At 36.0% G+C, this 72,089-nt stretch overlaps 3 protein-coding genes across 5 annotated transcripts; 2 read left to right on the top strand and 1 right to left on the bottom strand.

Moving 5' to 3' along the window:
- Positions 1-37,810: 37,810 nt before the first annotated feature.
- On the top strand, positions 37,811-51,118 carry LOC136200606 (gamma-interferon-responsive lysosomal thiol protein). The gene is made up of 5 exons (XM_065990999.1): positions 37,811-38,113; positions 38,206-38,271; positions 39,655-39,795; positions 45,212-45,304; positions 50,704-51,118. Exons 1-5 carry the CDS (start codon positions 37,850-37,852, stop codon positions 50,914-50,916), a joined length of 777 nt encoding a protein of 258 aa, XP_065847071.1. The 5' UTR covers positions 37,811-37,849; the 3' UTR covers positions 50,917-51,118.
- Positions 51,119-57,868: 6,750 nt separating this feature from the next.
- On the top strand, positions 57,869-62,417 carry LOC136235245 (transcription initiation factor TFIID subunit 15b). 3 transcript variants are annotated; one of them, XR_010691728.1, is made up of 7 exons: positions 57,869-58,139; positions 58,260-58,389; positions 58,531-59,290; positions 59,801-59,951; positions 60,171-60,246; positions 61,964-62,175; positions 62,295-62,417. XR_010691728.1 is itself a non-coding variant. In XM_066024834.1 (7 exons), exons 1-7 carry the CDS (start codon positions 57,932-57,934, stop codon positions 62,070-62,072), a joined length of 1,308 nt encoding a protein of 435 aa, XP_065880906.1. In that variant the 5' UTR covers positions 57,869-57,931; the 3' UTR covers positions 62,073-62,417. The 3 variants fall into 3 exon arrangements, 2 of the variants coding, with proteins under 2 accessions (XP_065880906.1, XP_065880905.1); XM_066024834.1 differs by having other exon boundaries at positions 58,531-58,895; positions 59,022-59,290; positions 61,964-62,417; XM_066024833.1 differs by having other exon boundaries at positions 61,964-62,417.
- A 5,194-nt stretch (positions 62,418-67,611) lies between these two features.
- Positions 67,612-70,054, bottom strand: LOC136200596 (protein DOUBLE-STRAND BREAK FORMATION). The gene is made up of 5 exons (XM_065990973.1): positions 69,922-70,054; positions 69,599-69,806; positions 69,348-69,491; positions 69,097-69,226; positions 67,612-67,997 (listed from the first exon to the last, which is right to left on the bottom strand). The coding sequence occupies exons 1-5, from the start codon at positions 70,008-70,010 to the stop codon at positions 67,822-67,824; spliced, it is 747 nt and encodes a 248-aa protein (XP_065847045.1). The 5' UTR covers positions 70,011-70,054; the 3' UTR covers positions 67,612-67,821.
- Between the last annotated feature and the right edge of the window lie 2,035 nt (positions 70,055-72,089).

Genomic DNA, 72,089 nt, shown 5'->3' with positions numbered 1-72,089 from the left:
AAAAAGAGCATACATACAAAGCACACAAAAACCAAAAGAGATCTTACACCAAATTTCTATTTTTGTGTAAAAGCTAGATTGATTTTCTGTAATCATCTAAAGTGTTCTTCATCCGAAAAGAGCAATTTATATCAATTGTAAAATTGAGAATGTTGTGCTGAGTACTTGGTGTTGAGTGCTCAGTGGTAGAGAAATCTAGGTGTTCGGTTATAGCACTTAGTAGGAGTTGAGTAGACGAATAGAGGACGATACTCTTGCATATTCAACTGCCTTGTAAACGGTTTGTGCTCTACCTTTAAAGAGCTCAGTACTGGATTTAAAAAGCCCGGAGGGATTCTGGGGACTGGACGTAGGCGGAGAGGCCGAACCAGGATAAGTCGTACTGAGTAATCTCTAACTCTCTCTCTCAATATATATATATATATATATCTGTATGTGTTGCTTGTCATATTTACTCGGCATATAAATTGTTTAAACTGACACTGAGTAAATAAGAGTGCCGAGTTGGAAGCTGACCACAAAAGTGTCAATTCCCAACTCATATGTAAAATAGCTCTAGTCAACTTCTGACTAAAGCTGTCTTACGCTACAATCGGCCGTGCTGACCAAAGCTGAGTTAACAAACTCAAGAAACTATATAAGTCAGCTCAATTAAAAAGAAAAAGTTATATTAGTTCCTAACCGCCCCCCCTTTGGAACTAATCACACGGGACCAACAATCACCACTCACCCAATTTCCATTCTCGTCTCTCAATCTTTGAATGAAGTTATTTCTCCGTCTTGCCGAGCATTTAGCATGAAAAAATGTTGTGTTTCTATCCCCTGCCTTTAGCCAATCCGCTTTTGACCTCTGCTTCCACATTACTTCTTCCCTTTCCAGCATCTCATTAAGTTTTCTATGAATTTCATCTTCACGTGCCTTGTTGTTCGGATCAGCAGCTTTCTGAATTTCCTCTAATTCCGCCGATAGTTGCTTTATATTTGTTCGGATATTCCCAAAAGAATTATAGTTCCAGGAACTCAAGGCTGAAGAGCAAGCTTTGATCTTTTCTTGGATCCCAACAGCAATAGCAGGTAATCCTTTCCAAGCCTGTTCAATGACGACTTTACAATTTTGATCCCTCAACCACATTGCTTCGAATCGAAATAATTTCTTACGCCGATTTATAATATCTGCTAGCCCTTCACAATCCAAGAGGATCGGGTTATGATCTGAAGCAACTCTATGCAAGTTCAAAACTTTGACCGACGAATATAAGGAAAACCATGCTTCATTAGCCAGGAATCTATCAAGTCTCTCCCATATTGCAGCATCCCCAGCTCTTCGATTGTACCAAGTGAATTCTGATCCCACATACCCAAAGTCACAAAGATTACATTCTTCTAAGCAACCATGAAACTCCTCCATCTCTGAGTTATCTCTGATGCACCCCCCTTTCTTCTCTGAAGCCCAGAGGATCTCATTGAAGTCGCCAAAACAAAGCCATGGGTGGGGATGCAACTGACCAAAATACCTGATAAGATCCCAAGTGAGCTTTTTATTCTTCTTTTCCGGCCATCCATACATTCCCAAACCCCTCCACTTGATGACATTATCTTGTTTGACAAAGAAGTAAATATTATGGATAGAGAATCTATTGATTTCGATATCCATTTCTTTCTTCCACCCCAACATAAGCCCTCCGCTTGACCCTACCGCATCAACCACAAAGAAATTGAAGTCTCGAAAATTCTGAAGTAATCCCTTAGTGTCACTCTTTCTCATTCTTGTCTCCATCAAAAACAACATATCCGGGCAATTTTCCCTCACATACTTCTTGAGGGCTCGGAATGTCCAAGGATTGCCCAATCCCTGAACATTCCAACTCAATATTTTCATTGCTGAGGGTGGGACCGGCTAGCGGTCACCACCCTTTCTTCAAGCATTGGCACTGGTTTCTTTCTCATTCTATCATCTTTCATACTTATAGATTCAACTACTGCATCTAATTGCCGTTTGGAACCTACTGGAATGTTTTCCAGTTCTAAACTGATCATTGTTGATTGTATCGACCCCCTACTCCTATCTCTTGCCATTCGCTTAATTTTGACACGTCTCCCTCCCTCTTTAGAGTTGTTGGATTTTGCATCCAAAGTCCCACTGTCAGAGACCTCTTTTACAACATTCAAGCCTCCGTGGTCATCTGGTGTCCTTCATCTTCTCTCATTTGATCAATAAGAACCAAATCATTGATACCCTGAATAGTAGCTGGAACATTACTAACTGATTCTGAGTCCCCATGATTGGCACTAGTGTCCTGTTTTTCATAGCATAGTTGCTTTCGAACCCCATCTCTGCTAGTCTGTTCACTTTTGGAGAATTTATCAACATCAACATTTCTTTTCACCTCTTTAAATCCACAATTGAATCGCCTCAATTTTGATGGAGTCGCTCTAAGCATAGGCCCGTATGGCCAATCCTCACTATCAGGAGCGTCTTGTTCAATTTCACAATCTTCGTGCACATGTCCGATGATTCCACATAAATAGCAGAAGTTCGGAAGCTTTTCGTATCTGAGGCTAATCCATATTGTACCCCTGTCACCATGTCGAATTTTAATACCCTTTTTTAGGGGAGCAGTGATGTCGATTCTTACCCGGACTCGGACATAGTTTGCCCAGCTTGACACATTTTCCTCATCAACTGTTACCACCTCACCCAGCCTACTACTGATCTTCATTACTGTTTCCACATCCCGACAATTTAAAGGAAGATCCTCTAAACGAACCCAGAAATTGCAGAAATTCAGATTGATCTCAGATAATTGTGTTACCCCTTCTATCGTTGATAATACCACAAGGTGCCTGTCATAGTGCCATGGTGACTCATTGAGAACCCTCTCCCTGTCTTTCTCTGATTGAAATTCGACCATAAACCTTCCCTTCCCACATTCATTAACCTTGAAACCTTTATTGGTCTTCCAAATTGAAATAAAAGCATTGGACATAGATTTCAGATTTAAAGGTTTAGAGGAATAGCAGATTAATTAAGAAATATATTAGAATATAATAAAAAACCAAAAATTGAATTAAACTATAATTAAAATTAAATATTATATTTATGATACAAAAGAATTACAATATAGGTTAAACAAAAATTGAATTAAACTTCAATTAAAATTAAATATTATATCTACGATACAAAAGAATTACAATCTATGTTAAAATAGAAGCAACATCAATATATTATTCTATAAACTATTACAATCAATACTTTTCTAATGTTGCATATGAAGAAACTTTATCAATTCAATATGTTACATATAAAAAAATAATTATTTTGGTTGATGGAATTTCATGATCACCAAGTATTCGAATTCAATTATTCATTCTGCTACACTAACCCAATATATCTAATTGAATCAGTTTAAGATGATGATTTCTCCTATTTTCATCTCGTAATATCTCATCAAGACATTCGATCAATTTGTTCTTCATTCTTTCACTATATAGAATATCAGTCATACTCGCAGATATCACTTATTTGACTTCATTAATATTTTCTAATAATTATATATTCTTGAATTTTGTAAGTAAGAAAAACAAATAAAAGAATTGAAAAAAAAATGAAGGGACGAAAAAGATAATTAGGAGAGAACCATCTTCCTCTCGGGTTTTTTTTTTTTTGAAAATAAGAGAGAATGTCGAGACATAAGCGTATAAAGAGGAGAGTGAAAATATTTTTTGCCCATTAATTAAACATTTTATTTTTTCTTAATGAAGTATTCAGTCCATAAATTAATTTTAGTTAAATAGAATTAAATCGCAATTGTAACCACTCAGTACAAAAAAAAACGTTTTATAATTAATATGTGAAATTAATTATATTAATTAGAATCATTATGCTCAACATTTGAGAATTTGAAGAGATTCAAATAATAATATTTTCTTAATTAATATTTTTCAATAATTTGTCTGATGATCATATTTCATTTTCATCTATTAAAAACTCTTGAAATACTAACAATTTTGTACGAACCATAATATAATAGTTAAAAATTATATAAGCCAATGTTGCAAAAGCAATTATCACAATATCCATAATTAATGTACATTTTTAGGATTTTGAGCATCAAAATTTATTTTTATTTACCTTGATTTTGAATTCGTATCTAGCATAATCCACATTCTTCAAGAATAAACATATACTAAAAAAGAATACAAATTTACAAAATCTTTATTTTAGTCATTTTGAAAAAAAGACAAATAAAAAAGAAAACATGGATAAGGTAGCGAGAGGTATGGAACCTGGGTAACGACAGAAATGGAATTTCATCTCTGAAAAATGAAACTATAACAACTATTGTTTAATAAAAAGAAAATAACAACACAATTGAGAACAAAAATAAATACAACATATGAAAAAAAAATCGAATAATTACCTTGAGAAACATAAGAATTTCTTGTAATTTTTGACACTTTTGTGTTTTCCGGTTTTAGTTGTTCATGCATCTTCTATTTCTATCGGATTTCTTCAATTGAAGCTATCAGTTTGGAAAAAAAAAGACAAATAAAAAAGAAAACATGGATAAGATAGCGAGAGGTATAGAACCTGGGTAACAATAGAAATGAATCTGATAGATGAAACTATAACAACTATTGTTTAATAAAAGTAAAACAACAACATAATTGAGAACAAAATAACTACAACATATGAAAAAAAATCGAATATTTACCTTCAGAAATATAATATCTATCGTGACCAATGAATATAATGGTGGAATACTATCTATCATGCTTTATATAGAAGTTTATTTGTGACTTTTGGATTTCCTTTGCTTTGTGTTTTTTCATCTTCCCATAACTCTTGCTTTCTTTTATTATTTTAATTAATAGGCTAGTAATTATTTAATATATTATAAATATAAATTTGTTATTTTTAATTAATTAAATATTTATTTTTAATTAATTAAATATTTTTAATCTGATTTTTTACTACGTTGACAACTCATCAAAAAGACCTCTAAAACACTTCTCTCTGCTTCCGTAATTATATATAGGCTGGTAATTATTTAATATATTATAAATATAAATTTGTTATTTTTAATTAATTAAATATTTATTTTTAATTAATTAAATATTTTTAATCTGATTTTTTACTACGTTGACAACTCATCAAAAAGACCTCTAAAACACTTCTTCTCACTTCTCTCTGCTTCCGTAATTATATATAGTATAGATATGTCAATTTGTAAAAAAATGAGTAACTCTTTACCCTTATTTATTGTATATGAAAACCGTTAATGAAAAAGTTAAATTTACTCCGCAGATTTAAATTTTTTTAATTAACTTTCCATTACTATTAGGTTAAATGAAGTAAATATTTAACTTCCATTAATTTTCATTTACACTCGTAAAACAACTCTTAAACAAGATTAATGTGATATTTAACATTTCATTATTCTCATTTACCTCCATTAACTCTATCTCTCTCAAACAAGGGCTAAATTGACTTGAAATTGTAAATATTTTTTTTATCAATTTTAATGCAAAATGTTATTAATTTTTTTTAATAGTTTGATATTAACCCTGCAAAAAATGAGGTAAGTAAGGTTATATGGGGTTGAAATGGGATTTGATGAAGGCGTGTGATTACTTAGAACGGCATTTCTTATCGGAAAAGATGAAGCATTTGGGTTTTTATCGTACTTAGATAGTGATATTATAATGCAATTTGTTGAAACTATTTCATTCTCTAAACTTGACTATTGTCTTTATTTTCGCTATCTGATGACCTACAGTAGGGATACCCTTTCTCTCTTTATTTGTTTATACTATGTGTCATGGTATAAAGGCCCACTACCATCCACATCAGATGACAACGGGTGTCGTCCCCACCTTCTCCCACGAATAACATAATCTGTCGGAATACATCGAATACAGTATTAAGATGATGTTCGATCCAAAGAGGATGAGGCTCCCCGCCAGCACTTCTCTGCCCTATCTCCTATGAGCAGGACATGAATTACAAGCAGAGGCAGGCAGTCCTGCTCCCATGAGCGTTGATAACACGTGTTGCTGAGCCCGTATTTGGAGGAAACTCAACGTGACCACGTCTAGTTTCACCCTATTCACGAACAGAAATCCTAGAGCCACAACAACTCACCACAACATCCCCATGAGTCTGAGGTAAAATATACTCAAATAGAGAATGGTGCACTGACGAATCGAACCCTGAAATATTTCAGGGACAGTTTGACCATGACACCCATGTTGGAGTCACCCCTTGAAGTCCCACACTTCTTAGCGAAGGGACGTCCTCAAAGGGATCCTCATCAGAATCTACACTCCCTGAATAATCGTGAACAATTTTACCACTAACGTCTAAAATGGTGCAACTTTATCCTTAACTTTGGCAAGTTGAGTTAATTAATTTGAGAAATAATTCATTAAATTATATTCTCAATCATTAATCGTGTCATCTACACTTCACACGTGCGTCATCTTATCACTCGATAGTAACATATCATAACTATATGAATAGACGTGAATTTTTTTTAACAAAAAAAATAAAAAAATTGTACTATATTTTGTACGCCTTAGATAAAAAAAAATCTAAATATTTCATCGAATTTGAAAATATAAATCTCAAATTCTATTATTAAATAAAAAAAATGTAAATTTTTTTTAACCCGGCAATTAGTGTAGAATAATGAATAAAATATTTATTTTTTTATAATGATATCTAAAATTGATCAAACTTATCAACATTATGGATAAATTTACTCTTATCTATTAATATTAGAAATAAAATTAGGGAAAATTACACAGAAATTCATCTTTTAAAAATTATTTACAACTATGTCAAGTCATAATTTTGGATTATGTCAAACTAGTAAAATCAGTACTTTTAATATATTTTAAGGATTAAAATTTATAAATTAGAAGTCTAGAATATATTTTCTAGAGCTTATGATTTATGAATTGGAGTTTAGAATTTTTAAATTATGGTGTAAAATCATAATATATAAAAAATAATAACATATTAAAAATTAAATTTAATAATATGATTTAGTTGTAAATTTTGTAATTAATTATGATATTTATGTATTTGACCCATAAAATTATTAGAGATAAATTTCTCATACCCATTAATGTTGGACAATTTTTTTGGGCTCTCATACCCATTAATGTTAGACAATATTTTGGGCTTTAGCCCAAAAAATATTACTTACTTACAAAGAGTGATCCTGGTGAAAGAATGCTCCCGAATCTAGACCGTCTATCAAAAATAAATCAACGATGGAGAACAGCTCATTTTTATGACATGGATCGACACCAAGAAATATTTCCTTTAAATACCCAATATGACAGTGTAAACTAGTAATTATTAGGGAAAATTACACAGATTTAAAAAAAAAAAAAACTATTTACAATTATGTCAAGTCATAATTTTAGATTATGTCAAACTAGTAAAATCAGTACTTTTAATATATTTTAAAAATTAGAATTTATAAATTAGAAGTCTAGAATATATTTAATGGTTTGAGTCTAGGGTTTATGATTTATGAATTAAATTCTAGAATTTTTAAATCATGGTGTAAAATCATAATATATAGAGAATAATGATATATTAAGAATTAAATTTGATGATATGACTTAGTTGTAATTTTGTACTTAATTATGATATTCATGTAATTGACCCTTATTATTTCCTAGTTTAGTCTACGGAGAAATGAAGGAGTAACCAGAGCAACTTAATTAATCAAATGTACAGTAAAACCTCGATAAATGCATATGTTTGGGACCGGAAAAATATATTCATTAAGCAAGATTATTTATTTATCGATAAATAAATAAATTATTCATTTATCGATAAATCAATATTTATTATTTTATAGATAATTTTTCAGAGCCAGATGATAGTTGCGTTATCGCAAATGTATCATCAAAAGAGGTCTTTCAAGCAATGATCACCTTAAACAACTACTTGCTACAACATGAACAAAATATATCAGAAGTTGTGTTTGCACTACAAAAAGTTAAGGATGATGTTCATTTTTGGTTTAAGTGGAAAGAAAAAACAATCAACTATAAATGCATTTTTTCAGAAGAAATGAGTTCTAGTTGATTGATTGAAAGGTTTTGGTGTATATATATATATATATATATATGTAATTCAATAATTATTAATTTATATTTTCATTGGGCCCTTAAGGATTTAAATATTTTTATTACTTAATGCATTTAGCGAGGTTATTACTTTAGTCCATTGGCCCAAGTCGGACCAAAAGAATTTATTATATAAACAAGGTTATTACTTTATCGAACATTCATTTATCGAGGTTTAACCGTATGTATCTATTTCTTCTTCAGTTTAAAACAATATTTTGTATCCAAAATTTTAGTTCATGGCTGTGGGTAACATTTTTTTTAATCTATTTAAAATGCTATTATTTAATGATAATGGTATCTGATCTATTTAAAATTGGTGAAATCGCAACTAATTAGTGTAGATGGTTGAGATTTCACTAATTTTAGTTAACGAATTAATTGACTAGGCTACTGTATAAAGATTAAATTTTTTTGATAAACAAATGTTACCAAATACAGTAAAACCTCTATAAATTAATAATGTTAAGACCATGAAATTTTATTAATTTATAGAGATATTAATTAATCAATAAATTAATAATTATTTTATAGAGTGAGGAAGTTGAAGATGAAGCTAGGGATGATTCGGTACCTTTGAAACCATTCACAAGAAATGAAGCAATTATAACATCCACCAATCTTTACAATTTTTTATTACAATTTGACAATGGTACACCAGAACTTTTGAATGCATTGAGAATAGTTAGAGATGAAATTCGACTAGATTTAAATTTCAAAAAAAAAAAAAACAAAGTACTATAGAGTCATATTTTGCTAAATTATCCTAAGTATATATATCTATATATATCTGGCATATGTATTTGAGAAATTATTAATTTATAGAGATAATAAAACAATGTATTTACAAAGGGTTGTTCCAAAAAAAATTATTATCTTATTAATTTATTAAAATTGATCATTTTTTTAGTGAATTACTATACCCAGCCATGAATTCCCACCCATAGCCCCGTGAAAAGACCGAACTACCCTTTACCCAAAATTTGAAAAAACACAAAACCTCTCAAACACCCTACACACTCTTTGATCAAATCCGGACTAATTTGTGAACCAAAACATGGAGCGTAACAACAACCGTAAAAGGAAAGCGAAAATAGTAAGATTTACCATTTTTGTTTTTTTGATTTAAGCTTAAAAGTGGAATCTGTGGGCGATTTTTCAAAAACGCCGAAATCGCAGTCGGGCGTATGAACATCACGCCCGACCTACGGTTCCGGCGTATGAATATCACGCCCGACCTGTGGTTCGGATGTGATAGCCTCATGCCCGCACCATAGGTCGGGCGTGATATTCATACGTCCGACCTATGGTGCGGGCGTGATGTTCATACGCCCGACCTATGGTTCGGGCGTGATGTTCATACGCTCGAGGGGTTTTTGAATTTTTTTTTCTAAATTATATTTACATTTTAATTAAATTGTTAAATGTTTAGATTAATTTGGGGTTTAATTTATATGTTAAATTTTTAGATTAATTTAGTGTAATTTTGTAGACGGAGCGGCCTACTATCGGGGGGGAAATACGTCCCGTCATCTGCTCGTCGTCTAGATATGGACGAGGAGGAGGATACACCACGGCATGCGAGAATGCGTGATATTGATATATCGGGTCATAGGCGGAGAGGGGCTGCGGCGGAACAGGTGCGGAGGGGTCCGATTGTGGATCAGCCCGATATACGTGGAGTAGAGGCGGCGACGGATTATGATGACCGAGATCGTGATAGCGATTCTGAGGAGGACTATTTGGAGGTGGTAGCCCGAGTACTGCGAGAGTCTGCAGTTCGTCAGTCTGCAACTCGTGGTGATGGCGAGGATGACGATGAGTTTATGGGCAATTATTTATTTACTTTTTTTAATTTAGTTAAATTTAATTAAATTTTTGTAATTTTTAGTTTGTTTAATTTAGTTTAACTAAATTTTTATGTTGTAAATTTTATTTTGTTTAATTTAGTTTAACTAAATCTTTATTTTGTTAATTTTAGTTAAATTTTTATTTTGTTAATTCAGGTATTTACGGGTTGAATTCAATAGCGGACTAATTTTTTTACGGGTTTAATTCAACAGCGGACTAATTTTTTTACGTAACAGGTATTTACGGGTTTAATTCAATAGCGGACTAGCTTTTTTTTTTCCTCCCGACACGCGGGCGTGTGGCTATCACGCCCCACCGTAAGGTCGGGCGTGATAGCCCCACGCCTCACCGTATGTTCGGGCGTGATAGCTACACGCCCGACCATAAGGTGAGGCGTGGGGCTATCACGCCCGACCACGCATTGAGGCGTGATAGCCACATACCCGAGTGTCGAGAGAGCAAAAAAATAGCTTTTTCCCACCCTTAACTCATGAAAGGGCATTTTCGTCATTTCACGGGGCTAGGGGTGAGAATTTGAGGCTAGGTATAACAACACCCTTTTTTTAACTGGACCAAGTCGGAACCGGAATAAATTATTATTTTAAAGAGATTATTAATTTAACGAGTATTAATTTATGAAGGTTTTACTGTAATATAAAAACCAATATTTCGAATAGATAAAGGCTAAATATTATTTTAATCCTTTCTTCCTCCTTTCTCTAACTATTTCCTCTGAAATAGACTAGGTAAATTACACCCATGTTCACTGAATTTTATCTATTTTAATATTATGATTACTGAATTTCAATTATTATTGGTAGGTTTCGGTTAATTTTACACTTTTTAATATCGGTAGTCACTCAACGTTTCAAAACAACTGTTGATAGTCTCAAAATAAAATATTCAAAGATTTAATGATATTCTAAGGAACTTTAATTCTTGAAAATTTTCGGTTTGAGATTATTTACGTGTTATTTGATTAGGAGATGATGGATTTTTAAACAGAGCTCAAAAAATAGTGATTTTGGAAAATAAAAAAATGTGGTTTCATGGTAAATGTTGTTTTGAACAACTTTAATTCTTAAATATTTTCATTTTTAGATCGTTAACGGTCATTTTGAGAAGTTAGTTAAAATTGAGTCGACACCGGTGTTAAAAATTGTAAAGTTCAGTGGTCATAATGTTAAAATGGGTAAAGTTCAATGACTATGAATGTAATTTTTCTTAGTTCTCGATTTGGCAGCTTAGAGTTTCATTTAAATTGCAGATCTGGTTGAAACAATTTCAGAAAAGAATGAAGCAATTTCTTTAATGGAGTTTCTTAGTTTCGATTTGAGCTATTTTAATTGTAGATCTGCTTTTAATTGTAGAGTAAATAATTTATTAGTCTTTTAGTTTTACCTAACACACTGTTTATTCTTCTTATTTTGAAAAACACATTATAAAGTCTTTAACTTTTGCTAATATTAACATTTTGGTTCTTTTCTCTAGTTTTTTAAGACTTGTAATCGTTATATTTTAGCATAAACAGATATATATATAAAATAACAGAGTAATATAGTCGACTTGTATTGTACTGTGGTTGTCCTAAAAACTAAGATATGTTTGGTTAAAAATCTAAAAAAAATACATAAAAGGACCACAAGTTAATATTGGTAAAAGATAAGGACCTTAAAATATGTTTTTAACAGTGTATTAGATAAAAAAAACTATCGAACTAATAAATTATTGGGATAATTACTAATCTAACCCAATGAAGGACCCCACTTTACATATCTAACCCACCTTTCTTTCATTTTACCAAATTAGACAAATAAATCCATTTTGGACAAAACTACCCTTGTTCTCATATAACAACCATCTCCTCTTTCCCTTTCATTTACTTTCACATTCTCACAGCAAAATTCATCAACTCAACCCAAGATCTAAAGACATCCATACCCCATTCAAATTCATGTAAGTATCATTCCTTCATTTTTCATTCACATTACTAGAAATACACAGTTGGTATGCGAATACATTTGCTTGAATCTTGACATTTTCCGATTCCGCCATTGTCTCTCGATGTGTCGCATTCTGGTGCTCAAATGCGACAAGGACTAACATATAGCTTGTCGCATTCGTATCCATGTCGCATTTGCGGTCGCATTTGGTGGTCGCATTTGATGTAGCATGTCGCATTTGGCCGTCGCATTTTGGCATAGCTTGTCGCATTTGAGTTGCATTTTGGTGTATCATGTCGCATTTGAGCATCATTTACATATGGATTGGCTTTATTATGTTTTGATCACGTGTCCATTTTACTAAATGTAGAAGTATGTCAACCAAAGAGAGGTGTACGTGTTTTTTATCTTGGAACGGACTGTGGACCACAGAAGGAACTGTGATGACATACGTGGGTGGTAAAGCGAAGTTGTTGGTTTTGCCAACAGATATTGACTTGCAAAAGTTGAAAGAGAAAGTTTATGGTGCACTTCGCGTTGACTCAACCTCGTATGATCTCCAAATGTCCATGCAGGCGACATATGGTCCAAATAAACTGCGTGGTGGGATAGCAGATATTGATGACGATGAAGATGTCATGGGATTCATAGAGTATTGCCGAATGAATCCGACCGATTTGATTCCATTGTATGTTACTCTAAACATGCGAACAATACAAGCTTCAGCATTGCGACCTAACAATGATGGACATGTTGGTCAAAGCAAACCAACGGAAGTAGTAAGTAATGATCCCACCATCGAACTGGATGCTCCTATACATGGTAAGGATGACAACGATTGTGGAAATGGTATCGATGATTATATGAATAATAATAATCATGATCATTATGATAATGATTATTGTTACGATAATGGTGACAATGTGGAGAATGAAGATACCACTCAGAATGAAATTCATTTTAAAAGTGTTCATGAAACAGTTAAGCAATCTGAATGCGTCCAACGTATCCCATATGAGGATGGCGATGAAGATAGAATGAAAAGGATGACTGATCCATTTCGATGGTGTCCAAAGCCATGCGATACGCCCGTGAATATGATTGCACCTAAACAATCAAACGGAGGTACTACTTTGAGGGTCAATGATATATTTTCAAACAAAGTTGAATTGCAAGATTCACTTGGAAAATATGCAATTGAAAATTCGTTTGAATGGAAGGTTTACAAATCAAACAAGTCTTTGTTTGAGGTGAAATGTAAGGATGTGGGCAAATGTAAATGGAGGGCTAGAGGGATCGTCATTCCAGGTTCCGATTTGTTCAGTCTTTCAAGAATAGATGGTATGGACATGCACGCTTGTGGGAGAGATCAGATATGTCCGCACCATAGGCAATCGGGGAAACATGTTGCAGGGATACTACTCCGAAGCAGGTTTGATTTGGAAAATCGGGTGCATCGACCAAAGGATATTGTTTTCGATTTTGAACGAGATTTTTCCGTTAATCTCTCTTATATGCAAGCTTGGAGAGCAAGACACTGGGCATTGGAAGCACAAAGTGGTTCGCCGGAGGAATCGTTCATGTTGTTGCCGGACTACTGTGAGATGTTGAAAAATACAAATCCGGGTACCGTGACACATATCGAGACAGATGATGATGATCAATTTAGATTTTTCTTTATGGCTATGGGTGCATCATTGAGAGGTTTTAAACTACATATTCGATCTGTCATTGCCGTTGATGGAACTTTTCTAAAAGGTAAATATCCCGGCATATTATACATTGCAGTTGGTATTGATGCGAACAAAATGATCTTTCCTGTTGCATTTGGAGTTGGACCGAAAGAAAGTAATGAATCATGGCTCTGGTTTTTCAATAAATTGAAAGAGTGTCTGAATGATGTTGAAGATCTAGCCATTATATCAGATCGGAACCAAAGCATTATACATGCAGTTAGTTTGGTTTTTCCTAATGATGTTCACGGGGCGTGTGCTCGTCATCTGCAACAAAATGTTATGGCCAAATTTCGTGGAATTCGTAAGATAGATGAGGCGTTTTGGAAATGTGCAAAATCCTATCGGGTATCTGATTTTGAGGAATCCTTTGCAACACTTCGTTCACTACATTCCGGTGCTGCCGAATATTTACTGCAAGCTGGAAAAGAGAAATGGTCCCGTGCATTCTTCTGTGGTCGTCGGTATAACATTATCACGACGAATGTCGCAGAATCATTCAACGCGTTAATGGTGGAGGCTAGACGTCTACCAATCACAATGTTGGTAGAGTTCATACGCATGACACTACAAAAATGGTTTTACGAGAGACGTACAGAAGCAGGTTATAAACGTGTATTCTATTTTATTTTATTTTATTTATACATACGTAATTATTTACGAGATTAATATGTTTCTGCAGAAGAACGTGTGGGCTATTTGGTAAGGAAGCCGGAAGAAAAGATGATAAAGCATGTAGGGGCAGCGATACGTTGTTCATATTTCCCTGTGGATAATCACACCTTTCAAATCGGTGATCGGGTTAAGGGTGGACTAGTTGATTTAAATGCAGGAACATGTACGTGCAGGAAATGGCAACTAGCCCAATTTCCATGTGAACACGTATGCAAAGTTGCTTCCAAACATAGGATGGATAACGCCTATAGGTGGGTGCATCGCTACTACACCAACGAGTCACTTAAGTTGGCATGGGGTGAGTCGATATATCCACTTGGTCATCAATCAGAATGGAAAGTGAACGAGAATCCTATGAAAGTGCTTCCTCCTAAGAAGGAGGGGCGGTCTGCTGGTCGACCAAAATGTCAAAAAAGAAGGCCATCCGTGGGTGAAGATGTAATTCGCACAAGGTGTAGCAGATGCGGAAGCATCGGTCATAATCGTTTGAATTGTCCATCCATGCTTCCAAACACTACTCGGCTTCCTAGTGTAATCTCAAGTTCAGCAAGTTGTTCTAACACTACTACCTCGAAGCATTTATGATCGAGTTGATTAATATCATTTGTCTTTAGCATGTGCTTGTTTTAATAATGTATGATTCTATTGGGGACAAACAAATTTATCTTGTATTTTATGCGACAATACTTTAGCTTGTTTGAATACTTCGTGTCGCATTTGAGCGCATTCCATTCAAATACGACAAGGTTTACAACAATCCTAGTCGCATTTGTGTGTTGAATGCGCTCAAATGCGGTTCAGCAAATTCCTTGTGTGAATACTTCGTGTCGCATTTGAGCGCATTCCATTCAAATGCGACAAGGTTTACAACAATCCTAATCGCATTTGTGTGTTGAATGCGCTCAAATGCGGTTCACCAAATTCCTTGTGTGAATACTTCGTGTCGCATTTGAGCGCATTCCATTCAAATGCGACAAGGTTTATAACAAATATTACATAAATATTACATATATAACAAGATCATGCATCAGATTACAATATCATTTGAAGTCTAACAAACGTCCATGAAACAACTCAACCGTAAGTCGTAAACGAAAGAAAGTGCCATCCGTAGAATTGTATGGATATACATAAGAGTCGTCATGCGGGAGATCATGTAATCCACTTAAGAATTGTGCGTTTATGCAAGTCCAAACACCATAGTCATTTGAGCCGTACATTTGTTGTGGCACCCCTGGAACTCTACTCCAAGTGATCATCCGTCGCACATTTTCCCGTCCATCTACGAAATAGCCACTCAATTCCATTACTCTAACAATGACTTGCAAGGGTGTTTGGAGGACCGCATCCAAAGGTTGCTCCGACATGTTTGATACAAGACTGTCATATATATATAAGTGCATAGACCGTAACTCTAACACTCTTAGGATCCAGTGCTCTTGCTTGTAATTTATCGGAATAAACACTCTCTTCACTGTGTGCCAAGGGCGTACAAAATTATCTGCATCACCTTTTACTCTTCGTACGAAATAGTCTTCACTATCCCACCCCGGTTCATTGAACCCCCTCACAAACATGGCTTGGCACATACATCCAATAAAGTCAGTATCAACAGTAGTCCATTCTGCAGCCACATCGGTTTGTACTGACTGTCATCTCAGTAAATACAGCCAACCATTGATATGCTACAACAAGATTATGTAAACATTTAATACAGTAAAAGTCACATCATTAAAAATGAATAGGATATATTGGATTGATTAATGTTACCTCATTCCAGATATACGTCCCCACATCCCGAAGTGTATTGAAATATTTTGCATCTAAACTGTACATTTCTAAACCTTTCAAACGTATTCCCTCAGTTGATTCAGGCCCGTTGATCCACGCTTCTAGCTCCTCTATCAAACATGCATCTATTCGGTGGCGCTGATCATCAACATTACAAATAGCTGGTCTTTCCTCAAATCCGGACTTGATTTGGCCACCATATAATGCTACTGGATCGGTGTACTTTAATGGATCGGTCCATGGTGAATTCAAATACTTGCTAACCTTAGCAACCCGTTTACCTTTTCCACGTGCTACTCCTTTTCCACGTGCTGCTCCTTTACCTCTAACTGCGCCTCCACCTCGGGTTGGAACTATACCTCCTCGAGTATTTTCCTTAACTTCATCTTTCCCGGTCCCTCTACCTTTATCTTCTTTTGGAGCAACCACCTACAAAGGAAAAACATGGTAATGAATAATTCATCCTTGAAGCTGTAATTCAACCTCTTGTCGCATTGAAGAGAAATGCGCTCCAATGCGACAAGCTATAGTGCAACATCTTGTCGCATTGGAGATGAATGCGCTCCAATGCGACAAGCTATAATGTAACATCTTGTCGCATTAGAGCGCATTCCACAACAGAATGCGACCCAGAGATACGATATGTATAAATTCAACCAACTTGTACCTCTTGCTGCAACTTTGGTGCCACTTTCTCAGGCACAGAATCATCAAGATGGACAACCTCATCTACTTGTGCAACTTCCTTGGGCACAGAATCGTCTAGTACGACAATAACATTCTCAACCTCCTCATCGCCCCTGGTCAAATCATCTTGAACCATAGCTGCCTCTTGTTCCTTTCCATCTTTCATCGGCTCCTCTCGGACCATCGGCTCCTCCCGAACTTTACTGGTCTCAGCCTCCTCATTCTCCACATTAGCATTGGGTCGACCCATCGCCTTTAATTCTTTTATACCCCCCTCAATCAATGATACCCGTTCATCTAGGTTGCCCAACCTACTGTCGACCTTGCTAAATTGTCCCTTGCACCACCTATGATGCTTATCAAGCACATCCGTTAGAACTTTTTGAAGTTGTTTTATCTCGGTCGTTTGTGACCGTGATGCAATGATATATCTATCAACTTCATCATCCCCTTCCTCACCACCCTCTTCATCATCACCTCCATCACCTCCCTCTTCATCATCACCCTCCTCATCATCCCCCTCCTCCTCATCACCTTCCTCCTCCTCAGCTTCAACCTTCTCCTTACCTTTCATTATTGGGGCAAATATTGCATTTATATCAGCTTCCCGTCCTTCAACATGGTCCACCAAATACGTGTACCAATCGAACTCTTTCTCTTCATCCTCAACCACAAGACGCGCGTCTGGAGGATCAGCAACCTTACATTGCAAAAAAAAAATAGCAATGTATTGGTAAACAAATACAAAATAAAGAGAAACATACAAATCTCATTCCACTTACAGAAAACGTTTCTCTGACTGCTTTGTTTGAGAGGACTATTCTCTGGGTCCATCTCAGCAAGCGTGGAAGTGGGTTACCACTTCTCATTGTGTAATATGCATGAGTCACATTCCACAACTCAAGAATCCAAGTCTGCAAATAAGAGGGTATCCCTTGATAAGAATTATAACATTGTCGCATTCCATTTGAATGCGCTCGAATGCGACAAGGTTAGAACCCAATATTGTCGCATTTAGTGTTGAATGCGCTCGAATGCGACAAGGTTAGCAACCCAACCTTATCGCATTTGAGCGCATTCAACACTAAATGCGACACAGATGCAAATTTGGTAATCGCATTCGGGCGCATTCATACACCAAACATATATACACAAATCATACCTGGAATATGTGTGCAAATCCGATAAGTTGATATGGAACACGATTCCTATTTCCCGCTGCACTTGCCTCTAATTGCTTCAGTCTTTTGCTAATAGCCCAGTCCAAGAATCTATATGTCTCCTCCCAAGCCAACGTCCCCCATGGAAACTCATTAAACAGTCTTGGATAATCTGCAAGATCCAAAACCCAATCCTTTGCATGCCTCTCGTTAGCATTATCCAATACATTGCCATGCACAAAGTACAACATGGCAATCATCACAGCATCTTGGTTAAATCTGTCAGTCGCATCCTTCTTCTTCCATTGTACACTTTGCAAAACTTCCTAGAAGTTAATTGTCGTTATTGTCTGGTATTGCTTGAAGTACTTATTTTGCAACCTATGCGGCATCTCTAATTCATACATTCTTTCCATGAATTCCCCAATGTTTACCCCAAACCTTAAACCACTTATCAAGCCAAACTCCCAATCTCCAAACCGCATATCAACTCCCCTCACCCTGAACCACATCTCCCTGTGTTTCCTTTCTTTATGATTAATCTCCCGTGATAGGACATGATGCACTATGCCAGAAGAGAAACTAGCAACCTTCATATCCAAATATTGACCAAAACATGTTTTCCTATACATTTCTAACTGCTTTTCACTCAAATACTTCTTTATCATGACCCCAGAATCCACGTTAAACCTCACTGTTACTTGAGCATCCGAATTAACCGCCTTGGGATATTTGAAAATGGAACTATGTTTTCTCTTTTTAGATTCACTGGGATCATGCTGTAACAATTTTAAACATACACACATTAAATTCTCTAACAAAACTGACATATTCTATGTATAAGGCTTACAATCATGTCGCATTCGTCTGTGAATGCGCTCAAATGCGACAATGTTTCATGGTGTAGATTGTCGCATTTGAGCGCATTTAGGTAATAAATGCGACAGTTTAATGGAATGGCCCGTCGCATTTGTCGCATTTAGGTAACAAATGCGACACTATGTTCACATATAATACCTTGTCGCATTTGAACGCATTTAGGTAACAAATGCGACCATTCTACATACAGTTAACATACGAGCGCATTCGAGCGCATTCGAGCGCATTTAATCTTCATTAATGGCGGTAACAACAGGGAAGAAGATGACGCATGCTTACCTTATGCTTCGTCCGTCCTTCCTCTTCGCTTGCCGCCGCCGCCGCCGCCGTCGCCTTCCGTTTTCTTGCCATAACTTCCGCGCGCAGAAGAACGAAACGGACTGAAACTGGTGTCGAGGTAGGAGATGAAAATAAAAATGAAAATGTAGAGAAGAACAACCCGGATTATATATAGTGATGAGTTCAAAACGTAAAATGCGGTTGAAACGAACTGAAACTGAAGAAGATGAACCACAATGAAGTTGAATGGGAAAGGTCAGGTGAGGAAGTCGAAGTGGAAGCAGCGGGAGGTAGGAGATGAACCTTCAAACTAAAACAAGGGTAGTTTTGTCCAAAATGGGTTTATTTGTCTAATTTGGTAAAATGAAAGGAAGGTGGGTTAGATATGTAAAGTGGGGTCCTTCATTGGGTTAGATTAGTAATTATCCCTAAATTATTTACCCTTAATGGTATGTTTTCTGTTCAAATTGAATTTATTAGTATTCAGATTTCATGAAATCCGAAGCAAAATGCAACAATTCCTTCTACCACTCATATTGAATCAATTTCTTCTTGTATTTCCTTCTCTTTTTCAGGCTGTGTAATCTTGATGAATGCAACATGAAACTGATTGAAGAAAATGTTTGTTCCTCATCCTTTCAAATTTGTGGAATTGGAAGTCTCGGAAAATTTTATGTAGGTAACTATTTCTTATTTTAATATTTTTATTCTTATTTTAGCCATTCAAAATGTCGATTTTTAGCGTGTACGTTATTAAAATGTAAAGATCAGGAACCATAATTCAAAATCCCCACAATTTGGTGAGAAGACTGTTTTTATTCAGAACTTACCCGAGTTATTCTCTAAAAAGCTCCTTACCATTACGGGGAGCTTCAAAGGGGACCCCCTTGCCAATTCTACCCAGAATAAAGAGGTTCAACTCGTTGGGTGGTGTAGGCCGAAGGATGGGGTGGTTAAGTTGAACACGGATGGCTCCTGTCTCAACAATGGAAAGATCGCGGCTGGAGGCGTGCTCAGGGACGCGGGAGGTGCCTGGTTGTCTGGATTCACCCATAACCTAGGTTTGGGCTCATCCTTTTCAGCGGAACTTTGGGGTATTCTTTCTAGAGTCAAGCTTGCCAGAAATCTGGGTATTAAAAGGCTTGCTGTGGAGTCTGATAATATGGAGGCTATTAGTATGATCTCTAATAATCATGCTTTTTGTCTTAGTAGTCAGAACCTTATCAAAGCAATAAGAAGTCTTGGCTCCTCCTTTGAGTCCTTAGAGTTCAGCCACATCTACAGAGAACAAAATCGAATTGCGGATCGCTTGGCGGCGGCTGGGCACGAGGGGATGTTAAGTGTTTCCACCCTTTCTGATCCTCCTATCTATCTTTCTTCTCTCCTTTTAGAAGACAGAGTTGGGGTTGACTTTCCTAGGCTGATCCCAGGTTAGCTTTTGTCTCGGTGTTGGTTTGTTTTCTTTCCTGTTTCTACCAAAAAAAAAAAAAGGATGGAATTTTTTAGGGATAACATGCAAAAATATCCTTAATGTTTACAGCCGGAAGTAGTTTTACCCTTAACGTCTAAAATTGTGCAATTTTACCTCTAACGTTGATAGCCAAGAGCAATTTTATCCTTAGTATTGATAATTTTAGTCAATTTCAGACATTATTATAAAATACATATATTTTGTTATTCTGCACCAATTGCATATCAGTTTATTTTTTAAAAAAATATTTCATATTTTTCGTGATTTAATAATAGAATTGGAGACTAATATTTATAAATTTGATGAATTTTTTTGAATTTTTTTTTGTCAAACTCGTACAAAAGACAATATATATTTTTTTAATTTTTTTTAATTGTTTCATGTCAACTCATATGTTTATGTTCTGTTATTAATAAGTGATAAAATGACTCACATGTAAAGTGTAGATGACAATATTCATGACCAAGAAGACAGTTTGATGAATTATTTCTCAATTTGATCAAACTTGACAACGTTAAGGGTAAAATTGCTATTGACTGCTAATATTAAGAGTAAAATTGCATCATTTTAGACATTAGGGATAAAATTGATCCTGACTGTAAACGTTAAGAGTATCTTTACACATTATCCCAAAAAATTTATGTAAGTAACTTTTACATTTCTTATTTCCTCATTCGTTAATCCTATTGAGTTGTTGTTTTAGTTTTTTAGACGCTTTGGATTAATGAATTTGGAAGATCAATTCGTTACCCAATCTAGACAATCTCACTTTGCACCCGGGTATTTCCCATCTTCCATATAGCAAAAACAGCTCCATAATGCTTCAAAACCTTATGAAAACATCATTATGTTTAACGACTGCTTTATGTCATTGTTCGACACCGCAATAGATTTATGATTAGCTAAATTAATGTTCTGTTTTATAGGATTGAGTTACATACAAGTTGAACAACGTTGTTTTTATAGGATTGAGTTAGATACAAGTTGAGCAATGTTGAGACAATTGAAGGTAGAAAATAGAAAATATAATATCAGTGGAGCTGAATTGCACTCTCTCTAGAATGATGATCCATTTGTACCGCGGTTCACTGAACAGAGAACTCATAAAGTCCTCTTTGTACAAAAAAAAAAAAAAAAAAAATGTTAAATTAACATACAAGGGTTTAAGGTGCAAAAATATCCCTAACGTTTTGGGTCATAAGCAATTTTATCTCTAACGTCTAAAATGGTGCAATTTTATCTCTAATGTTGGAAGCCAAGAACAATTTTACCCATAACATTGATAAATTGGGTCAATTTAAGAAATAATTCATCAAACTGTCTTATTGGTCATGAATGTGAAAAAAAAAAGAAAAAATATTAAAAATATACTGTCTTTTGTACGAATTAGAAAAAAAAAATTCAAAAAATTCACCGAATTTATAAATATTAATCTCCAATTTTATTATTAAATTACGAAAAAAACATTATATCATTTTTTTAGAACAAATTGATATGCAATTGGTGCAAATTAAAGAAAAAAATGACTGTATTTTATAAGTGTCTGAAATTGATCCAATTTATCAACGTTAGGGATAAAATTGCTCTTGGCTACAAACATTATGGGTAAAATTACAACATTTTAGACGTTAGGGGTAAAATTGCTCCTGACCCAAATCGTTAGGGGTATTTTTACACATTAACCCAATACACAAGTGAGAGAATGCTATTCATATTGTAACTACTAGGGGTTTCGAGAAATGGAGGAACTCCTCTGGTGTACCAAAGAAACAAAAGGTTATTGGGAGTTTCTGGATAGTTGCAATTCGGATTGGGGAAGATTCGTATTCGACTGGATTGCTTTTGATGTATTTATTGAAGTACCAATTCTTTAAACGGGATATTGTCTACGTCTTCTTCATCTCCTTCAAAGAATTGTAACTTTAATAGCAGTCATTACATCAAAGGCAATCTAGCCGAATCCAAATCTTTCTCAATCCGGACCGTAACTATTTAGAAACTCTCAATAGCCTTTTAGCCTTTGTTTGGGAGTTTGGAGGTTAATGAAGGTGAGAGTTAAAGGAGGTAATGGAAAGGGAAGGGAAGTGATGGAATGGAAAGTTAAAAATTAACCTTGTTTGGGAGTTTATAGGATATAAATGAGGTTAAATGTTTAACCTTGTTTGAGAGTTTAAATTTGGAGGGGAAGGAAGGTTAAATTTACTCTCCAGAGACAAGAAATTTTAAAAAAGTTTACGTTACTCCCATTAACCCCCAATTTGGAGGTTAGAGTTTGGAGGTTAGAGGAAGTAAAGATTTAACCCCATTAACCTCCATTTACTCCCAAAAAATAACTCTCAAACAAGATTAACTTAATACTTAACCTTCCATTACTCCCATTTACTCCCATTTACTCCCATTAACTTTCTCCCAAATAAGGGCTTAGTTATTTATTACGGTGGTTATACCCTTTTTTGAAACCCGTAATAGTCACAGTATGGGTATCATTCTCTCCATTGTGTGTTAATTTGGCATATTTTTGTGTGTGTACAGAGAGCGCTTCATGAGTTCTCCGTTGGGTGAACCACGCTACACATGGAACACCGTTCTTTAGATTCAAGCAATTCAGTTTCATTGATATTTTTATATTTTCTGCTTTCAATCGTCGACATTATTCAAATTGTGTGTAACACAATCCTATAGAAACAGAACATTAGTTTAGCTAATTATAAATCCATTAATGCTTCCTCAGCCCCCTTAATTTGTCCAAATTGGTCATTTTACCCTTCTCAACTAATCGAATGTTTTATTTACCCCCTTAACTCCATAAAAGTGGTATTTCTCACCCCCTCAACTTGTCCATTTGTCCCCCCAACTCATAGAATGTTCTATTTACCCCCTTAACTCCATAAAAGTTGTATTTTTCACCCCTTACAATCCGTTATCGAAGCCTAAATTGATAACTTTTTTAAAACGTTAAACATATATTTATGTTTTTTTGTAAGTGGAACCTAAATTGATACTTTCCAAAAATCATAGGCCTATTTTGGTACATTATCCCTACTTATAATGTATTTAACTTGTTTATATTAATGTTCTTGTTATTTGTATTTTTTATTCGTTCTTTCTCTTTTCAACTTTTTGACTACTATAAAGGGATAAGAAATATCATTTTTATGGAGTTAAGAGGTAAATAGGATCATAAGTGGTGAGAAATACCACTTTTATGGAGTTAAGAGGGTAAATAGGATATTCGATGAGTTGAGAATGGGTAAAATGACAAATTTGGAGAAGTTAAAGAGGTGAGAAATATCATTTTTATAGAGTTAAGGAGGTAAATAGAACATTCGATGAGTTGGAGGAGTAAAATGACCAATTTGAACAAGTTAAGAGGGCTGGTGAAGCATTAAGCCTATTCTTTTTTGGAAGCATTTAGAAATTTCGTTGAAGATGTTTCAATTTATAAACGACAAAAAGCATCCGAAGATCCTTAAATTTTTTAATGCATTATATCTCTAATCTTTTATTTAAGACACATTAAGTCACCTAATTAATCTTTCATTTTTAGTTACTTGAGCCCTCATTTAACACCTTTAGTCAAAGACACTAAGATAAACAAAGAAATGATTTTGATCTTTTACATATTGATTATCAAGAAAAATAAAATACAAATTCAAATATAAAAAGAGTCCACATAATAAAGGTATCTTTCAATTTGAACATTTGCGTAATTAGTATAATTCAGATTATACTAGAGTGACTCATAGTCTTGAACTCTATCTCTGACATTATTACGCCATAACTTTTTTCAGAGTGTAGTTCTAGTAGCCCGTGCTTGTATGGCTATGCACGTTTATCTCGATATAATGAATGCTCTAGAGTTTGGGTATGTTGTGAATAGTAAAGCATATAAGTTCTATGATTTAAATGCACATGTTATTTTGGAATCAAATGATGCTGATTTTCATGAAGATATATTTCCTAACTTAAAAAATAGTGGGAGTGCATCATCTAATAACATACCTGTTGTTAGACCTATAGTGCATAAAGAGAGTGAGGCCTAAGAGACCCAGAGTTCCTAAAGACTTTGGTCTTTACTTTTATGCCTTCTCAGTAGAGGAGGATTCGCTTACCCTTTAAGAAGCTCTAACCTCCTTAGATGCTGATTTATGGCAAGAAGCCATCAATGATGAAATGGACTCACTAGAGTCAAACAAAACTTGGCACTTAGTAGACTTACCACCAGGTTGCAAACCAATAGTTTGTAAATGGATCCTCAAAAAGAAACTAAAACTTGATGGTTTAGTTGATAAATATAAAGCTCGTCTTGTAGCTAAAGGCTTTAGATAAAGAGAAAATGTAGATTTCTTTGACACCTATTCACCTATTACTACAATTACACCTATTCGTGTTTTGATTGCTATTGCTTCTGTACACAATCTTGTTGTGCACCAAATGGATGTTAAAACTGTATTTTTGAATGACGAATTAGAAGAAGAGGTTTATATGGATCAACCTGAGGGCTTTGTAATTTTTGACCAAACCCATAAAGTGTGCAAGTTAGATAAGTCTTTGTATGGCCTAAAACAAGCACCTAAGCAATGGCATGGAAAATTTGATAATCTGATTATTTCAAATGGCTTCAATGTGAATGGAAGTGATAAATGCATCTACTATAAATATGAAAACAATTTTTGCACTATTATATGCTTATATGTTGATGATTTGTTAATTTTTGGATCTAATATCCACGTTGTGAATTCTGTGAAGTCTATGCTATGTAAAAAGTTTGACATGAAAGATCTAGGAGAAGCAAATATCATACTTGACATCAAGATAACTTGGTCTGAATATGGAATTTCTTTAGATCAATCTCGCTGCATTAAGAAGATTCTAAAGGAATATAATTACTTTGAATGTAAACCTGCATGTACACCTTATGACCATATAAGGTGTTTGTTAGAAGGGATATAAGATGTGAGATAGGGATGAAAAACATGAGATAAGTTATTCCGTGTTTGTTTGGGAGATAGAAGAGGGAGACAGATGAGGGATAAGCCTCTTATCCCTCAAATCATATACCCAGGGTGGTATAAGGAGGTGGGATAAGCTCCTGCAATTTTAATAGGATGGAAAAGTCCATCTTATCCCTCAAATTAATGTTATGTAGTTTAAATAAGGTTAAAATAGTAAAGCGTATTATTTTATCCCTATCTCTATCCCACATATCAAACATTGAATAATAATTCTCGACTATCATATTTTTATCCTTATCCCAACCATTTATTTTTATCCCTATCCCAACCTTTATCCTTATCCCTATCCCAATAGAATACCAAACGTCCCACTAGTGTTTTTAAGAACACTGCAAACAGTGTAAGACAATCAGAATATGTTAGCATAACTGGCATCCTCCATTATGCCACTGATTGTACTAGACCCGACATAGCTTATATCATGGGATTATTGTGCAGATTGTACATATTGATACGTGTCATAGAACCAACTGAATTAAAAGCTCAAGCTGATAGTTAAAGGTCAATTTCATAGTAATATCTGACACACTCCCACACGTGAAATGCCCACTGGGCTTGAAGCGTGCACAACATAAACCCATATTACTATATCCTGTAATTAAATCAGCAAATGAGGCTGCCAGGAATTGAACTCTAGACCACTTGGTCAAACTGGTTCTGATACCATATCATGAAACTAATTTAACTAAAAGTTCAAGCTGATAGTTAAAGGTCCACTTCATATTAATATCTGGGGCTGCCAGGAATCAAACCCTATACTTGGTCAAACTGGCTCTGATACCATGTTAGGGAACCAATTTAACTTAAAGCTCAAGCTTATAGTTAAGGTCCACTTCATATTAATATCTGACACACCCCACACGCAAATGCCCACTGGGCTTGAAGCGTGCACAACACAGGCCCACATTACCATGTCCTTCAATTAAATCAACAAATAAGACTGCCAAGGAATCGAACAATAGACCACTTGGTCAAACTAGCTCTGATACCATGTCATGGAACCAACTAAACTATAAGCTCAAGCTATAGTTAAAGGTCCATGTCATATTAATATTTGACAAAAAATGTAATTCAGTAAGGAATTACCTTAGGATTTGCAGTGAAGTAGTTAATAATTCTCGAAATAAATAGTTGATGCAAAGCAATAAAACTAGATTGTTCATGGTGACCATCTACGACATCAAACACCAACGTAATTTTCATATCAGGCTTTATACACAGAGTTTCTTTATCATGCACAAGAATTTTATCTATATGTATGGCTTCAGGAAGTATATATTTTAGCTGTGCAACATGCCCATAAGAGAACTTCCTGAAAATTGCAAAAAAAATTCTAGAACAATAATTGGTTATCATCGAAAAATCAGACTAAATAATGTTGCTGCTCAAAAGTGCAAGACATGCTCTCTCATCAAGAAGGTGTAGGTAAGTACAAGTACCTACATCTTCTTGATGAGAGAGCATGTCTTGCACTTTTAAACATCAACATTATTTAGTCTCACTGATTTCTTGATGATAACCAATTATTGTTCTAGATTTTTTTTGCAATTTTCAGAAAGTTCTCTTATGGAAATGTTGCACAACTAAAATATATATTTTCCGAAGCCATAGAGATAGATAAAATTTTTGTGCACGACAAAGAAACTCTTGTATGAAGCCTCATATGAAAATTATGTTGGTGTTTGATGTCGTAGATGGTCACCATGAACAATCTAGTTTTATTGCTCTGCACCAACCATTTATTTTGAGACTTATTAACTACTTCACTACAGATAAATCAAATCTAACTAAATGAAAGTACAAATAAAAATATAATCTAACTAAGCTCTCCTTCTAATTCCAAGGAAAAAGCTATTTATAGAAGAATAAGATTAACTCATATTACTAATGATAATATTGAGATATTATCCCGAGGACTAAGGGGGATATTCACCTAAAGAAACGCCACACGTATTGACGAGATCCGACTGGCGGATCACCGGATCTCCAAGGTCCCATCAAAAGAGACCCGCCGGCGAACCTATGAGGCGAATCTCCTTGAACACTCATTCGCCATTATAACGGTTGGGCCGACCTGGCCATAAAGATCATTAATGAGCTATCAATTAGCTAACCGCCAACTTAAGGATAACTTGTAACCACCATTAATGGAACATTAATGGAGACTTTCTAGTTACTGAAGGTTACAACTTTCTAGCTATATATAGCCTACGTCTCAGGCTATCCAGGTACACATTCCCTTACCCTTTGTCAATTCAGTTTGCCCTTTTGTTCTTCCTTACTGACTTTGGCATCGGAGCTTCCCCCCGTCGAACCCAACGATGCCCCCACAGGGATGGAAGTTGATCAGAATTTCTCTACTTGTCATCAATTGGTGCGGTGAACGTGGAATCCTTAAACAAATAGAGGGTTTTCATTCACGATTAGAAGAAATATGACAAATGGAGATCATAACCCCTCCTCAGGGGTTGAAACACCGCCAATAACTAGTGCTGGCCGCACTGATCCGAATGCTCCCATAACACAAGCTGAAAGTAGTATGCCCCCGGACGCATTCATCAACATGTGTGCAGAAGCTATAGGGGAAAAGTTTGGCTCTGAAACAGGTGACCGCCTACGGTCGTTCATGACCATTCCTCCGGTTTGGAGCTTAGCGCCTTCATCTACGATATCTTCTTGGCCCCAGATGAATCTAGGACCAAACGCCCACAATTCTTCGTTTCTCCAAGCCCACAATACAGAATCTATGGTAACTACCACGGCGGCGTTGGGAGAACGACCGATCAATCGAGAGTTATTCCCTGCTGGCGCAGGAGGAAGTCAAAGGAACAATCAAACTCTTGCTGGCGGATCTACTAGCCATGGGATCAATCTGGGTAGATCAGGTATCCCAAGGCGACCACGGTCAAATCTCTCCTTGGGTGGATCGGAAGGGCGAAAACACAAAAAGCGTAGAAAAGAGAAAAGTAGGCGGTCCGAATCACCCTCGTCCCGAAGACCGAGATCCTCCCGCAAAGGCAGATCACCCCCACCTACTGGGCGTAGATAGAGCAAAAGGCCAGTAGACACGCCACATCCAAGCGGGCCACCACCACCACCACCACACCACGAGAATGATGGACACATTCCTTCAGGAGGCTCTGGAGGGGGTAACGGTCAAGCTCCCCCGGGTGGAGGAGGTGGAGGTGGAGGAAGTGGCGGACGTGGAAACGGAGGCGGACGTGGTGGACGATCACCTTCAGATCCATCTTCGGGATCTAGTTCATCATCTTCTCTAAGCAGATCTCCACGGAGGGGTCGCCCAAGGGCGGATCCGGAGAATTTTGACGACAGAGTTCGAGCTGCGGTGCTTCGCATGAATAAGGAGAATGCCAGGCATAATCCGTTCGCCAATCGAGATTCGCCCTTCACGACTTGGATTGAAGCAGAGGAAACGGATAGGAATTTTAAAATACCAAATCTCGCCATATACACGGGTGTTGACAACCCAGAGGCCCATGTCCGAAAATACCGAATATTGCTTCGCCTCAACCGTGCAACTGAACCAGTGTTGTGCAAAATGTTTGTCACCACGTTAGGAGGTCCCGCTTATGGTTGGTTCCAATCACTACCACCTGGCTCGATAGATAGTTGGGACCAACTAAGCAGAGAGTTTTGTGCTAAATTTGCTGGTTGTATCCCTCCAGTGGTCAAATCCAGGAAGCTCTTTGAATTAAAGCAGAAGGCGAATGAATCCCTTCGAGATTATATAAACTCCTTCAACAAATTGTGTATGCAAATTGTGGATGTAGATATCTCCATGGCAGTGGAATCTCTGGTAAAAAATACCACTTGTGAGAGTTTACAGGAGGATCTAATTCGCAAGAAACCTACCAACATGGCAGAACTAATAGAGCGCTGTAAGGACTTTATGGAGGTGGATGACATTCGCCGTGAATCAGCATCTCCGCCTAGGAGGGACAAAAGCGAATCTCGTCATCGAGATAGGGAAAAGGACAAGCATCAGGATTTCTCCTCTCGAAGTAGGCGAAGAGGTTCTAAGAACAAATCAGCATTTGTCACCTCCTTCACACCTCTCAATGCTTCCAAAAGTGAAGTGCTTATATGGATTGAGAATAGTCAACACAAGCGGAGCATTTCATACCCCGAGCCAAAAGGGGGGGAGTATACCAATACTGGTAAAAATCCTAAAAATTATTGTAAGTATCATAGGAAAAACGGCCATGACACAGATGCATGCTGGGAGTTAGCTCGAGAAATAGAGCATCTCATTGAGAGGGGCAAATTGGATCGGTTCATCCAAAATGATGGCAAAAATGGAGATGGTGATAGATCCAATGATGACCTAAAGAAGAAAGGAAAGGGGACCATCAATGTCATAGCAGGTGGACCTGGGTATCAACCAGTACTGAAAAAGGCAAAAACCACTGCTCTTGACAGGACATCTCTGAATCACCCATTTGCAGACGCAGGACCAGAGATCTCTCCTCATGCAGATGCCTTGGTCATTACTATGATGATGGAAGGCTGGGAGATGAAAAGGGTGATGATTGATATTGGGAGCTCGTGCAATGTCATCACAAGAGGAGCTTTCGCCAAACTCATGGTTGATCCAGTCCAAGTGGAACCAACAGTAGTGGATATCCTGGGGGTAACAGGACATACCATTCAGACAAAAGGCCAAGTAACGTTGGATTGTGAGTTGGCAGATGAAGATCAAGTCTGGAGAGGTGATCTAGAATTTTCTATCTTGGATGGTCAGTTAGCCTATAATATTATCCTCGAACGGCCCTTTATCTCCGAGGTAGCTGCCCTCATCTCCATACGCCACTTAACTCTTTACATCCCTACGACCAAGGGAGGCGTAATGATCAGAGGGAGCCAAAAGATGGCTCAGGAGACATATTCGGCATCACTAATGATCCGCCCCAAATCTAAGGACGAAGATGAAGAGGAACTCGTCACAATGGCCTTAGGCGAGACTGAAATGTACCTCATGGCGGACGAAAAGCAGGTCCGAATGGCTAAAGGGCTCAAAGGTGAAGTTAAAGAAGCAATCACCAAAGTTCTTCATGAAGCGAAGGACGTCTTTGCATGGAAAGATGAGATCCTCCCAGGGATCAGTCCAGACGTGATCACTCACAAACTTAACATCGACAAAGATGCAGTTCCCGTAGCTCAGAAACGGAGAAACCATGGCCCTGAAAGGCAGAAGGTGATAGAAGAAGAGATCACCAAGCTCCAATGGGCGGACGCCATTGAAGAGGTCCTTTATACACAATGGTTGGCGAACGTCGTTTTGGTGAAGAAGGCAGGCGGATCCTACCGCATATGCATTGACTTTACGGATCTCAACAAAGCTTGTCCCAAGGACAATTATCCTTTGTCGTGTATTGACATACTCGTAGATGGAACCGCTGGATATGGTATGTATTCCTTCACGGACGTGAAGTCGAGTTATCATCAAATCCCCATGGAGCCTTCAGATAGAATCAAGACCTCGTTCATGACTCACCAAGCCACTTATTGCTTCAAGGTCATGCCCTTTGGGCTCAAGAACGCAGGTGCCACCTATCAGCGGATGATGAACAAAATATTCGCAGAAAGCAAAGGTGATAACTACTCTATCTATGTAGATGACATGATCATCAAAAGCACCACTGTGGAGAAGCATGCAGATGATGTAAGGGAGGTACTGGTCGTACTCCGACGCCACAATATTAAGCTAAACCCAGAAAAATGTACTTTTGGTGCAACATATGGAAAGTTCCTGGGATTCATGATTAGTGAAAAAGGAGTGAGCCCAAATCCCGACAAAGTTAAGGCTGTTCTGGAAATGTAGGCACCACGGAACATCAGGGAAGTGCAACGCCTCAACGGGCGGATCGTGGCCTTGGGCAGGTTTATTTCCTGTTCAGCTCGTAGGTGTCAGCCCTTTTATGAAGTCATCAAGAAGCAAAAGGCATTCGAGTGGAATGAGGATTGTGAAAGGGCTTTCGAGGGGATCAAACGGTTTCTCACGGAACTGCCCATGATGAGCCGACCCCTAAAAGGTGAAAATCTCTACATGTATGTCTCAGTTACAGAGAAAGCTGTGTGCACAGTCATGATAAGAGAAGAGGATGGCCAGCAGTATCCTATCTATTATGTGAGCAAAGTATTGAAGGATGCTGAAACCAGGTATTCTAAACTTGATAAAATGGCTCTGGCCGTCGTCACCACCGCAATTCGCCTTAGGCCATATTTCCAGGCCCACACTGTCATAGTTCGTACGAATATACCCATGAGAAAGGTATTGCAAAAGCCTGATACTTCAGGGAGATTAATGGAATGGGCAATTCGCCTTGGAGAATTTGATGTGCGATATGAGAGCCGGACCGCCTTGAAAAGTCAGGTCTTGGCAGACTTTGTGAATGAATTCACAGAGGAAGGGGTGAATCTCCCTAAATCTCAAGTAGAGGAGTGGACGATGTACACGGATGGGGCTTCCTCTACAGATGGAGTTGGCATAGGTATCGTGATCAAGGGCCCCCAGTACATAAAATTACGGTACGCAGCAAAGTTGGATTTCCATGCCACCAACAATGCCGCAGAATATGAGGCTCTAATATTAGGGTTACGCCTGCTTAAAGAAATCACTCCCGAGCGGATCGTGATCTATAGTGACTCCAAGTTGATGGTCAATCAAGTGATAAAAAATTATGAGGTGAAGGATGACGTTCTGGCCAAATACGTTGCCGAGGTTAAAAAGTTGCTGGATCACCTCGAAGCTAAAGAAACCAAATGGGAATTGGTCCATGTGCCCCGAGAATCAAACACTGAAGCCGATCACCTAGCAAAAATGGCTTCCAGTGAAGAAAGCTGGACAGATCCACAATGTCCCTTCGAGGTTAAAGCAGCTCCGGCATTCGTCTCCGAAGAAGTATCCCTACTCACAACAGTGGGGGACGATTGGCGGACAGCCCTTCGCTAGTATTTGTCAAAGGGAGCTCTACCCATCGATAAGGAGGAGGCTCGGCGGATCGTCAGAAAAGCGGCCTATTTCTCCATGATCAACGATTGCCTCTATAGAAAGTCATTTAGCCATCCATGGTTAAAATGCATTCTGCCAGAAGAGGGACAACAGGTCCTCAAGGAGCTGCACGAGGGATCATGTGGGGCCCATGAGGCATCCGCCACTATCTTAAAAAAATCCAGGTTAGCAGGGTTTTATTGGCCCACTGCCGAGCTTGATGCACAAAAATTGGTGGAATCATGCCATAGTTGTCAGATTCATGCGAATGAATCACACACGGCCAAACATCTCCAGAGGCCTATCATTGAAGGGCGACCCTTTGCTATATGGGGAATTGACATCGTTGGACCGTTTCCTCCAACTCGTAGACAGAGGAAATACGTGGTAGTGGCAGTAGATCACTTCACCAAGTGGGTAGAAGCCGAAGCTGTCTCCTCCATCACGGCCGAACGAATGGTGGAATTTGTTAAAGACAATATATTCGAGTAAATGAACTTGTGGCGGCATACAAGCAGCGGATCGCCGCTTACCATGACAAAAATGCCAAACCTGTAGACCTGAATGTGGGAGACCTCGTGCTCCGCAAGGCGGACAAGATCCAGTCTCGAGAAGGGAAGGGCAAGCTAGGGCTCACCTGGACGGGACCATATCAAATAGTGGACAAGATTGGGTTCGCCACATTTAAGATTCAGGACATGGAGGGGAATACATTACCACGCACGTGGAACCTCCAAAATCTCCGCAAATACTTTGTCAGAAAATAAGATGTACATACGGTCTTGAGTACTCTTTTTCCTTTAGTAAGCTTTTTTCCCATGTGGTTTTTCTTATTAAAGGTTTTAACGAGGCTCACATGTAAGACCTGCTTGCTGTAATAAGGCATTTCTCCTATCAATAAACATCAATTGTTCTATTGTCTATGTTCTTTTTAAAATTTTTATTACAGCAATATAAATATTCCAGTCTTAAAAAGAAGGGGGGCATCCAACGCTCTCCACATTGAGAAAGTACTGCTATCTTATAGCTACTTTTTCTCCTCAAAGATAAGAGGACAAGTCTCATGGGCAGATCCATCTCCAAAGGATCCCCATTCGAGATAGAGTTAAAACGATCCTTGGACGCAAGGTCTTACACTCTCTTACTCCCTTTCCAAAGAAGGGTCTACAAAGTCCTCTAGGCGAATCACTTCACCTCAAAGATAGGTCGCAAGATGATCCCTGAAGGCAGCTTTACTTCCGCTAAAGGAATAAAACAGCTTCAAACCTTCACAAAGGTTCGCACAATGGAGTATGGTTGGCCACCTACTCCAAAATAAATCCTAGACGCTTATATATTTACTTACGCAAATGTAAAGGTAAAACAAATAACTACCATGAGGATTAAACAAATTGTACTTAACAAGTTTTACAAAACAAAAAGACATCAAGTAATCACAGGAGCATCCTCCTTAAAACTCTTCTCGCCAGAAGCACCCGCTTGAGAAGCACCTGTTTGAGAGGCTTCCTTCTCGACAGCCTCGGATATGCTCGCCAAGGGGACTTCCTTTTCCACAGAAAGTGTTTCCCCAGGAAGAACGGTGCCATCGGTTATCAGCTCCTCGCCAGACTTCGGGGGCACTTCTTCAAGATCCACTAGCTGGACGGTGGTGGCAGGTTTGCTTTCTTCAACGGGTCCCTTCATCCATTTCCGAACATAGTCTCAGAGGTATTCCTTGATGTCAGGAATTTTGTTAAATTTAAGAACATCTTCTAGCTCTGGAACGGCGAACTGCGGATCTGTGAAATCGATCTCAGGATGCGCCAACGAGACATACGCCATGATCAGTTCACCGTAAAAGAAAGCCTGCTCGCCAGCCATGTACTCAGCTTCTCCTACAGCATTCTCGAGCTCCTTGGCATCAGCCTCGATCTTCTCCTTCAGCTTCTTTATCTCGGCATCCTTAAGGGCCATGGCAGTCATGGCGGATGCTATATTCGCCCTGGCATCAGCTATTTCCTTCTCCAGCCTATCTATGGTAGCCTTATCCGCCACACCTTGAAGGAGCTCCGCCTCCATAGCACATATGCGAGTGTACATCTGTCAAAGGCAAACCCTTTCGTCAAGAATGAAAGAACAAAGGTATAGCTTTTTCTGACAAAGTTCCTTTCTAATAAGGGGACCTACCGTAAGAAGCTCAGTCTTCCCCCTTTACGCATGAATTGATTCGGGAATCTGATTCTGATTCCTCTGCACTTCGCCTAACTGGCCCAGAGCCTCATCCAAGTCATTGATAACAGACTCATTCTCTAAGGATCCCTCGGCCCCATACTTAGCGGACCAGTATTTGCCTAGGTCAGGCTTCACCGTCTGCACGGAGAAGTAAGGATCAAAACTTAAATTCTAAACATAATAAACGGGCAAAAGATAAGGGCGACCTACTTGTTCCATCTCCCCCATAGGCATGGCGGATCGCATGGCGTCCGCCATAAACTTGGGACCACCAGAAGCTGCAGGCTTCCTCCTTTTCAGAGGCGGATCGACCATTGCATCCGCCAGACGTTTCCCCGTGTCCTTTTGAGGATTCGCCACCTGAGCTTTCTTGCGGGCCTCGTCCTCCAACAACTTCCTACGCTTCTCTGCAAGAGCGTGATTGGCCTTAGATAAACCCCTGCCAAAGAAAACAATAAAGTAATCAAGGTTCAAGAAGAAAACAAAGTTACCTTGATCAAACTGTGTAATCTTCGAGTAAATGAACTTGTCCCCATCTTTGCGAATCAGGGGAATATCGCTCATCATGAAGGCTAAAGCATCCGCATATGTCCAGGCATCCGCCTTGACACTCTTCATGAGGTCCGCCACTACCTCATCACTCGCCGTCAAAATTCGCATATCACCCGCCATATGCAGAGGCTTGGGATTCCAGAATGTTGGAAACCCAGTGATTCGCCCTCGTTTATCTTCACGTTGAAGAATTTCTCATCCCAACAGTGGACATTGGACATTTTGCCACTGAATGGCGAATACACTCCAAATTTTGCAAAAGTAAGAAACGACTCTGACTTTCGCTTTGACGGTTTGTGAAAAGCTCTAAAGATCCGCCCAGTGTATACTACCCCTAAGTTCGAGGCTAGATAGCAATCTAAAGCAATATCCAACCAGCCATTGGGGTGTAGTTGGCTGGCGGTGATATCAAAATAGGAAAGGATGTCCGCCATCATCTTGGGAAGAGGAAGTCGGAATCCTCTCTCCACGTGACTACAATACACAGTTAAAAAGCCACTTGGCGGACATGAGGGACGTTGATGAGCCGCCGCTAATTGAGTCTCATAGTTATTGATCCATGGGAAGCGAATCGCTAGATCCGCCAGATCCGCGGCACTCATGCGAGACGAAGTGGACTCCGCTCGGGGATTCTTTTTCCTAGGTTGGGAAGAGGAAGAGGCCATTGTTCCCAAAAAACGCCTAAAATCTACGGCCGGCGTGGCACCGGTGGCCGAAGTAGAAAGAATTTGACTCCTAGTGGAACGAGTTTGATAGAGATTACACGCCGAGTTACGCAACTCGGCTAAATCGGAACAAGCTGTGTCCTCGGAGGAAGATGAATTTTCCGATGACGGCGTAGTCCAACTAAAACTAACCACAATTTCGGGAGGAGGGGTCAAATTAAAAAGCTCGGAGGTTGATCTAGAAGAGGACGAAGAACTCCTAAACATTCAGAAAAAATAGAATGAGAAAAGATGAACTTACATGTAAGAAAGCTTTGAAGGAACTCTGAAACTCCCAGGAAAAGCTTCGAGCAGGGAAAAGGTAAACGGAAACGAAATAGGGAAGAAAGAGAAAGAGAAGGAAGAAGAAGGCGTCTTCTCTTTCCTTGGACATGGCGCTTGTTACACGTGTCACTCTGCGATTGGCATCGAACAGAGTGCTCATTAATGCAGTTAGTCATGACGGCGCGTAGAAGCTCAAAAGCCCTAAAGGACTTTAAGGGAACTTAAGGGGGGCTTCTGATAACATTGAGATATTATCCCGAGGATTAAGGGGGATATTCACCTAAAGAAACGCCACATATTGACGAGATCCAACTGGCGGATCACCGGATCTCCAAGGTCCCATCAAAAGAGACCCGCCGGCGAACCTATGAGGCGAATCTCCTTGAACACTCATTCGCCATTATAACGGCTGGGCCGACCTGGCCATAAAGACCATTAATGAGCTATCAATTAGCTAACCGCCAGCTTAAGGATAACTTGTAACCACCATTAATGGAACATTAATGGAGACTTTCTAGTTACTGAAGGTTACAACTTTCTAGCTATATATAGCCTACGTCTTAGGCTATCCAGGTACACATTCCCTTACCCTTTGTCAATTCAGTTTGCCCTCTTGTTCTTCCTTACTGACTTTGGCATCGGAGCTTCCCCCCGTCGAACCCAACGACGCCTCCACAGGGACGGAAGTTGATCAGAATTTCTCTACTTGTCATCAACTAATAAGTGATAAAATGACGTAAATGTGAAGTATAGATGACACGATTCATGATTGAGAAGATAATTTACTGAATATTTCTTAAATTGATCAAATTTATCAATGTTATTGGTAAATTTGCTCTTTACAACCAACATTAACCGTTTTAGACTTTAGACAATGTTAGAGGTGTTTTTTTTTTTCAGCTTATCCCAATTATTTACTTTATATTATAATATTTGCATAATACTCATTTGGCTCCCCAAATTAAACCTTTAAAATCAATTAATACCTTAAATTATTAAAATCATCAATCGGATTCCTAAACCAAGCAAAATCATTAATTGGGTACTCGTCCTAAGCAAAAATGATCAATTGAGATATCATTGAAAATCATTCGGTTGAACAGTTTCAAATTCTCTTTTGCAAACTCATTAGCCAACACACAATTTTATAATAAGTTGATTACTCAATTGATGATTTTCGCTAATTTAGTGACCTAATTGATGATATTGATAGTTTAAGGTGATAATTCACTTTGAAGTTTCAGTTTAAGGGTTAAAGGAGCATTATGCCTATAATATTTGTATTTTGTCTTTTTTTTTTTTTATTATTGTTTATTGATTAAGTGGTGGCGAAGTAGTCTACAACCACGTGTAACATATTTTTGTAAAAAAAATTGCACTTTTTTATAAAAATAAAAAAGAAAATAAGAGATATGATCCCTCCAAAAATTGCATAACAATTCAAGCAAAAATGGCTTCTGTTCTAACAAAAACAGTCTCCGTTCTTGTTTCACTCTCATTATTCAGCTTTATTTCTTCAGCAGCTACTGCTTCAGATTCAGGAAAAGTATCCTTGGGATTGTACTATGAATCTCTTTGTCCATACAGCGCTAATTTCATTGTGAATTATCTGGCGAAGCTTTATGAAGATGATGATCTTTTCTCCATCGTCGATCTCCATCTCTCTCCTTGGGGCAATGCCAGACTCAAAGTCAACGGCTCCATTGTTTGCCAGGTCTACAGCTTTTGCTTTCTTCTTTTGGGGTTTAAAGGGGAATTCTGATTCATAATTAATTTTGTTGTCGATTGATGTTTTGATTGTTGCAGCATGGTCCTTTCGAATGTTTGTTGAATACAGTCGAAGCTTGTGCGATTCATGCTTGGCCTAAACTGGTGAGTCTTTTGAATTTTCTAATCATGAAAAGCGGAAGTTAAAATTGAAAATCGATAAATGTAGAAATTGAACACCCTTTTCTACTATAGCGTCTGATTTTGGCATAAATTGTGTGAATATTCATGTCTTAGAACTCGTCAATAGCATAATAAATGAAGGACTTGATATTATAAGATTCACAGTGATTTGGTTTTACTTTATTGTTTGTGTGTGTAGAGAGAAGACCCTTTCTGTTGTTACCATTTTGTACACCCATGACCATTTGAAATTTATTTATTTTCACCCTATGGCCACTGAAATTAAAAACAGAATATAAAAGTCAGTCAGTTTTATACCTTTTTAATGTTATGGTTGCTAAACTTCAATTAACGACCCAAAATGACGTTTGACTACCTCAAAATGAAAATGATTTTCTAAAACCGCCATATTTTGGAGCTTTCTATCTCTAAACATTTATTTTCACTCTCCTAAGCAAACAATCCCTAGATGACCTTAAAGCGAAAATTTTGAGAATTAAAGTTGGTTAGAATATCATAAATTCTTGGAATTTTCTATTTTGAGGTCATGAATGGTTATTTTGAGGTGTTAATTGAAGTTTAGTGGCAATAATGTTAGAAAGTGTAAAATTGAGTGACTTAAAATTTAGTGGCCATGGATATAGTTTACCCTTACCATTGCATGTAATCATGGATTCATGCATATCCAAATAAGAGATGTTCTTTGAAAAACTACAGGCACTTAAGGTTAAGGTCCTTCTTGGCAAGAGAATTATCAGCAGTGTGCTTCCTTAGAAACTGTGAATGGTGAACTTCATCATTGCTTAATACTTTGGCTATGTAATTTAGTTGGGAGACCAATTGCAGCTTTGTCCCTGTAACTCTGTCTTCTTTAGTGTTGCATAAGTGTTAAAGAGTTTCCCCTAATAGCTTTGCTTAATAATTGTCCAAGAGTTGTTTTTCTTTTGGGAAGTAAAGAAGCGGTCAATTTTACATCCTTCAGCTTGATTCCGCAAAGCTGTGCAACTAGAGAAAACTTGTCTCTTCCTGACAATTACTACCTTTTACATACGCTTTAAAGGATTTTGTAAGTAAAACTGCATATAAATTGTAATTATGTCTCAGTTTTTGGTAGATTTTGTAACTTTCATTTATGACAAGAGCATATCCACCAATCTGATTCAGTATAATATGTTATCCACTTGCTCAAACTACTATAGCAATGGAAGGGCACATGTGAAATAATTTTCTTAGACATATAAAACCTCTAAAAATTGTTGCCTCTTTAGTTTGCTTGTTCCTGAGTCAAGTCTACATTCGTCTCCTAGATTTCCCAAGATGCTAAGAGTTTACCTCATTATCCCATATATTATCGATTTGATGCAGGAAGAGCATTTTCCTTTCATCAATTGCATTGAGACACTTGCATACGAGCGCAAATATCCCGAATGGCAATCATGCTTCGAGAAATTAGGGCTGGACCCAAATCCTATTGAAGATTGCTACAGCAGCGGACTGGGAAAAAAGGTTAGTTTTCATTTTGGCTGTCTTGTGATCTTATAATAGACCAATTCAAGCTGTGCAAGTTAATCTTCTGCAACCATGCGTTGGTTATTAGACAATTTGATCGGTAACTAACCTTATTTAATGGAGTTGCTATGTAATTCTGTAAACTGTTTTTTCTTTTAAGATTCACTGTTGATAGTAATTTGCTTATTTGTCAAAGGTTCTTTCTTATACATGCCAAAAGAAAACAGTTAAGACTTTTTTTCATTTATTCTATTTTAAATCTTCAATGAAGTATGGAAATTGCTCTATGATGGATTCTAATGACAAATTCATTTTCACTAACTGAAAAGAAATATCAATAGACTTGTGAACTGAGTAGGGAAATTCCTTTGGCCAAAATGATTGCAGTTGGCCAGTGGATCTAAATATTGTAGTTTTAGTACAGTGTTTTGTTTGCCTGAACATTTGTTTTTATTATTACATCAATCATATATTATCTTTCATTCTTTAGGTTTTCTTGTGTCTTTGAATTTGCTTTTGTAATAGAAAGTTCATCTGAATTTTTATATTGCAAAAAGGGGTATGCTGAAGGCAAGACTAGTAGTGTCTGTTAAATTGTGTCTTTTTTGTCCTAGATTCTGCTCTTACTAAAAGCTATTACAAGAGAAATGAAGAGTGAGGATTCATTGAATATCTTATCAGAGTTGGATATGATTCTCGTGAGCAATATATTATTTGCAGATTGTTAAGGTTTTGTTGTTGTTGTTTTTTTTTTTTTTTTTTTTTTTTTTTGTGTGTGTGTGTGCCTCGTTTCCTATCTATGTTTTGTGGTAGGCCTGAACAATAAGTAGTGAGAAAAATGGAATTTGCAAAAGAACATTTCCAAAACAATAAGATAGTTGAATTGAGTCTTAATTTATAGTATTGATGTTAGACTTATCATTGTTCTCATAGAAACCAAGTTAATTGACTCACATTTAAATATTTGTATTTGAAAAGCTATTTATATTCAAAAATCAATTTATAGCTGGTCTTAGTGCACTTTATCTCGCTATCTCATGAGACTCTTTCCATTGACTATAGTTTATATACAATTCCTATCGTACAACATTTCAGATTTGACTTCTGACAGAGAATATGCTAATGGAAATCAAAGGTAATAGGGAATTAAGGATACGTGATTTGAAGCCCAATGAGAATTATAGGAGAGAGAGTGCTTTAGGTAGTATGTAGAGGTGTAGAGTAAAGGAGATTATGAAGAATCATGTTAGTAAGCACTTTTTGAGTGTTTGATTCTGTTCTTTGAGTAGAGGGAAATTTATCTTCCTGTGGGACTTGAGACTTTCTCAGCTCAGTTTATCTTTCTATTTCTGTCAATCTTAGTGTTCAAGTTTATCAATACAATTTTCCCCTATTTGTTGTGTCTGTTTTCCGTTTCTATCCATTGGCGCTGCTGTGGCATACCGAAATGAGAGACGAGATGGAAATTGATCTCTATATTCAGTCAAAGCTTGACAACCATGAAGAACGGCCAAAAGATCTGCAATAAACTCTTGGTGCTATCTTGCAGACAATGACAAATTTGCAGAAATCTATTGAACAAATTGATGCTAAGGTGGAGACTTTGAAGGCTAATGTTCGGAGACGATTGGACGAGCAGCCTATGAAAGGTGAGTCTGATTCCTCACTTGATTTATCTCTTGAGAATACAGATATATTAAGACTACTCCAGAGAGAAGAATTATTGAACCCAATGTTAAGCTGGGAAAAAACCAGCAAGGTAATATTAAAATCTAGGCAGAAGCATGAAGAATTTATGGGTCAAGAAGAAATTCAGAAGTTAGATGATAAGATTTTGAGTTGGCCTAACAAACAAAAGGAGTTTTTGAAGGATCTCCGACCACAGAGACAAATCTCTTATTCCACTTAAGAGTCGAAGTCGAAGATTGTCCATGATGAGCCTCAGATGATAGTAACCGGGCTAAATTTGTTGATCGTTTCAGGAAGGATCCTTTCAGTGATAGATCAAGTTGCAGTTGATGTCTTCATCTTCCTCTATCGCATACTGCCTGACTTCTCTTCGAAGACGAGATGTATGGTGGAGAAGGCTTTAAGCTGAGGAGGGCGAATTTGCATTCTCACAAATTCAAGAGGTACTGCGTATTTAGAGGAATCAAATATGGGAATTGGGAATCAAATTGGGGAACCGGGTTCAATTGTTGATTGGGTTTAAAAGTGAGAATTTATTGAGATTGAGAATCAATTGGGGTTTTGGGGAGTTTATTGGGATTGAGAATCAATTGAGAATTTTTACTCTTTTTCCTTCCTTCCAACAAGGTCTTTTGTATTGGAACATGGGACAATATTCAAGACCTGTGGGTGGAATTTGGAGTTTAGCCTAAGTTTTCTTCAGTCATACAACTTCAATAGTTTATGCACAAGGTTTATTTTAGGATGCTATGTGTTCTTGGGTTGGTTATTGTTATATGAACAAATGTGAACATAGCTAGTTGTCATAGAAGAATTCTAGGCAGCAATCAAAGGAGCAATTATAGGGATTAGTATATTTGTCCGCTTCCTATCCTCAGTCTTGTATATATTATGTTCTCCTTCAATTTAATATATATTCATGTAGTCTCTTACTTTATATGGTATCCATGTATTCCTGCTTATTGTGGTCTTTTACATGGTATAAGAGCCTAGTTGAGTTTCCGGGTTTCGGTTCATGTTTTAGTTCTCTGAGTTTGAGTTTCTCAGATTGAATTTGTTTCTTTTCCTATCCTTTCTTTTGGGTCTGCCTTAGAGAGCAGTCACGTTCAGGTTTTCCATGGCGAGCAATCACTTACGGGTCTGCATAGAGAACAACCAGTTTTGGGTTTGTCTTAGAGATCAACCACCTTCAGATTTTCCCAAGAGAGCAGCCACTCTTCTGGAGTTGTGTTTTTGTCTCACCACATCTCAGCCTCCGCTCACTTCTTTTGGTCTGTCTCTGTATTTCCAGTGATAATCTCCAGTTATTTCAACTAGTTGCGTTTTTGCTAAAGCTTTGTCGAGTTACCTATATCTGTAACAAGTTGAGCATTGTTGTTACCTATGCTTCCACTTGAGGTGGAATATTATAGTATGAACAAATGTGAACATAGCTAGCTGTCGTAGAAGAATTCCAAGAAGCAATCGAAGGAGCAATTATAACATAGAGATTAGTATATTCGTCCACTTCCTATCCTCATTCTTGTATATATGTATATTCTCCTTCAAAAAAATTTATATTCATGTAGTCTCTTACTCTACATGGTATCCCATGTATTCCTGTTTATTACATGGTCTTTTACAGTCATCAATACTTAACAAATGTACTGTCTCATTGATTGTCTCCCCTTGCCCACATCGATGGAGGACAGTGTAAGGGCATACACTCGAGGAACAGCTTTAGAAATTAGAACTAAAAGATAGATCATGGGCAGCTAAGTTTTCTACCAATTATGAGTTCCTCACCGACAGACTTGAGTACAAGACTGTTTTGAAGGAGTGGATAATGATAGAAAATTTGCCAATAGAAATAAAGGGTAATGGGGGAATTAAGGATACGGGTTTTGAAGTGCAGTGAGAGTTAGTTATGGGAGAGAGAGAGTTTAGACTTCTCCCAGCTCATTTATCTACCTATATTTGTCAATTTTAGTGTTCAGCTTCTCAATACAATTATGGGAGGGCGAGCCTTGGCGCAATGGTAAACGTTGTTGTCGTGTGACTGAGAGGTCACGAGTTCGAGTCTTAGGAGCGGCCTCTTGACAAAATATTGGTAGGGGAAGGCTTGCCCCCGGTACACCCTTGTGGTGGGACCCCTCCCTGGACCCTCGCTTAAGCGGGGACGCGTAATGCACCGGGCCGCCTTTTATATGCTGTGTGTTCTGTTTTCGGTTTCTATCAGCTTAAATGCTCTCGACCTTTAATTAATATGCTGCTTAGACCTCTATCAATTAATTTTTATTCTATTTAACACTCCCTTTTGACCGTAGTTAACCCAAATCTAATTAAACCCTCTCTCTCTTCCTTTTCTCCTTTTTTGTTGTTCTGTGGAAGACCTATTTCTTTCTCTCTTCATCCCTATGGGTTTTTTCGGCAGAGAAATCAAAGATAAGAAGAAGAAAAATGGTTATGACTTTGATTTTCATTTTTTTCCCAGATTTTGTCAACACTTTGGTGTAATTAATGGGTTTCCTGTTTTCGTAATATTTTTTCTCGTGAATGAAAAAATGGAAATGAGGTCTGGAAACTTCATGGAAATAGGTTTTGAAGGGATGCCGGTCCGGAAAAGTGATTTAATACTATAAATGTTACTGTAATGAACTGTTGATAATCTTTAGCCCTCTAGAACAAACCCATAGAAAAGCGTGAACGTGCAATTCAATGGCTAGTTTCATTTTGTTTTGATGATTAGATTTATTTCAAATCAGGGAATTTCAGAACGTTTTGTGTTAAAGTTTTTGCATTTATGTCCTTAGTCACCAATGTATCATATCATTGTCCTAGCCCTGTGAATGGCAAACCAAATAAAGCTGAACTACTTGCTTTTGGCTCAACTGTTATTATGATCTTCATTTCTTTATAATTACTTTCCAGCATAGTTGTTATAAGCACGCCTTGCGCAAGGCTCGGGGGACTGAGCCTTAATACCCCTAGGTGAGGCTCAGTTTAACAGGCACGCGCCTTGTGCACCTCGTCTGGGCTTCAGAGTCTCCTCTCAGGCACGCCTCGGTAACATTAGTTTTTTTATTAGGGTTTTTTTTTACTGTTTTCTTTCAAATAAAATTGTTGATTAATCTCAACCACCGAGTAAACTTCAATTTAACGGTTGATCTAAATTCTAATCTAGATAAAAGTGTAAACTAAACAAGAATATGAAGAGACATAAGGGTGTAAGAAGTTAACCGAATGCACTCATTCTTAATTGCTGCCACACAAGAAACACGACCAGCAAAGAGCTAGAGACGTTGCTTAATAGCTTATTAGGATCAGTTAGGTTAAGAATATGTCTCTATGAACATAACTTGGAATTTTGACGTTTGATATTATGTTTTTATGTGGTTTTGTGTTGTTTATGTGGTTATAATTGTGTTTTTTGGTTCATCATGACTTATGTTTTAACTAGTAACAGAGTATTAGTGAAATTAGTATAAAAAATTGATGTTTAGATTTTGTATATGTATTTTTTTTTTCAATTTTCTACACCTTCTGTTCAACAGGCGCACGCCTTGCACCTTGGCTTCAGGACCCCCTTTACGTCTTATGTTAACCATGCTTTCTTGTTTCTACCGAGTGTAGACTTGTAGTTAAACTGCTTTTTCTTTGCGCTTTTCCAAGTTTCCTCACCAGTTGTAAGAAAAAGAAAAATCTCTTTCATTGAATGGCTGATAGAGTGTATGTTTATATGCAGCTTGAATTACAGTACGCAGGTGAAACAAATGATCTGCAGCCGCCTCATCAATATGTCCCATGGGTAGTGGTGGATGGAGAACCACTTTATGAGGTTTGTTCCTCTCACGGTACAATAAAAAGGACCTATGAGTAATAAAAGCTTAAACTTTGGATTTCAAATTTATCTTTTTTCTTTTTTTTTAAAACATAAAGACTGATATTGTTAAACAATTTATCCATTATAGGGAGTTGTTGTCGTGTGACTGAGAGGTTATGGGTTCGAGTCTTAGGAGCGGCATTTTGCCAAAATATTGGCAGGGGAAGGCTTGCCCCCAGTACACCCTTGTGGTGGGACCCCTCCCCGGACCCTCGCTTAAGAGGGGACGCGTAATGCACCGGGCCGCCCTTTAGGGAGTTAGATGTGAATCTGTGATATATGTGTAACTTTTGTTGATTATGTTATACGGGGTCTAGGAAGCGATATTTGTAAAAAGGAAACATAAATGTGGGGAAAATGTACAAATAATAAAAATATATAGATATCTCTATAAATTTATAAAATTACAATAACATATATATAATTTGTTTTAGGATTAAAGCACTATTTGCCCCTTGGCGTATCCAAAATGCTTGTTTTTGCCCCCACCAACAAGCATTTTGGATAGCTATTTGGAAATGTTACCAAATAATAGGTTAGGGGAAAAACTAATATTTTGGATAGTCAAAAGGCAAATAGTGCTTTAAGCCTTTGTTTTGTATATATAAATTAAAAAGAAGGGTCAAATACATGAATATCATAATTAAGTACAAAATTACAATTAAGTCTTATCACCAAACTTAATTATTAATATGTCATTATTTTCTATATATTATGATTTTACACCATAATTTAATAATACTAGACTCTAATTCATAAATCATAAACCCTAGAAAATATATTCTAGACTTCTAATTTATAAATTCTAATTCTTAAAATATATTAAAAGTATTGATTTTACTAGTTTGATATAATCTAAAATTATGACTTGACATAGTTGTAAATAGTGTAGAAAATGTTAGGAATTTACTGAACATGTAGTTAGTATTGATCCATTTCTGAAAATACATTACATTATAGGAAGCAAGTTTCCAATTTTTTGAAAACATGATCCGCAACGTTTCGTACAAGTTTCCAAGAGTTTTTGTTTCGGAAACAGATACGGAGACGTGAAACGCTTTAAACTCAAAAGTTTTCGAACAACATAGGCTATTGAGCTACCTTTTATGATCCAAATTTTTTATGCAACAATGTCGTTTATATCTCTAAAAGAAGGCCTAATACATGTCTAGCCTCCTGTACTTGTCTAAAGACGTCAACTACCCCTTATACTTTAAAAATGTCTTGTTTATCTTCTGAACTTATTTAAAGTGACCTATTGACTCTCGAAAATACATGCGGCGGAGCAATAAGAGATTTTGGAAAAGTTGAAATGTCTATACTTTAAGCAAGTTCGGGAGGCTAGGTAACTTTCAGAGAGTCAATGAGTTACTTTAAGCAAGTTCAGAGTAAATAGAACTTTTTCAAAGTACAGGGTATAGTTGGGGTTTTTTTTCTTTTGGACAATTGTAGGGGAACTCCGCCTGTGAGGGTCACTTGGTGGCCTTTACAGCCGGTCCCAAGCCCGGACAAAGGAGGAGGGTTGCGGTAGGTTTGTGGCGGCCAGCGTAAAACTTAGCCACATCTTATGACATGAACCATAATATAAATACCGTTGGGGCGTTCCCTACTCAGCGACGCGCTGCACTTCCTAGACCCGGGTGTAGTGATAAATGTGCAAGGGTTGCTAGGTCGTCGCCCCGAAGCGGCGCGCCACCCCAGGACCCGGGGGTGGTGTCAAATATGCAAGGGTTGCGGGTAAATAAGCTAGTCCACGGTAATGGTAGGGGTAGGGGTAAGGGTAGTAGGTTACGCTTTGGGACATGGAACATAGGTTCTTTGACAGGAAGATTAGCTGAAATTGTAGATGTTATGAAGAGGAGGAGAATAAATATATTATGCCTACAAGAAACCAAGTGGGTTGGAGCCAAGGCTAGAGAGATAGCTCCTTGAGGTTATAAGCTTTGGTACTCAGGAAAGGATAAGGGTAGAAATGGAGTAGGTATTCTTATTGATAGGGAGTATATTGATGAGGTAGTAGCGGTGTCTAGGAAGAGCGATAGAATTATGAGTGTTAAGCTAGTGATAGGGGATGAGGTTGTGAATGTCATTAGTGCATATGCGCCACAAATAGGATTAGATGTGTCTATAAGACAAGCTTTTTGGGATGACTTAGAGGAAGTGGTGCAACAGGTTCCTAGGGATGAAAAAATGGTACTAGGGGGTGATCTCAATGGACACGTGGGTTCTAGGCGAGATGGGTTTGAGAGTGTTCATGGAGGGTATGGTTTTGGAGATAAGAATGAAGCAGGAAATGATATTTTGGAATTCGCATCAGCCTATGACTTGAGTATCATGAACACATGGTTTATGAAGAGAACATCCCACTTAGTGACTTATCGGAGTGGCGGTAATGCGAGCCAAATTGACTTCTTCTTAGTAAGGAGTGCTTGGAGAAAGAGTTATATTGATTGTAAGGTGATCCCTGGTGAGAGTACGACAACCCAATATAGAGTAGTGGTGCTAGATTTTCGAAGTAGGAAATGTATAAGAAAACAAACACCTCAAGTAGAGACTAAGATTAAGTGGTGGAAATTGCAAGGGGAGAATCAACAAAAATTTGTGGATGAGATGACCAAAAAAGATATTTGGACTTGCAATATGGATTCAGATATAGATTCGATATGGAATAAGATGGAGCATAGTATAAGGGAAGTAGCGAAGGAAGTTCTAGGGGAATCTAAAGGTAGCATGCCACCGGGTAAGGACACATCTTGGTGGACAGAAGAAGTACGACAAGCAGTAAAGAGTAAGAGAGAATCCTATAAACTATTGGGGAAATGTAGGAGTGACGAGAACTACGAAAAATACAAAGAGGCTAAAAGGGAAGTAAAGAAGGTCATACGAGATGCTAGAGCAAAGGTGAATCGGGATCTGTATACAAGATTGGATACGAAAGAAGGGGAAAGAGACATATATAGAATTGCTCGGATGAGAGATAGGAAGACGCGAGATCTCGGAAAAGTTAAATGTGTGAAGGATGTGGACCAGAAAGTCCTAGTTGGAGATAAGGATATCAAGGGACGATGGAGGTCCTATTTTGATGACTTATTTAATGGAGATCGCCAACAAGATGTTGGAGATATAAGTATCCATCACGATATGATAAATCATGAATGCCTGCGGAGAATTCAAAAGGGTGAAGTCAAAATGGCATTAAGTAAGATGAAGTTGAAGAAAGCAGTAGGACCTGATGGCATCCCTATTGAGATTTGGAGATGTTTGGGAGAAAGAGGAATCGAATGGTTGACGACGTTCTTCAACAAAATTTGGAGAAACAATAAGATGCCATCAGAATGGAGGAAAAGTACCTTAATCCCTTTGTATAAGAACAAAGGCGATGTCCAAGATTGTGCCAACTATCGGGGAATCAAATTAATGAGTCACACTATGAAACTTTGGGAGCGAGTGATTGAACAAAGGCTAAGGAGGACGGTGAAGATCTCGGAAAACCAGTTTGGCTTTATGCCGGGAAGATCAACTATGGAAGCCATCCATCTAATGAGACAATTAATGGAGCACTATCGAAATAAGAAGAAAGACTTGCATATGGTTTTCATTGACTTGGAGAAAGCATATGATAAGGTACCAAGGGAAGTACTTTGGTGGGCCTTGATAAGGAAAGGCATTTCGCGGAAATATATTGACATCATAAAGGACATGTATGAGGGAGTATGCACGAGTGTACGTACTAGTGTTGGGAAGACTGAAGAGTTTCCTATTACGATTGGAGTGCATCAAGGTTCCGCACTAAGCCCATTTCTTTTTGCCATCGTTATGGATGAACTAACAAATTCACTTCAAGATGGTATACCATGGTGCATGCTGTTTGCAGATGATATTGTGTTGGTTGATGAGACGAAAGAAGGAGTGGAGATGAAGTTGGAACTATGGAGGCAAACTCTAGAATCTAGAGGCTTTAAGTTGAGTCGAAGTAAGACAGAATATTTGGAGTGTAAGTTTAGCGGCCGTAGGAGTAGGGAGGCAGGGACAATCACCCTAGATGGGAGAGTTGTTCAGGCCTCGGATTGCTTCCGGTATTTAGGATCTATTATCCAAACGGATGGAGAAGTAGATGGAGATGTTGCCCATAGGATTAAAGCTGGTTGGTCGAAGTGGAAGAGTGCTACGGGTTTCCTTTGTGATCCCGGCATGCCTAATAGATTGAAGGGAAAATTCTACCGGACGGCAATTAGACCAGCATTGTTATATGGTACGGAGTGTTGGGCAGTGAAACACTGCCACATCCATAAGATGTCGGTGGCGGAGATGCGTATGTTGAGATGGATGTGTGGTCACACGAGAAAGGACCGGGTGCGTAATGAAATAATTAGGACAAAAGTAGGGGTCACATCTATTGAGAATAAAATGAGAGAAAACCGACTAAGGTGGTTTGGCCATGTGAGACGTAGAGCGCTTGATGCGCCGGTTAGGAGAACCGAAGAGTGGCAAAGGGATGTAGTGGTGAGGGGTAGGGGAAGACCTAAGCAAACTTGGAGGAGGGTGATCGAGAGTGATATGAGTTTATTGGGAATTGAGGAAAATATGGTAGTGGATAGGACGGAGTGGAGGGAGCGAATCTGTGTCGCTGACACGACTTGATTTTCACGGTTTTATATGATGGTTCATGTTAGCCGACCCCGAATCATTTCGGGACTAAGGCTTTGTTGTTGTTGTTGTTGTTGTTGGACAATTGTAGGGGCTAAAGATGGATTAAACCCTAAGAGATTGTTTGGATGGTGGTTATTTAAAGTAAGGTAGGATAATTGTAGGAGGGTTACCTTGTTTGATTTGAAGTGTAATTGAAAAGAAAGGTAAGTGAGGGTAAGTTTTACATTGTTTTTGTTACACCCCAAATTGGGGTGAGCCAAGGTTAAGTAATTTTTTTTTTTTTCCAAAACAGTCCTTCATTTTTGTGTTTTATTTTATATTGCCTATATAATACAATATCAAATTGAAGTCCACGTTCTTTACAAATTCTCATTTTCAGTCCACACACTTTCAATAATTATTCAAAAAATTATCATATTGTAACTACAAATATCAATACAGCTCCTTATAAAGCTACTGCTCTCTTTGTAGAGGTTATAATTAAGAGTAAGGATATAAGAGTAATTTTATATATAACCTTATCTTACTTTATCCTCAAACCAAACACAATTACATTATTAAACCTCACTTACCTTACCTTATTTTAATTACACTCAATCCAAACAAGTCCTAAAAGAATTAGTGATTTTTCACAAGTTGTTATATTGAGTTACATAGAAAGGTTGATGGTTGAAATCTAATAGTTATATGTTTTTTGATTCTAGGACTATGAAAACTTTGTAAGTTACATCTGCAAGGCCTACAAGGGCACTCTTACTGCACCAAAGGCTTGCAGAGAATTATATCCTTACAACATCCGAAGGGGTAAATCGAGTCCGGTTTCATACAAGGAGAAAAAGGTTTCAGCTTTAACAGAACGAATCATTTCAGGCATATCATCGTTGATGCGTCAGGGGAATGAAGTTGCTTCAACATAGGTTGTTTCTCTATCCATCAACTACTGAATTTTCTATGTATACTAATATGTAATTATGTATGTTTTTCCTTACTAGATTCACTATTTGCATTTATATTTCAATGTGAATTTAGTAGGTTAGGTTGCTTGCATCTGCTATGATTGTCTTATGATTGTCTAATAAATTGCTTGGTGGTATTTGATCTGCACAATATTTGGGTTAATTTGCGTAAATGGGCACTGAAGTAGGGATGTAAATGGGGTGGGGATTCTCCATCCCCGTTGGTGACCCGCCCCGACAGGGACGGAGAATCCCTGATAACAATTCCCATGGGACGGGGATGGGCAAAGGTATCCCCGTCCCGTGGGGATTCCCGTCCCCACTCTGTTAATCCCCGATGGAGATCTTTGATTATTCTCAGTGATAAATGATTTTTTTGGGATGATTTAAGTACATTTTAATTAGGTGATTGGTTGTTTTTAATTTTTAGTTTTTTGTGGTTTGGAAAATTTGAGAATGATTATTGATGCTTGGTATTAAATGGTGATTCCCCGTGGAGAACGAGGAATGGGGATAAAGTTTTGGAACATTTGTAAACGGGGAATAGGGATCCCTGCGGGGACTGGGATGGGGACAAATCTATCCCCGTCTAACTCGCGGGGATGAGGATGGAGAATCCTCGATTAGTCGGAGAACGGGATAGGAAATCCATTCCCCGCCCTGTCCGTTTACATCCCTCTAAAGTTAGTTTTAAAAAGGCTTAATACATTTATTGCCCTATGTATTTGTTTAAAACTTCAATTGTTATCACTTTTAAAAGTTCCAAATAACCCCTGTTTTTATCCAATTGCATTCAGTACCTCTCTATTTTTGTCTTATTGCATTCAATAACCCAAAAACTCTAACTGTCCTGTAAACTTTTAGAAATTCCTACTTATTTGGCATTTTCATTTTGACATATGGTGGAGTCTGTCTTCCATTTTCTGTATTCAACAAATTATATTGAGAAATTGGGAGTTATTTTAATGCAATTGGACAAGAATAGGTCATTTGGAATTTTTAAAAGTTCAGGGCTTTAAGGCTTTAAAAAAAATAATGGAATTTCATTTTGTTTATTGAACTTTGCTTTTTATTTCAATAAGGTCATTCCAATTCAGATTATTGGAATAGTACTCGATAACCACGTTGGAAAAAGATTATCTAATAAATTATGTATGTTTTTCCTTACTAAATTCACTATTTGCATTTATATTTTCAAGTGAATCAGCAGATTGTTTGCATCTGCTATGATTATCTAATAAATTGCTTGGTGATATTTGATCTGCAAAATATTTGGGGTAGATTGCATCAATGGGTACTGTAGTTAGGCTTTGTTTCATAACCTATGTTAAGCACTTATTTAATTTAAGTGCGTTTGATAACAGCTGTTTTTTCACCACTTAAATTAGTTAATTAAATTAAAAATTACTTATTTTGATAAGTTAAAATATTTGACTTAACATTTTAAGTTAAACATTATCAACTAATAATTTTATAAAAGTTATATCATCCAATACTTTTAGCATTTGTAATACTCAGCACTTAATTTTCAGTTTTATCAAACGGCACCTTAGTTTATAAAAGGATTAATACATTTGTTGCTCTCTGTAAATAGTACCACACGTTATTAAAAATTGTGTAGAAAAAAAATGTTGTTCTTCATCAAGCTATCAAATTATGTATGTTTTTCCTTACTAAATTCACTATTTGCATTTATATTTTCAAGTGAATCAGCAGATTGTTTGCATCTGCTATGATTATCTAATAAATTGCTTGGCGATATTTGATCTGCAAAATATTTGGGGTAGATTGCATCAATGGGTACTGTAGTTAGGCCTTGTTTCATAACCTATGTTAAGCACTTATTTAATTTAAGTGCGTTTGATAACAGCTGTTTTTTCACCACTTAAATTAGTTAATTAAATTAAAAATTACTTATTTTGATAAGTTAAAATATTTGACTTAACATTTTAAGTTAAACATTATCAACTAATAATTTTATAAAAGTTATATCATCCAATACTTTTAGCATTTGTAATACTCAGCACTTAATTTTCAGTTTTATCAAACGGCACCTTAGTTTATAAAAGGATTAATACATTTGTTGCTCTCTGTAAATAGTACCACACGTTATTAAAAATTGTGTAGAAAAAAAATGTTGTTCTTCATCAAGCTATCAAATTACAATCTTATAAAAGGATCCTAAAAATATACAAGCCGCAAAATAATGGAGCTCGAAAAAGTGGGTGAACTGTAAAGTACAATTCAAAATTAACAAGACAAAGAATATAACAATACTTAAGTCATGCTATCAAAGGACCAAGAGGAACAAGAGAATAATCAAACAAGAAAGCTAATTTCTTATGAAAAAAGCGAGAGATGATATAATAAAGTTTTTGTCTTTCATAAGTAGTAATGATAATAGGTATTATATCTGCGGGTGTTCAATATTATTTGACTTAAATAAGACTATTATGCATGACGAGTATGAGAATACTCTTAAAGTATCCAGTGTCCGTTATCCGTCATAAATCTTTTATATATTAAAAAATATTATCGTTGTTAGATGTAAAATGTGAGATTCAAATTTCAATCTTTTGTTCTTCAATCATTGAGTGATATATTAAGCTATTTATTTTTATTGATTAAGGTTCAAATTGTTCAATTTTTAGATGAGTGATTTATTAAATTTATACTTTGTTAAATTTGTAATATTTTTTATTTTATGTATTGATTCTTAATGGAAAAGTGTACTTGCGGGTACCCGCGAATTAAATGGGACGGATATCAGATGCAAAAATTATACTCGTTAGGGTAATGAGGCGGATACGGGTAATTTAAAAAATAAACGGGTAAGAGTTTGAGATTGTCACTACCCATAGATACCCTATCCGCAGTGGCGAATACATGATTACTCAGTTGGGGGTTGATTTTACACGTGTATTGGCCGAATTTTTTTTTTTTGCTCAATTTTTTTTGTATATATGCGTGTTATAATTTGAATGGTCAAGAACAAATTTTTAAGTATTAATGTACAATTTCTCAAAATTAAACTAGATTTCGTTTAAGAGTCCTAACATGTAAAAAAATTTGGATTTAGAGAGAACCTAACAGGTAAAAAAAATTAAAAATTTTGATTTTAGAGGGTCTATCATGCCAAAAAAATTAATAATTTGGAATTAAAAAGGTCTAATAAACCAAAAAAATTAGAAATTTGGATTTAGGGATGCCTAACAGGCAAAAAAAAAAGAAATTTAAATTTAGAAATGCCTAACAGACCCAAAAAATTTAGAAATTTGGATTTAGAGAGACCTAATAAGTCTAAAATATTAAAATTTTGAATTTTGGACAAGCCTAACACTTAATGGGCCATCTTGGAGGGTTATTCAACATCTCGGTAAAATTTTTTTGAGACAAAGGGACTGAAACTATCCGGGGTCAAGATGGTTCCGGCGGCCGGAGGGGCCTGGACCCTCCTGTCTACGCCCTGCCTACCCGTCTGTTGCCATCCCTAGTACTTATGCATCATAATTATGATCATTGAAACTACAATATTATTCGTATTTCATTTAGCTCAAACATAAGCTACACTACACATCACTTAAGAAGTAATTAGAAACAATTCATAAAATGTTTACTGTGTCTTTTATTTCTCGACTAGCGAACAGAGCGGCGCATAAAGTAGCGAGACACGCTCTTTCCAATGCTAATTGTTATTTTTTTTATAAGCCGATTTGGCTAATAAGTGTAATTCAAGAGGATATTCAAGCCTCATTAATATAAGTTTTCGTTTTTACCAAAAAAAAAAAAACAATTCATAAAAAAAAACCTAATAAATATTATTACAGTCTATTTATATAATATGCTTTGTGTCGATAACAGATTTTACTCTCACCCATAACCTAATATTCTTTAACCAATAATGGCTATTTGGTTCAGATGTTATCTACGTATATGTTATTATTAGTTGATTAATTATTAGTGTAGGATAAATTGTAATCAGTTGTTGCTGATAGTATATAAAATGTCTAGGGTAAAAATTCATTAGTTTCTACATTTTTACTTAACACGTTATTTAGTTCTCATATATTAATAATACACTATTTAGTTCTTAACTTTTGTTCTATTCAATAATTTAGTCCCTTATTTAATAATTCAAATATGTGAAGGACTAAACTGTTGAATAGAATAAAAATTAAGGACTAAACAATGTATTATTAAAATACGAGAACTAAATAGCGTGTTAGGTAAAAATATAGAATTAATAAATTATTTACCCAAATATCTAACATGGACATGCTTTAAATTAATTAACAAATAAATTATAAAAATAAAAATTGCAATACACAAATCAATAACAATAATCTAAATCCTACCAAAAAAAAAATAACAATAATCTAAATAACTAAATAAAAATTAAAAATAATTATTTATTAAACAAAGTAAAACATTATTGTTTCGACAATAACATTATAAAAATAGAAATAAACATTAAAGGAGAAACGTGTTTTGTAGAAATAAAAAAATAATTTTGTCAATATCATGTAAATACAAACAACCGTTTATGAAAATTACATTTTTGGAGCTTTTCGTGAAAATCTCCAAAAATATGTTGTTTCTATAAAAAAAATGCTAAATGATGTTATTGTATTTTTTTTGGGATAGAAATTGGGACGAGACAGAACTTGGACAGGGTGAGCACCAATGGTCCAAGAACTAACAAACCTGCAATATATAAATAGAAGAAAAAAGTGAGTGTTTGAACAAGAGAAATGAAGGAGAGCAACCAAAAGAGGGGGGAGGAGAAAAGAAGGGGGATGTTATTGTATAATCATAACCAAACGTTATATTTCCTGCAGTTTGGAGTGAAACACTAAACGTTTTTTTGAAAAGCTAAAACAAACATCCTTACAACTAAAAAAATATTAACATTTTCTTTAATTAATTATGTATAATGTATTTCAGATATATATAAATAATCGTTGATTTTCACTTAGTCAATGATTGATCAAATGAATTTGATCGGTCACTGACTAGGTGAAAATCACCGTATACATGATAATATGAAGAAGAAAAAATGTTATTGAATATAAACTGCATCTAAATTTTAACACTAAAATCATGTAAAAATATTAACTTATTATTTTTTTTAAATAAAACTAATCATGCATAATTTTAATGAAGTTTTAAAGGAATATATGACTATATTAATAAAATTGTATATTCCCAACCAATTAAGGTTGACTTGAGTATTTAAGAGCCTCAAATCGTTTAAACTAAAGATCTCGAGTTTGAATACTGGCGTACATAAAAAACTTTAATTGGGAGATAATCCATCTAAAGAGTGTCTGACGGGTCTCGAATCAAGAAATCAGAAAAAGTATGATTTTTTTTTTTTGTATATTCCAATGTAATGCACATATATACGACTAGTTAACCATATATAATTAACTAAACTATAACTATTTTTTTATGCACTTAAAAGGTTTGTGATGAGTCTCAAACTGAAAAATCAAACAAATTATTGGCCCTGTTTGGTAAAGAGCGTTTTGGGATAAAAAGATCGGTTTTGACCAACTTTAAAGGTTTGACCACTGAAACCGCTAATTGGAGTGTTTGGTGGAGAGAGGTTTGGAAGAGAGTTTTGGGATGAAAACGCTAATTTAGAAAAAACTCTTAAAAGGAGCTTTTTCAATTAACGTTTTGTAATATTAAAATTAATGGACTTCTTTAACCCTAATAGATAGACTCCCTCTTCTCATGCGCCAAAATTAATGCCCTTATTCGTCTTTTTGCACAAACCGCTATTATCAATCAGCTAATTTTTACCAAACAGGTCTACACAAAAAGCTAATCAAATCAGCTAGTCAAATCAGCTAATGTAATCAGTTAACAGCTAATGTAATCAGCTAACAGCTAATTCCCAAACAGGGCCATAAACTTTTTTTATATGCACAAATTTACAACTAGTTAACCATATATTCATGAACTAAACCACAATTATTTTTCATCAAAATATTGACTCATAAATTCTTTAATGCAAATTTCACAAATTACCTATCCTTATTATGAATTATTTTTACAAATTCGACAAACTAACTGATACAGTATTAGTTAAATGAGCTTTTGGACTTCGGTCAAGGACGGAATCTAACATTTGGGCGGGAAAAATACATTTAGTGAGTTATGGAATGAATGAATAAAGTTTCGGTTGTAAGCTGCCTCAAGGGACACATGGATCAATAGTCACTCTGGATCCAAAATGCACGCTCCCCGACTCAAATTTAACACATAACTGAAAGATAGGGTCTAGGACCAATTAAACGTTGCCACGTGTCTAAATACACACTTTGTTGTTATGAATAGCTTGAGAATCAGAGTTAAATGTACGCAATCATACTCTTTCTCATTCAATTGCTTTCAAGTTACTCAATACTTTCTCAAGTATTCTTTCGACTTAAGCATCAGAAAGGATTCGTTGGACATCTGATCCCTTTTATGGCGATTGTTGTTGTTTCAAATTATTGGAAACAGCTAAGTGACGAATTACAGGTATTATCTTTATAAATCACCTAATGGTGTCTTCTATGGTTACTTTGTTTTTGACAAAGTAAAACTTACTTTGTTTTATTCACCATTGGATGATGGTGGACTTTAACAAAGTAAGTTAATCCAATGATGATAAAAACAAAGTAAAACTTAATTTGTCAAAAACAAATTAAGTATAGCTTAACTCATGACGTAATTTATTTTTTCCTTTATATTATGTTTGTATTTTTAAACCACGTTTTTTCAAAATGGTAAAATTACAAGATTTTTTTTTTTTTGAGCAAAAAATTACAAGATTTACTTTTGTTTATAACCAAAAAAAGAAAAAAGGTCCAGCACTATATAAACTAGTTTCGGGCTTGAAACCATAATTTATTTCCCTAATCTTTTTTTCTTTCTTTAACACTCGAGTTGTAGGTGAGAAGACAGCAAATACCCTAACAAGATCATGTCTGGGGTGTACGGTCAAGACGGCGATTCGGCCCCTACCTCTTACGGGGGTGGGGGCTCCGGTGGTTATGGCGGCGGAGGCTATGGAGGAGGTGCCGGCGGTGGAGGTTATGGAGGTGAAGGCAGTTATGGTGGTGGAGGAGGCGGCCGAGGAGGTCGAGGCGGTGCTGGTGGTAGAGGATATGGTGGCAATTCACAAAATCGAGGTATTAAATTGCTTTCTATTATGTTAGATTTCTGTATTATGTGAGCATGATTAGGTTTTTGAGCTTATTTCTTTGGTCTTTGGTGTTGCTTATAGTTTTTATTCGATCTGATCTACACAGGTGGTGGTGGAGGATATCAAGGAGGAGACCGAGGTGGAAGAGGCGGTGGTGGAGGAGGCGGGGGTGGCAGAGGAGGTGGTGGCCGAGGTGGAAGCGGAAGAGAAGGTGATTGGTTGTGCCCAAACCCAAGGTAATCCCTTTATGCTTATTATGTATTTTAAACTTTCTTTCCATGCCGTATTAGTTTCTCGTGGATTTTGAAATACTTTAGCATAATTAAGCGTAGTGACATTTGTGTGAACAAAATTGAAATTGGTAAATGTTTGTGTAGCTGCGGAAATTTGAACTTCGCTAGAAGAACTGAGTGTAATAAGTGCGGCACTGGGTCTCCAGCTGGTGCTAACAATGATAGAGGCAGTGGTGGTGGAGGTTATAACAAAGGAGGAGCTGCTGGTGGAGGATATGGTAGTCAGAGAGGAGGTAGGAGTGGTAATTATGATGGTAATAGAAACAGTAATTTCAGTGAGGGAGGCAGAGGTAGTGACGGAGGCAGAGGTGGTAGTTATGATAGCCGGGGCGGCGGAGGAGGCGGAAATAAGGGGGCTCCATATGCTGGTAATCAAGGAAGGGACAATGGTGGCTATAATCAGATGCCTCCATCTGCAGTCCCTTCTTATGGTGGTGCTCCTGCTGCCGGTAATTATCCACCTCCTCCTAATTCGTATGGTAGCAATGCAAATTTTGGGATGGAAGCAGTTCCTCCTCCTACAAGTTACACTGGTGGACCTACTTCTTATCCACCTTCTTATGGTGGTCCTGCAGGTGGTTACGGTGGTGATGTTACAACTGATGTTAGGAGTGCTGGTCGAGGGGGTCAGTCTGGTGGCTATAGTTCTGGTGGCCCTCGATATGAAGGAGGTAGTGGTGGCGGTGGATATGGTGGTAGTGCTGTAGCTGATGATCCACCTAAAATTAAGCAGTGTGATGGAAATTGTGATGATACTTGTGACAACTCGAGAATATACATATCAAATTTGCCACCGGATGTTACCACAGATGAATTGAGAGATCTTTTTGGCGGCATTGGACAAGTAATGACTCTTCCTTTTGAATTCAAATGCATGTTCTTTATATTTGCCTGTAGTATTTGGGGGTTTTATGATACTAATGGAGTCAAAAAAATTTACAACTAGTTCAAAAGTTACTCATGTCGTATGTAATTTTGCTAAGAAGTTGTTTTTCAATTTGGCATAACACTTATATAGACTCTCATTGTTTCACAGAAAATATTTTTCTTTGGTGATGGATCCTTAACATAGTTGTGAAAGGCACAAGGCGCACTAACCATTGGATTTAAATGAAACTGACTCTTCATTCCACCAAACAATAATTTTTTTTTATTATTTGTATTTTTCTGACAAACAGTTTTCTTTTAATTTTTTTTTTCTAAGGTTAATTATTTTATGGCAAACTATTGGAGCAGTAGTTTCTATTCATACTGTTGTCAACGAAATTGGAATCTTTTGCAACGTTCAAAACTTGTATCAAATGATTGATTGTATTGTTATGATTGAAATGGAAATTTCCCATTTTTACTTTAGGTTGGAAGGATCAAGCAGAAGCGGGGTTATAAAGATCAATGGCCTTGGAACATAAAAATATACACAGATGAGAAGGGAAACAACAAAGGGGATGCAGTTTTATCTTATGAAGATCCACAGGCTGCTCATTCTGCTGGCGGTTTTTACAACAGTATTGATCGTCCAACTATTTCCTTTTTCTTTTGTGTTAATTTTTTTCTTAAGATATCTCCCCATATCTTTGCTTAAAACCCTCTTCTTTTCAAACATCTATTCTCTTCTATTGTCCCTTCTCCCTGCTTTTTCTAATGTCCTTAATTTACTATTAGATGTTCATTGCTTGTCAATTTTAGAATTACCATTAGATGTTCATTGCTTGTCAATTTTACAGATTACGATATGAGGGGTTTTAAAATCAATGTTGCAATGGCAGAGAAGACAGCACCTAGAGCTTCATTTGACCAAGGGTACCTTCCTCAATTTTGCCTAGTTATTGGTCATCATGTGTAGGGCTGTAATAAAAGCTCGTGTTCGGCTCGATTTATAAACGAGCCGAGCTTGAGCACGGCGAAGCTCGGCTGGAAAGCTAGCGAGCAGGCTCAATTATAGGTTCATGAACAAGCTCATAAGCAAGTTCGATTATAATATTCATGAACACGCTCGTGAGCAAGCTTTGTTCGATATTTTTTTTAATAATACTATTTCTATAAAGGGGAATGTAAAACAACGTAGTTTTGTAGATTTCAAAACTATGTAGTTTTGTGTTAAAAAAATTTCGAATCAATATAGCTAATGAACATAATTAATGAGTTGTTCGCAAGGGAAGTTCATGAACTGAATTAACGAATTAACAAGCTGCTCGCGAGCAAAGCACATGAAGAAGCTCGTGAACAGAATATTGAGCTTGAGCTCGTCAATTTTCTGACGAGCTGAGCATGAGCATGAGCAGCCAAAGCTCGGCTCGGCTCAATTACAGCCCTAATCATGTGTGCTTTCAGTTATATATTTGTCATGGGTAACTTCCAGCTCCATAATTTTCTGATGGAGTATAATGGTATTACGTTTTGATCTGTATTTATCTTTTCTTATATTATTTGATATGCCTGCTTCTGAATTTTTCCCCTTAGTTTGCAAAAGTAGCAAACACGTGCTTCACCCATCCTAATATATTAGGCACATTTACATCTGTTTTAACTTAGCTCATTTTTCTTCTCAAGGGGGGATTAATTTCTTAGTTTTACAGTATGTTCCTATTTAATATGCTTTTTATTTTCCTACCAAAAAAAAAATATGCTTTTTATTTACCAACAAAATGAAATATTTTAGTTGCAATGGTAAGTAAATATACAATACAATTGTGAAGGTACGTCCCCAAAGAGTCTAAATAGAGGAAGTCTAGTCTAGACTATCATTCTTCCATGAAGAGAGTACATTTAGTTGCCGAAAATATTGTCTGATTTCCATTGAACTATTAAGCAGATGGACAATAGTCATTGTCTGCACCCTATCGAAATATTTTTGGATTTGCGTCATGTCTTCTCACTTTGAAATGCGATCATATGGTTAATCTTTTTCCTTGGTTGAATGATAGCCATGCATTCGGTCTGTCTAGACCAAGTTTCTACAAAGGAGCCACTGACCACGTAAAATGTAGTGTTGTAGCGCCCTTAATTTTTCCATACTTCTCAGTTCTTTCAATAATGTTTTGTAATCACATACATTTTGTTGTCCAATGTTCTCTTGGGTTGGGTTTACTACAGTGATGTCAGTGAAAGAAAAAGTCACATCTGCTTCTGAATCTGAAGAATCACTTTATTTTATGTATTTGAGAAGTAGCATTCAGGAAATATGGTAGACTCAGTCTCTAGGCTTTGTAGGATATAGGATGTCAAAAAAGGTGTTAACCCAAAAAAAGTTTCTCTGTGGTATTTGCTCGAGGTGTCATTGTTTTCTAGCAGCAGTACGAATAGGGAAATACTATACTCAAACAATTTTATGAACTGTTAGATCATTACCATTTGTTCCCGAAATGTTCCGAAGTGGACTGTTTCAGACAATGTTGTCGAGAAGAAATGGGTTTCATCTATAGATGTTTTCCGTGCATTATCACTTTGCTAGGAAAATTAATGATTGGTGATGAGCATTTCATTTGTGATATCTTCTAACTAATTGATTGGGTTGCAGAGGAGGTAGAGGTGGCTACGGTGGAGGTGGTCGCAGAGATAATTACAGAGACGGAGGTTCCGGCCCAGATAGGCACTTCCATGGTGGAAATCGATCACGTCCATATTGAGAATTTCAGCTCTGAGCTTTTTATGTACTAAGAATTATGATCTGAGGGATGATTTAAAATATGTTCCATTACCTAGGGGGGTTCTTAAACTGGAGACTAAGAGGTAGGTGTTCATTGGCATTGAGCAATGCCCCTTTTTCTCCTATTTCTCTCTCTTTGCCCGCTAATCGAGGGTCTGTTTTTAGGCATGGGGTTGATTTTAATTGTGTGATGTTTTTATAGATGCTAGTGGATTAACTCCAAATTGCTTGCTGCTAAGGTAGGTTGATATTTTCAGGTGAGTGCACCTCTTTCAAAATCTCACTTTTATCCTTGTTAGAAATGCAGAATGGTGAGTTATGTTAATTATTTTTCTCCCGTTTCATTCATCATCGCATTCGAATTTCTATGTTATGCATGCACATCTTTGCTAGGTTAAGGAAATAGTGAATTTTAGTTTTTATATTTAAACTTGAGCTGACGAATTCTTTTAAAATTGTCTAGTTAGATTGCACGAGTTCGTGTGAAACACGATACTGAATTATAGTTTTTGTACTGTTACAGTTGACCAGATAGTGTTAAATTGTATAGTTTGATTGCATGTCCGTCTCCGAAACCATACCATGAAAGGAAGAGTAAAACGTCTTCAAGTTGGTTTTCGGCTGACCATGTCTGTAAATGCTCAATGTAAAAGATAATGTCAATTTAAACTGTGTTGAATTTGTGCTTCTTTGTGGGGTGGGTTTTCGTTAAACTGAGGAATTCGGAAGTAGGATAATATTTCTAGACCAAATTTGGAAATGAAAATTTGCCTTAGAAATGCAGTTGGAACTATTTGGAAGATTAATATAATCTGGTGAGGGAACATCGAGATTTTCGGGATCCGGTGCTGTATTGGATGTTGAACCTGTTAACTGCAGTTGACCTTTGATGGAATTCCTGCTTGTTTGGTTATTCATGTGCTTGCTGCTCAGTTGCTAATTCCATTGAGATTCACTTCAGTGATTACCAATTATTTTGCCAGATTACAAGTTAAAAATGACTTTCTATTACAAGATGTATCTACTTTCGTTATTTCCTAAAACATTGGCCGCACTAGTTTCTAGATAATTAGTAGTTTGTTATAGTATGTTTGTATTAATGGAAAACGAAAACGAGTTGGTACTCGCTACCTACAGGTTAAAACGATTCACAATTTTTTACCCAGTAATTTGGTGCTTTTATCCTGGTAGATTTATTTGAAGTCAATAATAAATCTTTGGGGACTGAATATTCTGTACTAAAAACTAATTGGATGCTCCTTGTTTGATTGATAAAAAAGATGCTTCAACAATGACCTTTCATGGTTGTTGATTCTCATGCTTCGAAATATAAGAGCATTTAGTCGACTAGTGTCGTGGTTGGTTTATTTATTATTCGATTAAATCAATGTTAACTATTACTTGGATATAATACCTCATCAGCGCTCTTTGGCGGCATATGTATAATCTCAAAATTATTGAATTACATTAAAGTTTTCAATAGATGAAAAATTGTAGTTTCAGTGAGCTATTATATGGCTAGTTAACAGAGAAAATTACATCAAAAATCAAATTTTAATATTTTTATTTACAAAAAAATCGTTTTTACATAATTTATCATTAATATGATTTTAAATCTTAAAATATTAGAATATTTTAATTTTTTTTTTGTTTTTGTTAAATTTTCGGTTAATCAGTTTAAAAAAAAAACATCAAATTTAACATTTAAATAAATTTGTTTAAAAGTTTAAGACTAATAATTTGTTAATTCTGATTATTATGTAAATTACCTAGTTAATAAGCTTAAAAGGCTTTTTATGTAGCAGGCTCTCAACCAGCTATTGTATGGATAGGATAGTTAATAGGCTTAAAACGCTACTTGGCCTTATCTAATCTGTTTATTTTTTGCTTTTCTGTATCATTTTGTTACATTTGTTTTTTTATCTAATCAAAATTGGTGAAGTCTTAACCTGAAAATGGTTGAGAATTCACCAATTTTGGATAGGCGACAAAACTAACATTTTGGTCATTGATAAATAAATATTACTACATAATAGATCAAAATCAAAAACCAACATTTTGGATGGATCAGACTAACTATTAATGCTTTAATCCTAGTTAATATGCTTATTGTAGCATGACTCCATAATCTTGATCATTTAAGGGTCCTATTTGATGAAAGAGTATTTGTGTAAAATTAGAGGTTTATATCAATTTTTTCGAGATTTTGATTAGTTAAAAACTTTTAATAGTGGTATTTATTGAAAAGTGTTTTGAGAAAATGGATTGTGTTTAAATCGTTAAAAAAAGTTGATAAAAAAGAGATTTTAAATAGAGGCTTGAATTATTTTATCTTTAATTACCATTCTTACATAATAAAATGTTTTTTTTTTCTTGGATACTTCGACTGATTTAATTATAAAATGTGTATTAATCCTTACCAAAAAAAAAAAAAGTGTATTAATAAAGATCTAAACTAGTAATTGTATATCAATTTTTTTTTTTTTGAGAGGTGATTAAGAATATAATATATTTAATACTCATTTATAGCAACAATTTTTTGTATGTGTAATCTTATAAATATTTTTACCTTGCAAGACTTGTTAATTTCAAAAAAAGGGATTTGAATACAGGACTTAGTACAGCGTATGGTCTTCATATCAGGATTTGAAATCAAACTTGTCTTCGAGAGGGTAAGAAGACTCGGTTGGAATTCAATTTTTTTTATTTAACTAGTGATCCCTATCAAAAACTTGCCAAATAAAGGTTTGAAAGAAAAATGTTGGATAAATTACATACGTGGTATATAACTTTTACATGTTTTCACATTTTGGTGTACAACCAAAAAATTCACACTAAAGTGTACACCAGGTAAAATTGTTGAAAAAATTTGAATAAAATTATTTGTTAATTTTAATACCAACAAACACCTCCTTTCATGAACAGTTGTGTCCGTCGTAAACAGTCGTGTTCATACGTGAACAGTCGTGTCTGTCCGTGTACAGTCGTGTTAGTTCGTGAAAAGACATATCCTTTCGAGTTCTATTTAAATAGAATGGATTGTCAAATTCACAAACGACTGGAGAAAATATTCTCTGGAATTCTTCCTGCTCTCTGTCTGTTCATAATGTCTTGTTTTCCTACTCCGGTGATAACTAGGCTACACACGGTTTGAGTTCGCTTGCGTAATCTGTTGTATCCTGGGAGACGATCGTCAATAGCGACGACATCTGTCTTAAGAAAACTGATAATACAGGCCTCAGATTTGTCTAAACTCTATCATTTTAATTTTCTATTTACTGTTCATATTATTTTCTGTGTTAGTTTTGTTCTTTAGTTAATCACATCTAACATTTTTAAGACAAACGTAATGGTTTGTCTAACAAAAATGACATGTCAACCCAGTCAAGATGCCAAATCATCAATTTTAATCCATATTTTAATGAAAATGGGATCCACTCATTTTCTTCAACTTTATATCTTCATCTTTATTTTCTCTCTTCTCCATTTTTATCAAATATCATTTTTCTCTCTAACTCTCATCTTTATTTGGGGACGGGGACATGAATGAATTTTGTCCCTGTTTGTTTCACGGGGCGGGTATGAGGATTCCCCGTTTAGTTGGGGAACGGGGATGGGAACTCCAATCCCCTTCTCGCCCCGTTTACATCCCTAGAGATGAGAGGTAGAGAGAGAAATGATATTTGATAAAAATGGAGGAGAGAGAAAATAAAGATGAAGATATAAGGTTGAAGAAAATGAGTGGGTCTCATTTTCATTAAAATATGAATTAAAATTGATGATTTGGCATGTTAACTAGGTTGACCGGTCATTTTTACCTGGTATACACTATAGTGGAAGGTCACCGGAAGGTTGTACACTTTAGTATGAAAAATTTTGATTGTACACCAAAGTGTGAAAACAGGTAAAAGTTATACACCACGTATGTAATTTACGTGGTAAAAAATGTTTCAATTTGACCTAACTTTTCGCAAATTTGTCTGAGAGAGGAACCATTGAGAATGCCTATATTTTTTTTTATCAATGAGGCTCGGTTGCAAGATATAGATAGTAGAACTAATTCTCTCTTTTAATTTCCTATTATAAAATGAATAAAAAAAATACTTTTTGTGGAAACTATGCTCGAACGGTCTTCTACTCGCTCTTGGTTGGTTATGCGTTATATGAATATTCTCATTATGTGTCCTTTGTCAAGTTGGTGTTGAGCATGACTACCATCTATGTAGGATGCGTTTATGCTTCGTCGTGTTGAGCTCATATTGACATTAATACTGATGTCTTCAAGCTTGAGGTTCTTAGTGACGATTTCATTTGCCTCCTGAACTTGTTTAAAAAACTTGATTGCTCCCTAAACTTTCAAAGTGTCATGATAGCCCTCTCAATTTGCGCAAAATGTAATCAATTGATCATCAGTTGTAAAAAAAAAAAGTAAGTTAAATGTGGAAGATGTATTGCACGCGTCTTAAAAAAAAAGTAAAACAACCAAGATCAGTGTATGCGATTCTAATATTAGAAAAAACAAGTTTTATAGTTGAACAAGTAATAACTTTCTTTTTAATCTATTTTTAAATTATGTAATAACATTCTAAGATGCGTGGAATACATCTTCCACATTTAAATTACTTTTTTGCAACCAAATGGTTAATTGATTACATTTTACGTAAGTTCAGAAGGCTAACTGAATATTTTATGCAGGTTGAGAAGGCTATCATGATACTTTGAAAATTCACGGGCCAATCAAGCTTTTTGAACACCTTTCAACAACGATAGCAAAAGTGGAATGGGTGGTGTTGTTCGAAATTCCTATGGAAGCTTCATGGCCTATTGCAGTTCTTAGACTATTGGTGTTGTTGATGCTTGTTCGGTGTCTTTTTCTCAATTTTCCATTTCCATTTTTTGGGTTATTAAAAATGTAAAAACAACTGTCAATTTACTTTTTTGGAAGAACAAATGTCAAATTATTAATGACATCAATTGATGTAAATAAATATCATAACGAGAAAATTAAAAATTTAGATGGGTTATTATGAGTTGTTATAAAGCATCTAATATAAGTTTCTTAACTCATTAATCAATTCTTAAAAAAAAAAAAAATCATTAATCCATTGAAACTACATTTATGGTTGAATTGAAATTGGATAGATTATAATAGTCCATGCAATTTTGAACACCCCTAAACGCAATCACCTAAGAAAGTTAGGTTAAATTTCTATTTTTCTAAGTTTTTAATTTTATGTCTTTTAACTTTTATTTTGTGTTATTTGGGTTTGGTTGGATTAAATTAGTATTAAATCAAAAAGAACAAGGCTTTAGATTTTTTTAACCCTTTGTTTTATTTTATTTTCTATATATATCAACACTAACATTCTAGAAGTATCGGTACTTTTTAGATCGATGGTGATTGATATGGAGGTGCTTTCTAGATTAATGGTGATTGATTTGGAGGAAAATCCTACTAATCAGTATAAGAGTGATCTGGTGACTCGAACCCGTAACCTCTCGATCAGACAACAACAACGTTTACCGTTGCCCTAAGGCAAGTACTAATCAATATATGAAATAAAAATTCCTATTTACAGATTCTCCATATGAGCCGCTGATCCTTGTAATAAGCTAACCAAGATTATCCTATTTCTTTTTAACATCATTTGAACTTCTGAACTCATTTTTCAATAAGCAAAATGGAACTAACTATGGCATCATATACATTCTCATTTCAATTGTCATTTTTACCTTTGGGAATTCGTACGTTGTTGGGATTCGCACAATTGTCGCACATTTCTCTTCTTAATCCCGTTTCTGAACGCAGTGCTGGCTGCACACCTTTGTTCTATGCCAGATGACGAACTTATTTTGGTCTTCTCAACTGTTTTCCCTTTCAGATAGTCTGCTGCCTGAGCCTGGACTGCAATGAACCAACATAATTTAACAGCATTAAGTTTGAAAAGAATGTGATATGATTTTGATCTAATCATATAATAAAAACATTAGGTCCCGTTTGATAAGATGTAACGGCGTTTGTAATGGAATAAAAACATTACATTACATTGCATTATGACATTATTAAACGGACCTAAGTTACGTTTGAAAATGAAAACCACAAATAGAATCACTAACAGCCAATGCTGAACTAGCTAGATATGTAATAGGCTGAGGATATTATCTCATTCTCTCCCATTTACATACAGCTTTTATGCTTTCTCATTAATAAGCAGCATATATATATCTATAAGATTTAAATGCTTAAGAAAATAATAACATTTAAATTACAATTAACTGCAACATAAATTAAATTAGATGCAATGCTTATGTGGAATTCAAGAACGAAAATTTCGTGTCTACCAAAATATATAACCTCAAATGGAAATTTCCATAGGCATAAAGGCCAACATATCTATTATTCCGTTTAAACAGTCCCGTTAAAAATTATTTCTTAGATAAAGTTTGTCCGATTTCTTTACAAAGTGCGTAACCCAAACTTAAAAGCTTGGGTTGCATTTCCTAGGAGAGAAGTTCGATGAACTGCATCCGATAGGAAGTTGATTACTCACCGAATAATCTCTAACCCAACTATTTGAAAGGAATAAAAGCATTATTCCGAGCAAAAACCCAACCGATCTGGTCATTTTCATATTTACCAAACCGCATATGCAAGAAACTTATATATTTCTCCAAACTACAATATTATGTGAAACATTGGAATCCTTTTTCCACAGTTTTTCACCATATAATAAACTATCTCAAATCAAAATGTGGAGATGGCAAGTGCTTAAAGAAAAGATAAGGAGGAAGTCTATAACTCTATATGCCCCTACCTAATTTGCTGTTCTAAAGCTGTAACAATTAGCAGCTAGCTTAAATTAACTCCACATATTAAGCAAGTCATGCTCAAATGAACTTGTTTGATGCCTAATAGCCAGCACATATCAAAAGAGAAATAAGCTGAAATATGAGAAATTGATTAACATTATGGTACACACGCATCATAAATAAAGAAGACATACCAGAACCAGCAGCTGAAAACTTTACAGCTTTATCCTGAAGTCTTCTAACTCGTTCTTCTCCAGACGATCGACCTATTTTAGAAGCGGCAACATCACTCTTTTTCAAGCATGACAAAGCATTTTCACATGCCTGCATAAATCAGAACAATAAAAAACAAATCAGATTACTAGCTAGGGTTCACAATTGAAGTAGTGCGTGATGCTTCATTTTAAAGATGGAACAATAGTCATATTGAAACGAGGAAAAACACCTGTCTAGCATTGGGATAAAAGCCACAATCAAGCAACTGCTCAGCAAAGTTCAGCCATTCACCATGTGAGACTTCCAGAGAGTGTAAACTTGAGAACTTCAAGTCTCTCAAAAGCAAAGCCTCATATTTCAGAGCCAAACAACTCTATCACGCCAAAAAAGGAAAAATCTCAGATCTCCGAACAAAGGAAGTTTTACAGTTTAAAATCGGAAGAAAATAGGAAGCAGTTCAAAAGAAGAAAGAATATATACCTCGGTATCCCCTAGGAGAGCAAAAGCGCGAACAAAGAATTCCAAAATTACAAGCTTCTGCTCATCAGTTTTTCCAGTTATTTCACGCATAACAGATACTAATTCAGATCTTGTGAACGCTGTCAGGCTCGATTGCACTTCCATCAATGACTCCACATCTTTGCATACCAAAAGCGATTCAAGAAGTCGCAGAGTTTCATTGCCGAATCTGTAAGAAATTTTAGAAGAAATTACTAATTGTAGTGATCTTGATGATCAGATCGACAGAATTTGAGCGACAAATTGGAGTGAATAAACATAAACTGAAGAATGAGAGAATGAACCTTCGGTTGCTAATTTGAGAGCAAAAGAGGGAAATTGGCTGAGCAGCTTTGGAAATTGACATCTTTAGAAATAATTGGCGGGTAAGCATGTGGGCTGGAGATCTCTTTTTATTTGGGGAAAATTACACCAACACTATATTTTACAATTAATGTTGGTAAGTTATTGATTTTTTTTGGGTTATGATATATACAGTGTATATAAGCATTTAATAGGATAGTATATTTATATTTATTATTGTATTATTTACATTTATTATTATATTGAAGTTTTAAATACAACAAAATCTATTAATGTAAATATTGAAAATATACAATTGTATTTAATTTATTCAAAAGTTCAATACAATAATATATACAAATATTAGAAATACACATAAATATATTAATCTATTAAATGTTTATATACAACCCTTAGGGTTGTATATCATAACCCTTTTTTTTTTTATCAATTTCTTATTTTTTATTAGTTAAAATACTACAAAAAGCCCAAACATTTTAGCCTTTTGTTACACTGTTTTATTTAACAATTACTTTTTTCGGAGATATAATAACCAATCACATTCACCAAAAAAACAAACAAAAAAAATCCTAAATTCTAAGTAATAACTTCCAATATTTCTACTTCTTTTAGCGATTTTACTTGTTGTAAATTCTTTTGCAGATACTTATTAAAAAAAAATCGTAAAAATTACATTATTAAAAGAAATTACAAAGTATCATTCAAAAAATTCAGGATTTTGTCCCAAAATGGGGCTTAAAATGAAATATTAACTCTATAAAGTGTCCGGTTAAACTTTATGTCCACTGTGGGGCTGGTTTAACCGGAAACGAAACTGGAAGTCAGTCTTCCGATTTCGTTTTGCAAAGAAACCGGAAGACTACCTTCCGATTTCTGATTTTTTTAATTTTTTTTTTAATAAAAAATAGAGACCGGAATGTACCCTTCCGGTCTCTAAGCCCTTTGGGCAGAGTGTGGATAAGACCACACTCTGCCCATATTCCACCGAATATATTCGGTGGAATAGGGCTGTTTTCTTCACTGCTCCCACGATGGGAGCAGTGAAGAAACTATACATTCACCCCGTGAATGTATAAGGGTGAATGTATAGATTTTATTTTTTTATATATTAACTCTTTCTTTCCCTCCCATTTCAAAAAAAACCCTCTATTAAACTCTTTCTTTCCCTCATCTTAAAAAAAAAAACCCTCTATTAAACTCTTTCTTTCCCTCATCTTTAAAAAAAACCCTCTTTTAAATTCTTCTTTCCCTCATCTTTCAACCCCTCATTTCTATTTACAATCTTCTCTCCTTATAATCTTCTTCTATTTCCTTTCTTCTTCTTATTCCCCCTTAAATATTTTATTTTCTCTCTTAATCTCTCACAAGATTATCTTTCACCCTATTTGAAGAGTTCCAACAAATTAAAGGTATGTTTAAGCACTCTAATTTTTTTTATATGTAATTAGTATTAATACATTGGTTATTTTCTATATATTGACTTTACTTTATTTTTTTTCCATTTTGGTGCATAATAGAAGAAATCTACTAAATAAAAAAAAAGGTATGTAATTATTTATGTATTTCATTTGTTAATATTGGAAATTAAATGAAAAACCTATAAATGTGTAAAAAAATTTATGTTTAATATTAGATATATATGTTATAAATATGTTAAATGTTTGAAATAGGTTAGAAATATGATAAAATGTGAACATTATGTTAGATGTGTTATATGATAGAAATGTATGATTTATGATAAATGTTTGAATTATTTTAATTTTTTTAAATGTTAGAATTATATTATATGTTAGAAAATGTAAGAATTATGTTAAATGTTAGAAATATTAGAAATGTCCGAAATATTGGAATTTGTTTAAATGGTGGAATTATGTTAAATTTTAGAAACATTAGAAATATTAGTAATATGTTTGATGTTAGAAATAAGAGTAATATGTTTGAGGTTAGTAATATTGAGATAATATTTATCTACTTGTTAGAATTATGTTAATATTTATTTCCTTTGTCTATGCCGATCCGGTCCTGTCTAACCGGAAGAGGCTTTGGGAGATCCTGTACTCTATTAGTACGAACATGGTGGATGCTTGGTTGGTTGCTGGTGACTTTAATGATATTGCTCTGATGAGTGATCAGAAAAGGGGGGGTAATC

Source organism: Euphorbia lathyris, chromosome 7 (genome assembly GCF_963576675.1).
Source record: "Euphorbia lathyris chromosome 7, ddEupLath1.1, whole genome shotgun sequence".
NCBI classification, from domain to species: Eukaryota; Viridiplantae; Streptophyta; class Magnoliopsida; order Malpighiales; family Euphorbiaceae; genus Euphorbia; species Euphorbia lathyris.
Note: the sequence above shows the minus strand (reverse complement) of the source record. Positions and strands in the feature narration are given on the sequence as shown.

Bases quoted from the DNA above. Each gene is read 5' to 3' on its own strand.
- LOC136200596 (XM_065990973.1), bottom strand. From the start codon at position 70,010: ATGCTTACCCGCCAATTATTTCTAAAGATGTCAATTTCCAAAGCTGCT. The intron at 69,807-69,921 runs GTTCATTCTCTC...AATTTCTTACAG, and splicing joins TCTCAAATTAGCAACCGAAG to ATTCGGCAATGAAACTCTGC. The intron at 69,492-69,598 runs GTATATATTCTT...TTGGCGTGATAG, and splicing joins CTCTCCTAGGGGATACCGAG to AGTTGTTTGGCTCTGAAATA.
- LOC136200606 (XM_065990999.1), top strand. From the start codon at position 37,850: ATGGCTTCTGTTCTAACAAAAACAGTCTCCGTTCTTGTTTCACTCTCA. The intron at 39,796-45,211 runs GTTAGTTTTCAT...GTTTATATGCAG, and splicing joins GCAGCGGACTGGGAAAAAAG to CTTGAATTACAGTACGCAGG. The intron at 45,305-50,703 runs GTTTGTTCCTCT...TTTTGATTCTAG, and splicing joins ATGGAGAACCACTTTATGAG to GACTATGAAAACTTTGTAAG.
- LOC136235245 (XM_066024833.1), top strand. From the start codon at position 57,932: ATGTCTGGGGTGTACGGTCAAGACGGCGATTCGGCCCCTACCTCTTAC. The intron at 59,291-59,800 runs GTAATGACTCTT...TTTTTACTTTAG, and splicing joins TTTTTGGCGGCATTGGACAA to GTTGGAAGGATCAAGCAGAA. The intron at 60,247-61,963 runs GTACCTTCCTCA...ATTGGGTTGCAG, and splicing joins AGAGCTTCATTTGACCAAGG to AGGAGGTAGAGGTGGCTACG.